The 61,678-nt window shown below is 39.2% G+C and overlaps 1 protein-coding gene across 1 annotated transcript; it reads right to left on the reverse strand.

Moving 5' to 3' along the window:
* Positions 1–12,729: 12,729 nt before the first annotated feature.
* On the reverse strand, positions 12,730–45,303 carry l(3)neo38 (lethal (3) neo38). Its single transcript, XM_065222105.1, has 4 exons — positions 44,753–45,303; positions 28,827–29,833; positions 13,955–14,051; positions 12,730–13,899 (listed from the first exon to the last, which is right to left on the reverse strand). The coding sequence occupies exons 1-4, from the start codon at positions 45,033–45,035 to the stop codon at positions 13,685–13,687; spliced, it is 1,602 nt and encodes a 533-aa protein (XP_065078177.1). The 5' UTR covers positions 45,036–45,303; the 3' UTR covers positions 12,730–13,684.
* Between the last annotated feature and the right edge of the window lie 16,375 nt (positions 45,304–61,678).

The raw sequence follows: 61,678 nt of genomic DNA on the forward strand, positions 1-61,678 counted from the left end.
GGCGACCGGGAATGTTTGCAAACCAACAATCATAATAATATGCTTTTTATTCCCATTTATACGCTTGATAACTCTCCGATCCTTCTACGCTCCGGCAAACGTTCTCCCTCGCTCGTGTTGCTACTACAATATACTTACAAAATATACGCGATAAAGTATAGATATTTGTATAAAAATATATGTATAATATTGTATTGTACGCATAATTCTTCCTCGAATGTAATACTTTCATGTCTTGTTTATCTCTTGTTGTTGTGTTTTTCTATTTGTTCAGATTTGCTTTATTTTCCATACAATTTTCCTTCGATAATTCATTCGTTTGCCAAGCTTCGATTAGATTGCGATTCCCTCTTTACGGTTTCTTGCTTACCATTCCGATAAATTAAACTACATATAGTGATGAATTTCAATAGAAAGTTACATTTACACAACGGTTCGTTTTTACAAGCACACATAATTTTAAAACCAATGAAAGTTTGAATAGTGTAATAGATTTGCTTTATTTTTGGTTGGCGAAGATGATTCATAATTGATTTGAAATTGCTGGAAATAGTGATGCCCCCTGTACTTTCAGTGCTTGATTAAAATAAAACTGACTAAAGTGACTAATAGATTAAATATAAAACAGTCATAACTATTGATAACTTATCACAGAATGAAGAATAAATAATTCGAATACCATCCCGAGCAAAGTCTGGGATCAAATTGAAATCTTAATCAGTGAAAATCACTGATAATGATTACTCAGGTTGCTGTCGTTTTGGTCGTTTTAACGGCTAAAATATCAAAGAGAGCAAAAAAATATTCCTGTGACATCAAATTAAAAACAATTTCTGCTATCAATGAGAGCAAACTGAAAACTCAATTTGATATCCATTTTTCTTATTGATAACTAAACAAGAATTCAATTTGATATTATGCTAAGGCAATGAAAACAAACCCGCAACAACATATTTTTGAAGAGCAAATGTACAGCAACATGAAAACAGAATTTAGTTTCAAATTTGTCAATTGCGTAAACTGAAATCAAATTATGATTTCAGTTCGATGTTGATATCAAAATCTGATTTCAATTTGCTGTCATTTTGATGCTGGACTTTGCTCGGGATTATACACATTAAAATGAGTTTTCGTGAACTTAAGGATGAAAGTAAAGAGAATCCCCAATAAGTAACAGAAGCCCCTGTCATGGAAAACCTGTATATTTATGGGATTGATGCATTTCTCAGGATCTACGGATCCGCAGATAAAATCTGCGGAATTTGATTTCTTTCACAGAAATTTGCGAAATTTAAAATCATTTTCCAAGTGATTTCGTTGCAAATATCTTTGTGGAATCCCCTATGTCCACCCCTTAATTTTTACCATCATTCTTAAAATTGGCTACAGAAACTTTTAACATAAATTGAGATTCAAATCCTCACCGGGATCGATTCTGGATCACGAAATTAATGTTGGGGAATGTCACAGTAATTCACTATTCTGTATAAACCGAAGACGAAATGTTGAACCACTCATTTTCCACGCTGCAAAAATCGGACGACTACGGTGGGCTGGTCGCGTCTTTAAAATGTCGGACGACAATCCGCAGAAAATGGTTCTAGATATTACCGTTTCAGGGAAAGTAATTCGACGCAGTGGTATCAATTTATTGCAGTATCGCCAACGGGGGAAGAGCCAGAGCGTAAAATTATTGACTGCTTAGGTTGAGTGTGAAAGCACTGCACTATTCAATCCATTGCTCTTTGCAGACCCTAAGAGAAGAGTAGACAATACGGGGGCGAAAACGAACCACTCTTCTGTCAAACGCGAACCAGCTCGTTATTGGCCGATTTGCAGTGCGTAAGATCGAGATAGAGATAGAGATTAAAGAGTAAGAAGCCAGTTGTCTCCACTTGGTGCAGACCGTTTATACCAAACGGAAATGGGGTGTTTACACTTATGCTATATCACTAGCGCTAATGAGCTAGCTGCTAGCAAAAAAGCTCACTAGCATAATGTAAACAGGGCATCAGCGTCTACAAGATGAAATTTCAGGAGCAACTGAAATTTGTGCTAGTTGGCGAGTACACTAGCGCTAGCAAATTCGCACAGATGTAAACACCCCATAAAGGACGAGGCAATGAAAGAGCCAACAAAAACATTCAGTCACTAACGAACAGACGTTTCATACCACTTGTGTTTACTCACACAGCATGTAGGGGCATTTTTCCACAGAAACTCAGTCATTCAAAACAAGTACTGGGTACCATCACGGAAGAATAAACGTGCTGACGGAAAAAGCTAGCCTTATGCTCCATGTCCGAGTGAAGTGGAAACACTTCAGGAAGACTGGAGGAAATTTCCAAAACCTCACTCAGTGTCGTAAGTGCCAGGGATGGGGTCACGGAACTAAAAATTGCTACATGCCAGCTAAATGCATGAATTGTGGTGATTCCTCTCACGCAAAGGACGACTGCTGTGAAGGAAGATCCTAAGAAATTTAAATGTTCAAATTGTGGTGAAAACCACAAATCCAATTTTTGGGAATGTAAGACTCGCAAAGCGATCCTACAATCTCGTTCTAACCGACAGGTAGGAAACGCTCCACGTTTCCGACCAGGTACAAATTCCACTGCTGTTAACAACGGTCAGCGAGGAACAAATTCTACATTCGTACCCGTAGGTACAAATATCACCCCTGCTTCAAATTTTCCATCTGTACCTACTCCCCTCGCTGCTAACAATGTTCAGCGAGTTAATGGAGCTACCTATGCTGCTATTGCACCGGGTAGAAATCAAAATACTAACCAATGTTCTAACGGAAATTTTGACAATTTTGACTTAGGAAGCATTACTGTCCCTAAAATAGAATTTTTACAGAATTAATTAATTGACATGATTTCTGATATGCTTAAATCTAACTCCATGTTTGATGCTATTCAAACTAGAGTAAAATTTGCGAACAATATTGTCATGACTTTAAAATTCAGTAATGGATTTTAAAGCATTAAATATTGTAAATTGGAATGCTCGATCTTTTAAAGATAATGAAGACGAGCTATTTAACTTTTTGAGAGTACATAACGTGCATATTGCCGTTATAACTGAAACGTTCCTTAAACCTGACCATAAGGTTAAGAAGGACGCAAATTACTTGATTTATAGAAATGATCGTCTTGATGGACCCTGTGGTGGCGTTGCCATCATTATTCATAGGCGAATCAAACATAAAATTCTTTCTTCATTTGAAACCAAAGTTTTTGAAACTTTGGGAGTTTCTGTTGAAACAAAATTTGGACAACTTACGTTTATAGCTGCCTATTTGCCATTCCAATGCGTAGGCAAGAAAAAGAATTTTCTCAAGGGTGACCTCCAGAAACTTACCCGTCATAGGTCTAAATTCTTCATTATTGGTGATTTTAATGCAAAACACCGCTCATGGAATAATGCTCAAAGCAATTCCAATGGTAATATTCTGTTTGATGATTGTTCTGCAGGTTATTACACTATTCAATATCCAAACAACCCAACATGCTTTTCTTCTGCAAGAAATCCCTCCACTATTGATTTGGTCTTAACTGATTCATGCCAACTTTGTAGCCAACTGGTTACCCATGCTGACTTCGGTTCTGATCACCTTCCAGTAACTTTTGAAATATCCCAAGAAATAATTTGTAATCCCAACAGCTCTACTTTCAATTACCATACAGCTGATTGGGAGCAATATCGAACATTTATGGAATATAACTTCGATCCAAACATTCCTTTGCAAACCAAAGATGAAATTAATTATGCTCTTGAATCTCTGACTACTTCTATAGTTGCAGCAAGAGCTGCCTCAGTACCAAAATGCGAGGTTAAATTCGATTCAATTATAATAGACGACGATCTTCAGCTCTTGATCCGTCTTAAAAATGTCCGTAGGAGACAATATCAAAGAACACGCGATCCTGCCATGAAGGTTATCTGGCGGGATTTGCAAAAACAAATTAAAAAGCGACTCTCTGCCCTGAGGAACAAAACTTTTGAAAATAATATTTCTAAATTAGACCCGAGTTCCAAACCCTTTTGGAAACTCACAAAAAATTTGAAAAAACCTCAAAAGCCTATTCCAGCGCTTAAAGAAGGTGGTAAAATTTTGATCACAAATTTGGAAAAAGCTCAGAAACTTGCTAAGCAATTCGAGAGTTCCCATAATTTCAGTTTGGGTCTTACTAGTCCTATTGAGAATCAGGTTGCTCGGGATTTTCTGAATATTTTCTCTCGGGAAAATATGTTTGATGATTCCTGGGGGACTGATTTGGACGAAGTAAGGACTATAACTAAAAAGTTTCAAAATATGAAAGCTCCAGGTGATGATGGAATTTTCTATATCCTCATCAAAAAACTCCCAGAGAGTACCTTGTCTTTCTTGGTAAAATTATTTAACAGATGTTTCCATTTGGCATACTTTCCTGATAAATGGAAAAATGCAAAAGTTGTTCCAATTTTGAAGCCGGATAAAAATCCAGCTGAAACTTCTAGCTACCGCCCAATAAGTTTGCTTTCTTCAATAAGTAAACTTTTTGAAAAGATAATTTTGAATAGAATGATGCTTCACATCAATACGAACTCAATTTTTGCAGATGAGCAGTTTGGATTTCGCCATGGGCATTCAACTACTCATCAACTCTTAAGAGTTACCAATTTAATTCGTTCAAACAAATCTGAAGGCCACTCAACTGGAGTTGCTCTTCTAGACATAGAAAAAGCATTCGACAGTGTTTGGCATGAAGGTTTGATTGCTAAATTGAAAAAGTTTAATTTTCCACTTTAAATTATGAAATTAGTTCAAAATTATTTAACTGACAGAACTCTACAGGTAAATTATCAAAATTCCAAATCTAATCGACTACCTGTTCGAGCAGGAGTTCCTCAGGGTAGCATTCTTGGGCCTATATTGTATAATATTTTCACTTCGGACCTCCCTCAGGGTTGCCACAAATCTTTGTTCGCTGATGACACAGGCATTTCCGCTAAAGGAAGAAGTCTTCGTGTTATTTGCAGCAAACTTCAGAAAAGTTTAGATATTTTCTCTTCTTATTTACAAAAATGGAAGATTTCTCCCAACGTTTCCAAAACTCAACTTATAATATTTCCACATAAGCCTAGAGCTTCCTTTTTGAAACCTAGTAGTAGTCACATAGTCACTATGAACGGAGTTCCAATTTCCTGGTCAAACCAAGTGAAATATCTTGGATTAGTTCTTGACCAAAAATTAACTTTTAAGCCAAATGTAACAAATATATAAAATGTTTGTATCCTCTTATAAACAGGAAATCCAAACTTTGCCTGACGAATAAACTTCTAATATTTAAACAAGTTTTTAGACCGGCCATGCTTTACGCTGTGCCAATATGGTCTTGTTGTTGCACTACCAGGAAAAAAGCACTTCAAAGGATTCAGAACAAAATTCTGAAGATGATTTTGAAGTTGCCTCCCTGGTACAGTACTACCGAAGTACATAGAATTTCGAATGTTGAGACTTTAGCACAAATGTCCAACAAAATAATTAATAATTTCAGGCAAAAATCGTTACAATCCTCAATTGCAACGATTAATTCCCTTTATACTTAGATAAGATTTAGTTTTAGTTTTTTAGTTTTAAGCTATCAATTGTTATACTGACATGCAGGTTTAAAAAACCTGTTTAAAATACTGAATTGCCAAGACAGGAACAATGTAAAAACACTTAGATATATATCATAACAATTAAGGCTGGTAAGTTACTGTAGTAACTGGAGCACCTAGGTTAAAAATGAAATGTAATTTATTTTAAATTTGGAACAAATAAAGAGTTAAAAAAAAAAAAAAAAAAAAACGTGCTGACGGAGTTACTGACTGAGTGCTCGGCTGTCAGTGACTCGTTTACCTCTCAATCATTCAGACTCTCACGAGGCAGTGAATGATGAGGCAGATGGCAGTTCATATTCATATGAAAATGAGTCATTGAACCTGACTGTTTTGCGCACTGTGTAGAGCGCTTCCATTGCAGCAATGGACGCAAAACGTGGTCATCACTCACAAACGGTTGCTTTCCAAAGTCGACGAAGCATCGACCGCAAGAACTGCTGATGAAGAACAATGAGAGGAAGACCACACAATGGTTGCTGCCGAGGCTGCCGAGTAAACAGACGATCGCCGTGACACACATCTAGTTTTAATTAGCATTAAATCATAATTTTCATCAAGCCTCCGTAAAATGCTTCCAATATAACATTCGAATTGAAGAAGCAAATTTTTTTACGATCAGACTGATGTGCATCTTTGACTTTTACAGATAAACTTTCATATGATATATTCATTTCATTTCACAGCTCCAAACGGCGCCGGTGGTGTAGTGGTAAGCGTGATTACCTCTCACCCCAGCAGGCCTGGGTTCAATCCCAGTCGGCGCCGCCGGGATGTTCTGAGGCATAACATCTCTGATCACGCCTTCCTTCGGAAGGGAAGTAAAGCCGTTGGTCCCCGGTTCATGAGTTGATGGGTCGATAGGTAGGGTCCAGGTGTGGGAGCTGCCTTCCTGGCACGTCGGTAGCATTGGTGCTCAGCACGGAAAACAAGATCGACGGAAAAAAATCAAACCATTTCACAGCTCCATCAATGCTGCATCGTACATATAATGTAAACAGAAGTAAATTGCTCAATTACTCAAAATAAAGATGATTTGTCATCTTGTTATCACTTGATAAACCATTGAGCACCATTTAATAGTATGGTGCATGTTGAGTAAATCAAGTTCCGTTGCGCTTTCCGTCGAAAATTGTGAGTATCAATATGTTTACCTAAAAAAGGCCAAAATGAACATTTATGGAATATTGGTGTGCACAACCATTTCTCCATTATCACCAGCATGATACAATCTTTTCTAAGTAAATTCACTTAATTTTCACCATCACAACCATTTTCCGAAAAATGCAGCTGCACAGGAGGTAACCTCTCCCTGTGGATGCAAACTAGTTATGCATAATTTTCTATGAAAACATCTCCGATCCATACCGAAATAATAACAGTTAGTTTGCAAACACGTTTTCTTACACGATTCAAGCAAAAGCTTCCACCGGAAATTATTAGTTTTTATGTACCGATTTGCCCCAAAAATCGTCTGTTTTACTTGGAGAATTCGGAAACTATCCTCCTTCTAGTAGTTCTCACTTCGAAATGTAGGTGGCGAAAGCTTGCAAAAGTTTCACTGCAAGACGCCAATCGCTCTGTTAAGAAGTTCTATAACTAAGCTACAACTTTGCAGAAGTTCGATTTTCAGCCAAACGTCATTTTAAATAGTTATTAATTATTTAAGAGACTGATAATATTATAGCATGATCAAGCAGTTGTTTTGTGGGTAAAACTGTATTCTGCAGTGTGACATGCATGCACTTATTGTGAAATACATCCATGTCATGTGAGAATCTTATGCTGTGAACCATGCCAACACTATTGATTCGGATTGTGACACACTTGGAGTCTAATTGCCTCACATGGCGATATCAATAGCATGGTAATAATCTTGAAATGCGAAGAAGAAAAAGAAGAAGTTTTGTAAGCGTAAGTTCCGATAAATTCAGAACAGTTCCACGAACTTCGGGAAAAAGTTCCGGTAATTCCAAAGTAGTCCAGAGCTCTCGGGAGAACTTACGAAAACTTCATTGAATATTTGGAACTTCAAAGAAGCCCAAAGATTATCAGGAAAGTTTAACTGATTTTATGGACAGTGTCATTTTCATTTCAGGGCAATACCAAGAGCTCAGAAAAATGAAATTCCAAAGAACTGGAAAAGGTAAAAACATTTTAAAAGATGTTCCGCAAGCTTCATGGCTGTTTCGAGAATTGCGGTATGGCAGTTTTTGGAATCTGGACCATTCTGTAACTCAAGATGGCAGATAAGATAGTGGATTCAAATTGGTGGCCTCCGGAGAAATAATACGCATCTGAATGTGGGTATCTACGGAATAAGCTCGCCGAGTAGAAGCTAAACCTCAATGTCCGCCGCCATTTTAAAATCCACGATGGTGGAGTTTCAAGATGGCGACCTCTGAACAGTCAATAATCATCCGAACCTATGGAATATGGGTATCTATACGGAATAGGCTTGATGAGTAGAAGTTGATTAGCGATGTCAACCACCAATTCCAATATGGTGAACCCAAATTTAAAATAGTGGCCTATTACGTAGATTCCCGTATATTATTCATCAACAACGTGCTGGTTGGAATCAAAGGAACTAAGATGCGTGTGTAACTCGATACGGCCTCTCATGATATTTTTGCTCGAAAACCTTTCACCTAGACATCTAGGTAGTTGTATATTGACTTGATTCGGGTCACCTTGGGGCTGTTACATCTGCTGGGTTCTAACACGATTGTCGTTTTCAGGTTGTGCTCGGATCCCATCAACTCGACAGGATCAGCAGCACTTCGGCCATCGTAACTGGTTAATGTCAGAGGACTCGAATTTGTTTTCCGGTGGTCAAAAAAAGAGGCTCCAGTTCAAGACTGAAGGGCATCCGTATTTAAACTGAAATGTCCGATATTGTATGAAATTTACCAAGCAATGTAGATCATTGAACCTGTAAAGTTTTTGAAATGAACAGCTTCGATTGTAGTGGTTCGAAATACGAGTATGGCTCTGTCAAGTTTATTCGATTGAGCCTAATTAAATTGAACGTAATTATAAAAAAAAATACGAGTGGTACGATCCGTCGGGATTTTTGATCTAATTTCCGTCCTACTAAGTACAACTCACGCTTTATCTCTCTTTCTTGAACGGGTTTTAACAATAAATTAAATGTTTCTATCAAAGATGACTTCTAAATTTATTCTCCTTTCCATAATTACCATTGAATCTTATGGAGAGCCACACATTGGGGCTTATTACGGATGTCACTTCACGGTGAAAATTTGTCACTTGTCATCATGGAAGTGATTCCCATTTGATTTGTACGGCAATCACGGCTCTTATTTTGAGTATCACTTCCTTATCACCGTGTAGTGACACCCGTAATAAGGCCCATTGTTGATATATATTTTTAAAAATCTAACACTGCTTCTTGATTCCAAATTCGTCCTACGAGTTTCAATTCCATCCAAACACATTGAAACGCCATTGGATTTTCTTCGTTCTACGGATGAAGGTAGAAACAGCGAGTTCGCTAGGAGCACTTCTTTTGTTTTGAGAACAATAAGTGTAAATATTCACACAAGGCTTTGTGTTGTAGCTTGTGAACTAATGCAACGGTGCAAACGTATTACTGATTTGTGCACGGTGAAATCATTGATTATACTGATGTTTTCTGCTCGATAAAACGGAAATGGGCGATTACGACGAAGTAGTGCTCTACCCTATCTGCAGTTATAATGTAACAAGAATGAATTACGCGGTACTGCCTCAACAGTTCCATTTATTTATTTTTTTCAGGATATCAGCAAACTGTACCGTTTTCAGGCAAACTAATTTTAAGGCTGCATTTCTTCCAGTAAAGGTGAACTAAAGCCCTTGTCCCCTCCCAGGCTGTGAAGGAGGCGTCGGGAACGTTCCAGCAGTCGATCTGAAAGAAGTGGGCACTTGTTGAATCGACTACTTGGGACATTTGTTGAATCGTTACAGGCTGCCTGATCCGATAAAGATCGAAGCTCTCCAGAAGTCGCCAAAGCCAAGGACTTCAGAGAAGTTCCTTCTTTCTTGGACGCCATAAACTATTATGGAAAGTTTATGTCGATGTCGACAATGCAAAAATGATACAGGCATCAAAAGCTCTCAATTAATAACTGTGGAAGTGCATCTAGAACACTAAGTTGAGAGCACGCAATAAGCTAAATATGCGATATGCAATAAGCTTGAAATACGAAGAAGAAGAAGAAGAAGAAGAAGAAGAAGAAGAAGATATGTCAGCCTCAGAGCACCTAAATTTACATGAATTTTTCTAAGTGTGCAGGGATTCAACGCAAGAAGTATTGGCCACCAATTGAATATCACTGCGCTTTTGTACCAACATATTCAATGCATTCGGTACCGGTTCCCTGGTCAAAGCTTTCTAGTTCATGGAAGTTCTAAATAGCCTGGAGTGGTGCCTACGATACAACGATCTTCTACCGCAGGAATGTACGAAATACAGTGTAACTGTTCTGTTACAAAGGTCCAATACAGTATTTTAAATATGCACCATGTGATCGAACATTCAAGTAAAATTGTAAACACTTCCGGTGAAACCCACTGGACAGACGATACGGCCATGCTTAACGGCCGACAGCTGAAATATGGTGTGCATGGCCGCGGCAAAATGGTGACACGGAGTCACGGATGATGAGCTGAAGGGTTCTGCGATGCTCAAAGAACGGCCATCGTTCACTTTATCTCAGGCGATTGTGTAGACCAGAAGTGTCTGTGGAGTGCGAATACTAATACAGAATACTAAGTGCGAGTAGTGAATCCAGGTGAAGTGTAAATCACCAATTCAGCTGATTCAGGACCTTTTTCAACCAATCAAATTGCTTTCTGGTTGGCGAGTCAAGGACCGTCATTGCACGCTACGGTCTAGGTGACATTTAGTTACCTTGACCTAAACGTAAAAGACATCGTTCTCGAGCTGAAGGCCCTAAACGTCAAGGAGAATTTCCCTTCCCGAGAAGGCAGCCTTTACGTCGTCGACCGGCTTTGTCAGAAGGAAGCGGCTGTGCATCGGAACCATCTCCACAAACCGCTATACCAACCCCGGTAAAACCACCAATCCGCCATCGCACTACAGCCGACGTTCGGTCAGCCTTGCTTCATCCGCCATTGTCGGAATTGTACCGGAATTTCACCGAGCGGTGGTACTGCCATCTTGCCGACAAGATCGGCCTTTCATCGGCCGCCATCGACAGAAGCATTCCGGAACCGCAGCGAGTGCTCGCTGGACTGCAGTCGTTGTAATCGCCATAGTCGTCAAGGGTATGTGCCAGAAAATCGATCACAATACATAACAATCCACACTATCGTTAATTGGAAAAATTACATTGTTTAAGTTTGAAAGCTTGAGTGCCATTTCGTCCACGTAACCCCTCCAGTTTGCCCAATAGTGCGCCGACTCTGAGACACAGTTAAAGGAGTCTCGTGCTGCTGAGTTTTTGTCGGGCAGAACATTAGTTTCAACAGGGATGCGTCATATCAGAATGAGTTTTGACCTGCTTGCAATATTTTGAGCATGCGTCGACCAGCCGCGAAGAATTATCGATTTCGCCTCCTCCGAATCCCCAGACCCCGAATACTAAGACTACACCGTTGCCACCCATATTGGCCTCGTTCTCGTCATCCTGATCATCGTCTACATCATCAGCAATGTCCCCAAATCTCGCTTCAGCAGAATAGATTTGGATAGAAATAATTTTCAAAATACAAAGGGCTACGCATAAAAATTCATTCCCATCACACAGCAAAGTCTCACTATAACAGTACAGTGGATTTTAGTATAGCGACGACCTGCTTGACATGATTCCTAGACTCATGATGAAAACGATACAACAGAAAATAAACGAGAAATGATCACTAATCTCACTTCAGCTTCCAGCAATTCCGCATCTAGTTAAATTATATGCAAACACATTTGATCACCTTCTTCGTTTCACCACTCCCCCCCCCCTCCTCCTCAACCTGAACTGCTCTGCCTCGTTGAAACAACCAAATGCAATTCAGCGAAATTTCTCCTCTTTTTCTTCTGGTTACTTGTCTTGTTTAAATGTTTAAAATCGGCTCCTATGGCTATTGCACAACAGTATAACATATGTTTTCTGGGTTTTAGTTTGCTTGTTTGTTCGGTTCATCGTTCCAGTCACTTGAAAGGAATATTTTTGTTAGATCTCAATTCTTCGGTTTCCGGTTATGTTGTTTTTTTTTTTTTTTTTTTGATTCGTTTCAAGATTCACTGGTTTGGATTTGTTCTATACAGGTAGGGTAGTTTATGCATCTGTTTCTACTCAAAATAATAAAATAGCATTTTCTGTTTATCTCTCGACTAGATCCTTTCTCTGGGTCGCTATATCAATGTTTTGTTCTCTCGGTTATACGAAATATGATAGGTTGTTTTTATTTGTTTCTGTTTATTCTATATTGGATTTTTGAATCTTTCATACTTTCTTTTCGTTTTTGTTGTAGTAATTATTTGAACATCGCTTTGGTAAGTTTGTTTCTGCAACTTTTTTTTTTTTGAGTAACGTTCGGTTTATTTTGTATGTTTTACTTTTTTTCGATTTGTATCGTAGTATGTATCTCTTGTTCGCTATTGTTTCAACAGTATTTATTTTCTCTTTTTCTTGTTAGTTTTGTACTTTGAATTCTTATATACTTTTATTTTGTTGCATGCGATAATGTATTTTGCTTTGTCTCTGTCTAGTTTTAAAGTAAGTTTAGGAGATTTTTTCTTTGTTTTCTATAGGTAGACATAGTTTGTTCTTTTTATGCAAGGTAGTCTATTTTTGCTGGTTTCCGAGAGCATTTTAGCTAAGATTCCGCAATTCCGTCCAGTTCAAATCCTTTACCAAAACTCTGCTCCTATCATTTTAACAACTGTACTGTTCTGCTTTACCTTCTTATCCTTACGACTGTTAAAACTTTTATGCATATATGTAGTCATCGTAATACTTTTGGTTTAATATATAGTATTTTTTGTTAGCTTAAACATCTCTTTTTTACTGGAATCTGTCCAATACTCAGTACAAAATATATATATTCTTAAGGATATCATCTACCACATCAGTTACAGTTCGCTCTCAATAAATAAAATATTACACTTTCTCCAATTGTATATCGTCGTATATTTGCAACTTTTTTAGCAACTCTCGGTAAGAAAAATATTATCCGTCTTTAAGCTTATTGATTTCGTATATCTTCATTAGTCTGTTATGTACCAGTCAGTAGCCCCTCCCATTCCCCGGCAGACGGGTTTGAAGGGATGACGTATTAAACGATCGCTTGAATGCTTTTTTTGTTCTTGAAAAATTATTGCTATCATTCAGGGGCGGAGATTTCAGATTCCGAAGGTTGTTAGAATAAAGCGAATTTTGGGGAGGAAGTTCTATCGTAAAAGCCGCAATAGATGGAATAGGTCAGTTTTGTGCAACAACTGTTGGCTACTAATCGCTTACCGGTGGAGATAGATTCAGGTCAGGTCAGATTGCACGTATACTCGGTCCGGTAGAGGGTTGAGAGACCTCTTCCATTTCGGTGTGTTTAATATAGTGTTCGATATTGTGCCGTATAATTCAGGTTAGATCTTGATCGTAGAAGTGTTTGGCTTGCGATGGGAACACAAGTCGGAATTGTCTGACCACGACCAGACAACAGATAGGTATGGGCTTTTGGCATGGTATCCATGATGTTCTCTTGAGCACAGCAATGCCAATCGATTCGCGAGTCATAGTGTCGATGAAAATTAAGCTTACTCGATATAAACTCTAACAATTGTCAACTATTTGTTGCGCTATAGTTTGTATAATGACAAAAACAAAAGACGGGGCTATTGGCTATTGGTTGAGTGAGTCGTCGTGTGTAGTGTAAAGATCAACAGAAAAAATTGCACCTAGGTCTTTCATCGACAAACTTCGTCCGACTCCGTTGGCATTGGCTCGCAGCTCAAATTTGTCTTCCGCAAAAAACTAGAACATCCACCTTACCAAAAGTCCTTGTACGAGGCTCAAGAGGCTGTCACCGGTGCTCCCTGCATGTTGGTAGCCATCAGCGAGGAAGCAAGGGCCCCGTTGTTATTGTTGTTGTTGTTGTTATTATTGTTGGAGTTGTTGGAATTGTTGGTACCGGACCCGGAGCCCGACTGGGCGGACATTTCCGACTTGACGCGACGGGCGATGTGCGAACGGGTGTGCTTGCGGAGGTGATCCTTCCGGTAGAAGCCTGCAATTAGATGAGTACAGTTCTTCTGTTCAAGACCAAAATTTGAACGTGTTACCTTTGCCACATTCTATGCAAACGTGCTTCTTCTCACCGGTGTGGATGACGATGTGTAATGTTAGCTGTTCCTTACGTTTGAACGACTTTAAACATATCTGAAAAAGACAAACCAGGAATAGTTCTGTTCAATATCATTAGAATTCCTCAAATGTAGTTTTTTTTTTAATTTAACAATGATTATCATTACCATGATATTAATTTTTTTTTTTGATTTCAGGATTTAGGGTTTAAGTACTAATGTCAGCGAACAACTGACTTACGGATAAAGAAAAAAAAATTAACCAGTGCAAAAAATGGTAACGATTGATAAAGGTTTAGAGGTCGCGCAAATTATTTGAAATTTGTATGGGAATTACTACACTCAAAAAAATGTGCATGTCAGATTCATGTGTTTTAACACTTGCCTGTTCAATTGATCAATCACAATAATTGTATGTGTTTTCCACATTGATTCAATGTGTTTACACACTTATTTCTCATGTTTCTAACTATGGAATGATGAAAGATCCCACATGATAAATTCAAGTGCATTGCACGCTACCTTCAATTAAAATATCCATGAATCTGCGCTACATTTAAAAACATACAAATTCGAAGTGTTTTGCATTTCAAGAGGATGCTTGCTTAGCAAAAGTAAACAATAATATTATTGGTTTTCAACCTTTCAGCTTCAAGAGGGCCAGATAAAAACCCTGGTTTTATCTGAATCCAAATGTCTACAACTATTGGTAAATGTTAAATTTAAAACCCGTGGCCGGACGTTCGCAGCCAATTTATCCAGGGGTGTTGTAATGTATGGGTTTTTAGTAGAAAAGGTATGTTCATTAATTTATTTTCAGTTTGTTTCCAGCGTTGGTGGAGTAGTCGATTAATGTAAGGAGAAATCGGTTTCGGAGGATATTCTGAGAGCTATGATTTTCGTGACAGATTACAGGAAATGCTTAAAAGGAATTGTTGTTTGATTTTGTTTACGTTTACACTCATTTCTTTATCCATCAGGATTTATTTGCCGTTTCCGATTTGCGTTTAGATCAGTTCTATCGGAATCGACTATATGTCGGATGGAAAATTAATATATTTTTAACATACTTCCCCCAATATCGTTAAAACCCGGTCTATCTACTATGATTATCTACTTTCATAATAAGAAAATAAACATTGGAAAATAACACTTCGTTTCAAAATACTTTACATTTAATACCTAAATGCAAGGCACTCCAATTAGTTATGATTTACAGTATAATTTCAAGAATAGATCATTTAACGGTAGTGAGTGAGACTGTTAATATCAATAAGTGAGAAACATAACATCTAAATGTAGTAGCTTTGTAGTGCTCAGAAATCAATTCATATCATAAGATTCACACATGAAATGCATGTGTTTGAAAAATTGTGCAAAATTAATTGTGAACAACATAATAGTGACGTGTACATTTTTTTAAGTGTATGGACGAATATAAAAAAAGAACACTTATGGGTCATTCCAGCTCAAGTGGGTACACCACCTGTGGTCGATGTCACCGATTTGAGCCAAACTTGGCCAAAATGCTTATTTTGGAATTCTGAACAAACGCCTTTTTTGATTTTGCTCTAAAGTGCCTAGATCCTTCTGGACTACAACCCTGGATTTTCGAGATTTTTAAAAAATTCAACTTTCAGAAGAGATTACTCCACAACCAAATAAGCTATTCGTAATAATAGAACGTCAACTTCAAGGTTTTTTTTTATGTAGATTCATATATGTGTACAAACATGTTGTTTTTGTAATAGTACTTACAGTAAACAGACTAATTACCGGCAGGTATCCAAATTGTCAAAAAATGGTCTATTTTCACCATGGGCGGGATTTTTTGTTTCTTAATATTTCCACCACACTTTGGAAAACTCTTCTACTTTATGTGTTTCCAAGGGCAAATGATTTGGACTAATAGTTTTTGAGATATGGCCAGATGAGTGAGAGGTAGTTTTGAGCTTTTCTGGTGAAAAATCAATGCTATTTAATATATTTTTATTTTTTCTTGAATTCCTTCATGCTGATGGCACAATAATATTTTTATATTATTTTTCACATGTTCTTGGCTGGATTCTCATTCTTTGAAATCATAACTACCTCATTTATTTACTTCTGTCCATAATTTAATTGTGGTTCTATGGGATACAGCCAAAACGTGAAGTACGATGAAATCAGATAGATTGGCAGGTATATATAATTACAGTTGTGGATGACAGCTGCTACTTGCTAATACCCTTATTTGTGTAATTTTTCTGACGAGCAAGAACACTTTTTTTTATTATAGTTATAAAGAAAAATAAACGTTGCACCTTTATTTTTCATTTTTTGAAAACACACTTTCCATTCATGAACGTAACTGTTATGTTCTTCTTCTATACGCATTTGAAGCTACGCATAGGCAACAGTTGCAAACTTATAATTAGTCTAAGTATTAGTATATATTTTTAGGCTTGCAAAAACAAAACAAGTAGTAAGTTGTGTTTGTGCTCAGAAGACAAAATTTGCCTGGGACATAAGAAGAGGTATATTTTCAACATTGGGAGCACTTCAAAAAATATTTAATCTCATTTGGCTGATAGCAAACAGATATTTATGTAAAAGTGAATCGCAAGTATGTAAAATGAGTAACATCCTCCGAATAGCGTTCTACCATTTTCCCATCGCTATTTCTCGGTTGTACTCTAACCAAACGAATAGATTAATTATAGATGACTAATTTAGAGTGCTATAGCCCTACTAAAAAAAAGTTAGATTTTCAAAAAGACAGAAATAACGTTGGATGGATAAAAATTGCAGTAAAAACATGGTACATAATGGATTACAAATTGATTTTGAACTATGGGTTTGTCGACGATACATGACAGTTACGTTAACAGTAAACTCATGCATTGATTTTGGCATCGAAAGCTCTCAATTAATAACTGTGGAAGTGCATTTAGAACACTAAGTTAAGAGCACGCAATAAGCTAATATGCAATAAGCAATAAGCTTCAAATGCGTAGAAGAAGAACATGACCGTTACGTTCATGAATGGAAAGTGTGTTTTCAAAAAAATAAAAAATAAAGGTTCAACGTTTATTTTTCTTTATAACTATAATAAAAAAAGCTTTCTTACTGGTGAGATTTTTTTTTTTTATTAATTACTTTATTTGTACAGGCTCAATCGAATAAACTTTACAGAGCCGAGTTATCATTTTTGTTATACATTATTGATTTCTTATCTTTAAAGTTAAAGGAGCTGGACCGGATACTCGCGGTTGTCTCGAGGTTAGTGGGGATTTGCAATTTTTTTTTGGATGGGAAAAGGGAGAGGGAGGTTTGAAATGTGGTTTACGATACAAATATTTAATTAATCCTAAAACATGAACTATTTTCTATTCATCTTGAAAACAAACATAAAAAAACTCACACGTACAAAATACAAACTAAACACAAGGTTAATAAAACTTACAATCTAATGTTAATATTCTTAAAGTAAACATATATGAGTTTCATAAACTCCAGATCGCGTCTAGCCAAAATATCCCGAACTAGAACATTAGGTTGTCTACCTCGAGCCCGAAGGGAATCGTACAGTTCAGATCTGACTCCGCGATGCTCAGCACAAGACCAAATAATGTGATCTGCGTCCTGGTAACCTTGTCCACATTCACAGAGATTGCTGTCCCCCAGCCCAACACGGAACAAGTGAGCGTTTAACGAATAGTGATTGGACATGAGGCGAGACATCATACGAATGAAGTCTCGACCCACATCCAACCCCTTGAACCAAGAACTCTTCGACACCTTAGGGATGATCGAATATAGCCATCGTCCCAAACTCCCTTCACTCCACTTATTCTGCCAGCTGACGAGTGACTGTTGACGATAAATGAAGAAAAATTCATTGTAGGCGATTTGTCGATCGTAAATATCGCCTTCCATAGCGCCCACCTTAGCAAGTGAGTCAGCCATCTCATTGCCCGGAATCGAGCAATGAGATGGGACCCATGCAAAGGTGATGACAAAAGATCTGAAAGATAAAGCACTTAAAAGCTCTCGTATTTTCATGAGAAAATACGAGGAGTGTTTTACCGGCCTCATAGAGCGAATAGCCTCGACAGAACTGAGACTATCCGTAAAAATAAAATAATGATCTGGTGCAAGTGAGGCGATCGTTTCTAGCGTATAATGTATTGCCGCCAGCTCAGCAACATATACGGAACAAGGAGCTTGAAGCATTCGAGAGGCGCTATGAAATTCGTTAAAAATACCAAAACCAGCGGACGACTCTATTAGTGATCCATCTGTGAAGAACGATCTTGCGGAATCAACTTGGCCAAACTTTGCAGCGTAAATTGACGGAACAATCATGGAACGATGATGTTCTGGGATCCCACGAATCTCCCGCGTCATAGATAAATCAAAACTAACTGAATTGCCGAAGTCGGAGAAGCATACACGATGAGGATTATGCTGTGAAGGGCTGACATCCTGTGTTATGTACACGTAGTACAATGACATAAAACGAGTTTGAGGGTTCAGCTCAAGAAGCTTTTCAAAGTTTTCGATTACCAGTGGGTTCATAACTTCGCAACGGGTGAGGAGCCTGAGGGACAATTCCGAGAACCGATCCGATAGTGGCAACACTTCTAGACTCATCGTATGAGTCGAGTGCATGCATCCTAACGCGATACGAAGACAACGATACTGGATACGTTCCAGTTTGATGATGTGAGTTTTAGCCGCCGATTGGAAGCAAAAACTACCGTACTCTAAAACCGATAAAATCGTTGTCCGGTACAACGTTAGAAGATCTTGCGGATGGGCTCCCCACCACGTTCCGGTAATTGTTCGGAGAAAATTGATCCTTTGTTGGCATTTTCGTCTCAGATACTCAATGTGGGATCTCCAGGTGCATTTTGAATCGAACCAGACCCCAAGATATTTGAAGGACATGGAATGAGTGATCGGTTTACCCAAAAGTTGAAGCTTTGGTTGTGCTGGGCTATGCTTCCTAGAAAAAACGACCAACTCAGTTTTCTCCGTGGAGAATTCGATACCTAGCTGAATAGCCCAAGTAGACAAATTGTCTAAGGTATCCTGTAAGGGTCCTTGCAGGTCGACCCCTTTGGGCCCTGTCATAGACACTACGCCGTCATCTGCAAGTTGTCTCAACGTGCAGTTGTCACTTAGACAATTGTCAATTTCTCTGACGTAGAAATTATACAAAAGGGGGCTTAAACATGAGCCCTGGGGGAGACCCATGTAACTAAATCGAGAAGCTGTAGAGTTTCCATGAGAAAAGCTCATATGTTTCTCTGACAGCAAATTGTACAAAAAGTTATTTATTAATGGAGAAAGGCCACAAGCGTGGAGTTTGTCTGAAAGGACTTCAACGGATACTGAATCAAAAGCCCCCTTGATATCCAAGAATACAGAAGCCATTTGCTCTTTTTTAGCAAAAGCCAACTGAATTTCTGTGGAAAGCAACGCGAGACAGTCGTTCGTTCCCTTGCCCCTACGGAATCCAAATTGAGTATCTGAGAGTAGGTGGTTCGTCTCAACCCATTTGTCCAAGCGAAAAAGGATCATTTTCTCCAACAATTTTCGAATGCACGATAACATCGCGATGGGACGATACGAGTTATGATCTGAAGCGGTTTTTCCAGGCTTTTTAATGGCTATAACTCTCACTTGCCTCCAATCATCCGGAACAATATTGAGCTCCAGGAACTGACAAAACAAGTTCAACATGCGCCTCTTAGCGACGTCTGGGAGGTTCTTCAACAAGTTGAACTTGATTCTATCAGCCCCCGGAGCCGAATTGCCACACGAAAGGAGCGCGAGTGAGAGTTCCAGCATTGAAAAAGGCTGGCTGATCTCGTCTACAGAATTCGTCGTTTCGCGAGGAATCATCTGTGCCGGCACGGAATCAGGACATACTTTTCGCGCGAACTTGAGAATCCAACGATCTGAGTACTCCTCGCTCTCGTTGTTCGAAGACCGGTTACGCATCCTTCGCGCCGCGTTCCAAAGCGTATTCATCGACGTTTCGCGCGATAATCCGTCCACGAATTGCCGCCAGTATCCGCGTTTCTTGGCTTTGATGAGGCTCTTGAGTTCGCGTTCAAGAGCCGAGTACGCTTCGAAATACACGGGTGTTCCACGTTTCCGGAAAAGCTTAAACGCGTCGGACTTTTTACGATAAACCTCAGTGCATTGGTGGTCCCACCAAGGGGAAGGAGGTTTCCTACGCAAAGACGTTCCAGGAACCGGCCGAGTTTGAGCTCGAAGCGCGCTGTCCAAGATCAGATTGGAGAGGAAGTTATATTCCTCCAACGGTGGAAGCCCTTCTACCGACGACACGGCTTCCTCTATCGCGGTCTTGAACGTTGTCCAATCGATATTACGGGTGAGGTCGTACGCGACGTTAACGGATTCCGACGGATTGAACCCACTGGCAATCGAAATTTTGATCGGCAAGTGATCACTACCGTGAGGATCCTGGATCACATTCCACGATAATGAGTTAGAGCAAAGTGTGAGGTCTAATTTACTTCCATTCGAAGATGGTCCAGCCAAACGTGTTACTTCTCCATTGTTAAGAATTGTCATATTGAAGTTATCACAGAGGTCATATATAAAAGTAGAACGGTTGTCATCATACAGTTCCCCCCAGCCTGTACCGTGGGAATTAAAATCTCCCATAATCAACCGTGGAGCAGGAAGTACTGAACATATATCTGAAAGTTGTTTTCGATTAACGACGGCTCTAGGAGGAATATAAACAGAAGCAATACAAAGGCTCTTACCTTTAATAATAGCCTGACATGCGACAACTTCAATGCCTGTAAATTGTGGAAGTTTCACTCTATAGAAAGAATGGCACTTTTTGATCCCCAAAAGTACCCCTCCTCCACGCGAATCCTCACGATCCAGTCGAATAATGTTAAAATCATAAAAAGGAAGATCGATATCTGAAGAGAGCCAAGTTTAACAAACAGCAAATGCATCACAATCATTATTGTGAACTAAAAACTTAAAAGAGTCTAATTTCGGAATAAGACTTCGACAATTCCACTGTAGAATAGTGATCAAATCCCCGACCTCGTTTGGAAAATTATCCATCGAAGGAAATGATTGCTGCAATGAGGGGCCACTTCAATGTCAATTGCTTCAAGAGGGTCTTCACAGTAGGAAGCATTGCCAGAACAATGCTTTTGAGAGGATCAGAAATATTCAGTTACTTGAGAATAGCGTCCACAATTTTATCAAATGAGAATAACCCAGATGAAGAAGGGGCTTCTGTTCTTAAAAATGGGACATCAGGGGTTTTGGATGTCCCCGGGAGAGGTGGAAAATCCTGGGTATAGTCAGTTCTTCTGAATCCAGGAGGAGTAGAAACTTCCTTTTTTCCACCACTCCTTGATTTGGGCAAGCTGATTTGGGGTTCTTCATTCTCATCTTTCCGCGAACGGATGCGTTTTCGTTTCCGTGCTGAAAAACAGAAAGAAGTTCCCTCCTCAGCCAAGTCAGAGTCAGTCTCGTCATCTGACAAAAGAGAAAAGGGATTTTTGTCGTTGGTCGATGGCGTGGCCGTCTTAAGCATTTCTGCAAAAGACTGCCGGGATCGTTCCTTAAGTGAGCGTTGTAATTTCTCCCCGCGTTGTTTGTACACCGGGCATGACGAGATACCATGAGGAGTTCCCTTACAGTACACGCATTTTGGTGCGGTAGCTGCACAGGTGTCATCCCCATGCTTCTCTCCGCATTTGGAACAGCGTGCCTTGCTGCCACAGTGGGAGGCCGTATGTCCCAACTGCTTACAGTTTTGGCAGTTCATGACCCGGGGAACGAACAAACGCACAGGTAGTCGAAGTTTTCCCAGCTCGATGTAGTGAGGAAGGGCTGAACCAGAAAAGGTCACACGGAACGAGTCTGTGGGGGTAAAACTCTTTTTACCCTCGCTGACAGATACTGAGCCCAGTTTTTTGACATCCAGTATCTTCACCGGAGGAAGCAAACGGTTCTTGAAACGGCCAACCGCCTGCTTCTCCAAGATCTCGGGGGTCAGACTCGCTTCGGTGACCACACCTTCGATCTCCACATCACGAGCTGGGATGTAAACTCTGTACTCGAGCGTGAAGAGCTGGGAGGCAGCAATCTCGTTAGCCTGCTTCAGGTTAGAGACGGAGACACGAAGTTTATTGTGCCTAACCTTCGTGATTTCAGTCACGGCCGAGTATCGCTTCGTCAGATCATTAGTAATTTGCATTACATTCAAAGGTTTGTTTCTGGGCTGAAAGTAGACAACCCATGGGCCAGTCGAGTCATCTGGATAGGCTCGCGATCGGGGGTTTATCTGAGCCTGTCCTTTGCCAGACTGAGACGATGAACCAGGGAGAGATGACGTACGTTTTCGACCCTTCTTGCCATCGGGTGGCAAAGTGGTGTCATCTTCCGACAAAACTTGGTGAGATTGTATATACAAAAAAAATAATTAATTACTCAACTAAGGATATTATTCAAGTAGCAGCTGTCATCCACAACTGTAATTATATATACCTGCTAATCTATCTGATTTCATCGTACTTCACGTTTTGGCTGTATCCCATAGGAACGTATTTTTCACTTTTAGGACCACAATTCAATTATGGACAAAAGTAAATAAATGAGGAAATTATGATTTCATAGAATGAGACTCCTGCCCAGAACATGTGAAAAATAATATAAAAATATTATTGTGCCATGAGCGTGAAAAAAAATAAAAATATTCAAAGTGTTTTTATGTATTTCATACGCGAAGTTAGCGATTTTCAGAGTTGGTTGGAAATGCTAACATGAAGCTTTAGTGTGATAATTTATTAGCTAGAGAATGACTAACTCTGAAAATCGCTAACTTCGCGTATGAAGTAACATAAAAACACTTTGAATGTAACAACTCAAGGCGGGAGTAGCCGTCAACAATGCTGATGATGGTACAGCACGCAACAACCACCCTACTGCTTTCTCTCTGAGATGATCTCGTTGGTCATGACGAGAGGAGCAACACAATAGTTGGGTAAAGAAGAATTGCATTATAACACACCATCGACTGGAAATGCTCTCGCAACGTGGGGCTTTAGGTAGTGATGAAAACGTCGCTAGAACTATTCCACGGCCGCAGTCAGTTTATGAGCAAAAGAGGGACGCACATTTTTTGCCTGTAGACTTGGAGACTAGACTGATGCAAATTTTGACATTTTCGCTCCACAGTGCTCAAACGGTTCCAAATCGGGTCCTGATTAGTCTCCCAAAATTTGAACTCATTTGAAAAGAAACTGACTTGGCACAAACCATTTAAAGTTTATATGGAAATTACTATGGGAAATCCAAACTTTTTGTTTATTGTCTTCTACCCATTTTCCATATTGCTTTTTCGAAAATTTCTATAACTATTCTTACGGAAAATTTTCTATGCTACAACTTTGCGGAATAACGTTTTTCAGCCAAATGTCAAATTAAATTGTTATTAATTGTTTAAGAGATTGATAATCTTATGGCATGATCAAGCAGCTGTTTTGTGAGCAACAGTGTATCTTGCAGTGTGACATAGTAGCCGTGATTTTTGTGCTCTATTCCAAGTGCCAGAAACACCAATGTTGCTTGCTGAACAGTTGATTGAGCATAATCGTAAGACATTAGTGGCTTGAATTATTGATAACTTTTGTTGCTTACATTATATTGAAAAGTGGTTCAGGACAAAGTTGTAGCTGAGAAAATTTTCTACGAGCTCAGCTATCATTTTTTTAAAGCAGAGCGATATTGTAAATTGTCAGATGGATATGAGCAAAACATTTGGTTTTTCTATAGTAATTTCCATATAAACTTCAAATGGTTTGTGCCTAGTCAGTTTCTTTTTAAATGAGTTCAAATTTTGGGAGACTAATCAGGACCCGATTTGGAACCGTTTGAGCACTGTGGAGCGAAAATGTCAAAATTTGCATCAGTCTATTGGAGACATACTTCAAGTCTCCGCGTACATCGTACGGGTTAGGCAAAAGATGTGCGTCTATCTTCAAAAATTGTCGCATTAATGGCCCTTCGCTCATTTTCAACTTCTATTCAATTTTCATACTGCCGTACTCTAACAGAACTATCCACCTACTCTCTTCTAAAAGATCATTCTCTAGCTAATAAATTATCACACTAAAGCTTCATGTTAGCATTTCCAACCAACTCTAATAAAAATATATTAAATAGCATTGATTTTTCACCAGAAAAGCTCAAAACTACCTCTCACTCATCTGGCCATATCTCAAAAACTATTTGTCCAAATCATTTGCCCTTGGAAACACATAAAGTAGAAGAGTTTACCAAAGTGTGGTGAAAATTTGAGCCCAAAATATTAAGAAACAAAAAATCCCACCCATGGTGAAAATAGGCCATTTTTTGACAATTTGGATACCTGCCGGTAATCAGTCTGTTTACTGTAAGTACTATTACAAAAACAAAATGTTTGTACACATATATGAATCTACATAAAAAAAACCTTCAAGTTTACGTTCTATGATTACGAATAGCTTATTTGGTTATGGAGTAATCTCTTCTGAAAGTTGAAATTTTTAAAAATCTCGAAAATCCAGGGTTGTAGTCCAGAAGGATCTAGGCACTTTAGAGCAAAATTAAAAAAGTTGTTTGTTCAGAATTCCAAAATAAGCATTTTGGCCAAGTTTGGCTCAAATCGGTAACATCGTCCACAGGTGGTGTACCCACTTGAGCTGGAATGATACTTATATTGATCTAACTTTGCTCCTACTTGTCCAAATGCTGAAAACAAAATTAATATGTTGGTGCTATGGCAAAGACCAAAATGTTTGTTAAATTACGATCAGTTTTATAGCATATGGAAATGCGATGAATATGTACTACACAACAACACCAATTTCATAACAACAACAACAACAACAACAACAACAGGTTTGTTGATCATTGGCAACCAAATACACTGGAGTTGCTTTTTACGCGGTTTTTTTTTACACGGTTTTTTTTTTACGCGGTTTTTTTTAACGCGGATTTCGGAATTTGCGCGGATTTTGGTTTTTTTTACGTGGATTTCATAATTTACGCGGTATATCGTTACACACTAGAGTCGCTTTTTACGCGGTTTTTTTTACGCGGATTTCGGAATTTACGCGGTTTTTTTTTACGCGGATTCCGAAATTTCCGCGGTTTTTTTTCACGCGGGACGTATCACCTGCGTAAAAAGCGACTCCAGTGTATTCATTTTTTCAACGTTTGAACGACTACAGCCAAAGTTAGAGCAATGTAAGTAAAAATCAATAATTTCCCATGCTATTTCACCAAAATCTCCATAGAAAATTTAAATCATTGGCGCGACATCTAAACGATCATCAATCTTTTCCATTTTTTGGGGTTATAAATCGAACTGGAGGGTGGCCTATCAGAAGTTCATTACTTTTATTTTTAAAAGCACCCTTCTGCACATACAGTCATTTATCCGAACATTAAGTAACTGAGAGGAGGCTAAATTGTTGTTTTTTTAGCAAGAATGAACTTAAATAGCATATGTAAAATTTTTATTAATTTCAGATAGGAGAAATGGACGTAATATCGGCTTAACTGCTCCTAATGTGGGCCCATACATAAATTCAGCAATCGACTAAATTTTCAATAGCGACCAAAAATATCCATTGGTATATAAAGTAGATTTCACTTTAAAAAAAAGTTTGTTGTCGTAAATACAAATATCTCCGTCTGTAATAAAGCTATATCAATTATGTTAACGCCAAATTAAAGGTGAATTTTTTTTATTTCGGTCAAATGGATTTCATTTTTCAGTTAGATTAGTGGTATTGTTGTAAATTGATAGTTTGTTTTTTTTTTTGCATATTTCCAAGAAAAATTGGATTTCAGCTAAGTCTATAAGCAAGGTAAATACTTGTTTTATAGTGGTTGTGCCAACAATACCACTAATCTAACTGAAAAATGACATCCAAATGATCGAAAGCAAATTTTCTTCCCTTTAATTTGGCGCTAAAATAATTGGTATAGCTTCATTACAGCCGGATATTTGTATTTTAGTAAACAAACTTTTTTTGAGTGAAATTTCATTTTTTAGCTGTGTCTAGAAAACTATCCTAATGAGATTTTTTTATGTCTACATTTTTGGATTCAGCACACGCAAACCAAAAAGTCATTACAATGAATGTTAGTTCCATTTACTATCATCCTCTGTTCATGAACATCGTAGCGAATGTTAGAAGTTGATTTGCAATTGAGACGATCCAATGATTTTTAATATTTTTTTATTCCGTGTACTGTATATGCTTTCACCTACACACTCAAGCTTTTGCCTTGATTGTAATGTATAACATGGTAGAACCAACCAGTGGAAAATAACGATTTTAAATTGGATCACTACTTGACTAGCCTATTGGTCCCAAGCAAATCGATTAACGTACCCCATTCTAGTCAAAATTCTAGTACTACACGCTAACTTGAAAGAACCCATTCATGAGTAAAAAAAGACCAATTTTTAAGAAAAGTTACTCATTAAATGAGTAAAACCGAGTTTACTCATTAATGAGTATTCGACGAACACTTAAAAAATGGGTATTTTGTTTTTTTTTCTGCCCATGGGTAAAAAGTACTCTTTTTTAATGTTTGCTTTATGGAGCTGCCTGTTATTAAATTTTAAACATGTTAAACTAATAAAAAAGGAAAAAGCTATAATTGTCAAAACTTTTCATATTTTTTATTGAACCAGAATCAATATTAAACGGATCCAAATATGTATTGGTGAACATTTAGCTATATCTAGTACATTCATTGACCAAACAAGGCATTAAGTAGTGTTTCCGTAAGATCGTTTTCCTCCTATGATCACTGCAGGAATCAATCCGATGATGGATGCTGCTAATTGAAAACGTTCAGATCATTGAGCATGTCGTTTTCCTTTTCAAAGATCTCCGCTAATCTGGAACAGGAACACTTGTTAGAATTTCAGCATGGTTTCATATCTTTTCCTTACCTCGTAACCATCGGAACTGCCGTCCAAAGCACTATTTTACTGTGCTCGTTTTTAGCCTTAATGAACATCGGCCGAAAGGAATTCACTGGCTCAATGACATCTACGTTGTGTGATCTTATAATAACAGCACTAGTCGGAGTATTTTTACCGAGAATCTCATCGAAAATTTCAACCTATTTGCAAGAATGACAAGACATTTTGCAATCTGAATACTCCGTGCTTTTATGTTTTCAGTTCATCAGACTGTTGACAATTATTATTAGTATTACTCATTTTTTCTGCCTTAAGATATTTTCAAAAATGAAGAAAAAATACCCTTTTTAATCTTTATGAAAATACCCATTTTTTGACATATAAGAACAAATATAAAAAATGAGTACAAGATACTCATTAAATGCGTACTTTCAAGTAAGCGTGTACAGAATGTTTGTTTTGATTCGCTATGAAAGTTTGACAGATAAAATGAGGGGTTCGTGGATTTTCCTATGTTTCGAGTGGTGCATCGATTAGCTTGGGACCGAAGATAGTACCAGAGCTGAGCCAAAAAGTTGAGCACGTTTCTTTGGGACCTTCTGGTCTTAGAGTTACCTCTATGGTAGAACGACGCACACACTTGCCTCAATTCTCGCCAGCAGAAAAGCAAACGAAGTCGAGTATGCATGAAAATGAGCGCTTCTTGTTTGCTTTTAGCCTATCCATATCCCGAAGCATGGAGAGAGCAGTGGAAAAAGCACAGGTCTGATAATCGCAGCGTTCGTGGTTCGAGTCGGGGGGACTTTTTTTCGACATGATTAAATTTCACTCACTAATATTTACATTCCACATTTTTCTTTCTCCATTTACTTGCATTGGACTGCAGCTCAGTATATCGCATCCTCGGTTCATGCGGTCTCCACTAACATCCTCTGATGATGAATCCCACATAATTGTAAGCGAATCTTACATCCCTTGGTTGGGTGCACACAATTTTACATGGGAAATGACCACCAGCGTACAAAGTTCAATTATGCTGTAAACTAGCGTTATCGTCAAATTATCTTGAAAGTAAGTTCGCCTTAGTCAAAGAGCCTTGATGTTTTTTCTAAGTACTCTCTCTTAATTTATTTTTTTGACGTAGGACTACGTCTGTGATTTCTGTGAAAGTTAAGACTTTATTATTTTTCAAAACTTCACTATTGAAAATTGCTCGAATGTTCAACTGTTGCTATGATAGTTAAAATAATCACCGATTGCCTGCTAAAAGCGAATTCCCTAACACAGATTTCAAAGTTGAATTCCATTCGGTTTCACCAAACGGTGTTTATTCAATCATGGTGAGTGGTGGTGTTCTACAGTACACAACGAAAGGCTCCCCCAAGCAGCGAGCTGCAGCCTACATGACCATCCATAGAAGTAGAAAGAAGCCGCACAGCTATTGATCGGAATCAGTAGCTCTTCGTGAGTTGCTGTGGGCCATCTATGTCAAGCGCGTCATACTAAAGAGTATAAACAGAGAGAAACACGCTCAAATTTCTTTTCCTACACAAAACACAAGCTCCTGCTGCAGTTAACAAATAAGATTTATTATATAAGACCACGTAGTCCTAAGTCACCATTGCGTACAACCCCATAGGGCTCCCTTGTAGTTTTTTAAATATGCGTTCGTAAACAATTTTAAAAGTGCGACAACTTCAACGTTTCTATGAAGCTTGAATATGTTTCTTTAACCCTCCGAAAACAATTGTTTAACTATTTGAATTGAACCTCCCCTTCTGACTTCACCTTTGGCGGAGGCCGTTTTCGCCACTTCTTCACTTCTAAGTACCAATGTTACATGCAAATCGAACAAAAATTCACACTTACGCTACAGATGTGCGGTCGATCCGGGATGTGCGACAGCTTGTGGCGAGTTAGGTGGTCCTTCCGCTTCAGGGCCGCGTGGCATATGTCGCACACGAAACGCCGCTCCACCGCGTGCGATATGACATGCTGCTCGATCAGCCCACGCTCCGGGTATGCCATCTGGCACTCGGGGCAACAGAATAACGGTGATCCGTCCAGTGCCTTGGTCTCCCGGATCTGACCCGGCTTCGGGCGGGGCTTCTTTTCCTTCGGTGGTTTACGTTTCTTTTCCTTCTTGCTGCGTTTGGATTTGCCTTTTCCCGTGGTCGTAGTCGTAGTCGTAGCTGCATTGCCATTAGTGTTGTTGGTGTTATTCGCATTGGTAGTGGCAGCCGGAGTGGCATTTCCGTTAACCGATCCATTCATCACATTCTGCTGATTGCCAATCTGCTGTTGGCCATTGACCGTGTTATTCGAAACGATCGGTATTTGATTTATGTTTCCATAGTTTTGGCTATTGTCCTGATGGCTGTTGGCGTGATGGGTAAAGTGCTGGTGATTCAGTCCTAAGCTGGCTGCTGCAGCACTAACGGCCACGTTGCCCAACGCCAAGTTCAAATTTGAACCATTCTTCAAATTCAGTAAGTCTTTTTGCACATTGAAAGCATTCGTTTCAACTCCGATCAGTCCACTCAGCGGCCCGGGGGAAGCCAGCCCGGAGCCAACACCGTTGGATTCCTTTTTGATCGTTTCGGAGTATTTGAGAAAGTGCTGTATCGAAATTGGCAGTGTGGCGGACAGCAAGTGTGACGAATAGTCCACCGTGTTAGATGGATTGGCCAACGTTTGCCAGGATTGGTTGACATTCTGTAGGATTTGCTGATTGATCATCTCGTCCCGATCGACCTTGATGGAGTTTTTCAGCTTGTTTTGATCTGTTTGCATATTGTTGGAAAAGCCATGATCGGGCTGTGGCTGGCTGTATGGAAGGGTGATGTTTTGGCCGTATGACATTGGCGTGTTAACCACTGAAAGTATAGAAAAGTTAAATAGATAATTATTGAACGTGTTGTCGAAATGGGTACAGAACGAAAGAATATTGAAAAGAAACATGGCACCCCTTTGTAAAATGACAGATTGCCAAATTTAATGAAGTTGAGCAGTTCTAGGCCAAATAGCGAAAAAATAAACAAATTTTAAATTTTTGCCTCTCAGAATTTACATGAAACTTCGTATAACTGTTCGCTAGTGGCAATGGACCAAGTTTATGCTAGTATTCGGCCATTTTGACACACGCCTAAGTTTTGGCGTATTCGATATTTTTCAATAATTTATAGCACAAAGACGGTCGTTTTCGTGCTATGATTTATTGAAGAAAATCTAATACGCCATTATAAAAAAATTATGTGTGAGTCAAAATGGCCGAATATCGGCACAAACTTAGTTCATTGCCCCTAACGAACAAGTCCATGAAGAGAAAACACAAATCTATTCGTCAGTTGGCGTGCAACTGCTCAGTTCAGAAAATTTGCACGTTAGTTTATCAGTATAATAGCTGCTGATGATTTCATGAAAAAGTTTAAGTTAAGTATTTAAAAAAAAGTCAATGTATATGATCAAATCAATTAAAACCTAATTAAAGCCTAATTTCTTGTAATTTTTCATAAAACACCGTTCTTGCATACGATAACAAAATCACAGACAAACAGACATAACTCTCACAATTTGTTCATCGAACAAGCATTTAACGGACAATTTAAAAGTATCGTAGTTGGTAGTACCGCCACTTGTGGCGCGCATAATTAATTCCCTTGCGTTTGACGTTTACACACTACCGCCATCTGTTCAGTGTAGTGCCCACCACAGTGTACTCAACAGATGGCGGTAATGTTTTAGCGACGATGTTTTAAAGTGAGAAATATTCAATGTGTTATGTCTGTTTGTCTGTGACAAAATGTTTGCTGACTTCGTTAAAAATACAATATAATATATTATATATTATATAATGTGCCAACTACACACTAAGATTATTTTACCGAAATCTGTGAAATTTTACCGAAATCTCAACAGCTGAACAGTTCGGTGATTTTTCACAGTTTTCCTGTGATTTTTCACAGATATTCGGTAAAATTTCACAGATTTCGGTGAAATAATCTTAGTGTGTAGACATGATGTTCTAGATATATATTTCCCATGAACAAAAAGAAAATTATTATACTCTTTCTATGAGTAAGATTATTTTGAGCGATAATAGAGTTTGATTATTTGTGGATCTAAGTATAAGTTGCAATACATAAGTAATTTTCCAAGTTAAGAATTAATTTAAAAAAGATTGACAAATATTCATAAGTCCCAGTCTTAATTTCAGTGACATGCCCAAAGGAATGTTTAATCATTCCTTGTGGCGTTCTATTTAGCTTTCCGTCAACTATCACCAAATTATAATGAACTAAACTTTTATAAGCCTTATCGATACTGTAAAGACTCAAATCGTTACTCACCTGACATCAACCGAGAAAAATCTTGAAACAAGGAAAAAATGGGTTACTATGGTTTTCGAATATATATAGATATGTATACCTATTATTCCTCGAAGAGGATTTAAGGTCAGGGTAGTTTAAATGAAAGTTACATTGGGGTAAATGAAAACTGGTGGGGCAAGTAGGTAAATGCCCAACCCATTACGAAACAAAGGATATTAAAAAAAAAATGAATCCAGTTTATTAAATTTTAAGCTAAGGGTTTTAAGTTTGTTCTCTGTTTTGTGCGTGCGTTCGCTTTCATAGTGTTCGGCTGCATTTGCAGGATTAGCGCTGGCGCTCTGCCTCCCGGACGGTTATACGTGTGTGATTAGTAGTTTTCTCGCTTTCCGGGAAGTTTTAGAATCGAGAAAGAAAACGTGATTCTTCATGTTTGCAAGCATCAGAAGAGATGTCGCAATCTGCGTTGTTTGATTTTTTTTTTCCCGGACCAGAAATTAGTGGCATCACGAGTGATAATTTTTAATTACATTTTATTTACGCGTGTATGATTTTATGAGCGGACGCTTCGTGTTCGCGTCAAGCAGATGCAAGTTGCCGTAAATTCGATCATTCGGGTGAGACCCTTCCTTTTTGTTTGTTTACATTTTATCTTATTGGATCTGCTTACTGAGTAGAAGATCGTGCTCCACAAAAAAAAACAATTACTACACGGTAAGAAAAAAGTACCCAAAATTGAGTTCCTTTCACTCATCACGTGGCTTCCGTGGGGCTAGGTAAAATTAAGTTAAAGAAGAAAACTCAATTTTGAGTAATCCTGATCGTTGACCAATTTGACAAAAAAATAATAAAACGGAGCAGACTGGAACCGAACCATGGACGTTGAGATTACGGGGCCCGTGTGTTGACCAGTCGTCTATCAACGCTTGTAAAACTGAAAATGTTAAAGGCGCATAAGAGCAACCTCAATGAAAATAAACTTTATATTTGAGTTCATTTATTATTACTCAACAGTTGAGTAAATTTTAACCAACGCCGCTTTTCTGATTCACTCAACGGCGGACCTCAAATGATAGAACCCAACGTTGAGTTTTTTTAAACTTAATTTTGAGTATTTTTTTCTTGCCGTGTATGGTGCATCGCCTGCTTAAGTGAATCCTGTTCCTGACCCATCTCCTACCCAACTATCCAACTCCGTAGCATCTATGGGGGCGTCGGTGAGTCGCTGGCCTTCCGTTAAGTAGATGTTACATCAACAATATCATTCTTTTCCCCGTAACGGGGAAGATGGGCGTGGCCGGCAATCATGCTTTTCCTATTTTGAATTCTGATTGGAGAGCTATTCATTCCCATATAGTTTTCCTTAAGCAATTAGAATAAGAATGTTAAAGTAGATACAAGACAGTTGCCAGTATGCAACCTACGAATTACTCCGTTACAAACGCAACGCAACGCCACGCAACGCAACGAAGTCACAACTGAGAACGTGCAATGCCTAGACGCAGCCATGATACGTGAAAGGTGTTTGTGCAGAATTACCTAGATAATTCTGCACAAGCACCTTCCACGTATTGTGGCCTGTTGTCAAGGTAGTTAGATATATCTTATTTCAAGTTCCATGTTATATAACTTTTAAACGTTGGCGAAGTTCATACCGAAGCTCTCGGAACTGAGCACTCCGGTCAGAGAGGTTCTGATTTCGAAGAAGTGGTATTGGAGCAAGCAGCAAGCAGAAGCCTTTAGTGTACTGAAGAAGCAAATCGTCGAGATATCAGTGTTGCAGTACTAAAGGGTGTCCACGATGAAATTGCCACACACAAAATTGATTCGCAAAATTCGAGTTTTCATCCGATTGCCATCAAATTTTCAGGGATTGAGAAATAACTATTAAACTTCATTTTACCATTTTACTCGTATTTTATTTACAGTCCATACGCAAATGCCCGCACCTTGGCCTTAACCCCGGCCATAAGATTCTGCACAACCTGTGAATCAACCGTTTTTTGCATGTAAACCCATACTTTCTTCAGTTCCTCGACTGTCTTCACTACCTTAGGTCGTTTAAGAAGGTGCTGCTTCATAATCGCGCAGTACTTCTCGATGGGGCGGAGCTCCGGAGTGTTGGGAGGGTTGAACATTTTCGGCACGAAATTGACCTTATTGTCCGCATACCACTTCAGCACGTCCTTGGAGTAGTGGCATGAGGCCAAATCCGGCCAGAAGATTGTTGGGACGTTGTGGGCCTTCAGGAGAGGAAGCAGCCGCTTCTGGAGGCACTCTTTTATGTACACCTGTCCGTTCATCGTGTCCTGGGTCACGAAAGGTGCACTCCGCTTCCCGCACGTGCAGATGGCTTGCCAAACCAGGAATTTCTTCGCAAATTTGGACATCTTCTGAGTGCGGACATGCTCCGGAACGCTGAACTTATCCTTGGCCGTGAAAAACAGGTTGCCGGGGATCTGTTTGAAGTCGGCCTTCACATATGTTTCGTCGTCCATGATGCAGCATTCAACTTTCGTCAGCATGTTGAGGTACAACTTCCTGGCACGGGTTTTGGCGGACTTGTTCTGCTTCTCGTCGCGATTAGGGGCCTTTTGTACCTTGAACGTTCGAAGCCCAGCCTTAGTTTTGGCCTTCTGGACAAAACTTCGGCTTAAGTGCAGCTTCTTAGCCACATCCCTAATGGAGGCGTTCGGATTTCGGTTGAAGGCCCCAACTACGCGGTTGTGATTTTTGGTGTTGTACGGAATACTTTTTCCTTCACTTCTGGGCTTCCGATCGGTGGTCAACCGTTCCTCGAACCGCTTAATCACTCGCGACACCGTGGAATTCGCGATTCCCAACGTTTTAGCGATGGAACGATGCGAGAGATCCTTGTTCTCGTGATGAATGCGCAAGATTTTATCACGCACGAGCTGTTCTTTCGACTCCATTTCCGCGAGTTTTGATCACAGGACTTTAAAACTTGCAGGATGTAAATAATGCACTATGAACTAAATCCACCCAAATTTTCATTAAATTCTACCCAACGGTTAAAAAGTTAGAGCAATTTCATAGTGTGGCAATTTCATCGTGGACACCCTTTATAATCCAAAACTTGGCGCAACTATACAGTGCGACGCCAGCGGTTTTGTATTGTGAGCTGTGCTACTGCAGGAAGGACAGCCAGTCATGTTTGCTTCGAGAACTTTAACTGAGTAAAGATACTTTCAAACAGAGGAGAAGACCTTGGCGATCCCCTTCTCGATCAGTACATCTTCGGGCAAAGGAAGTGACGGGGCCGTCCAACCACCAGCCGCTGACAAGTATTTTCAAAAAGCCTCTAACGGAAGTGCCAAACCGCTTACAACGGATGATATTGAGTCTGCAGCGGTACGATGTACATTATCTCGCAACATTGACATCAACAAGCCTACGATAACAGAAGATCGTGATCCGTTATGGAGAACCATCGAGGATATTTAAGTACTGGGCAGCATCGATATTCAACCAAAGTTACTGTAACGGATCAAACAAGCTACGAGGAAGGATGAAACATAGAGGAGAGAACTACTTCGGCCTAATCGCCCATTTTGGGCGAGAAAAAACCATCAAATAAATCTATGATTCTGGCGTTAACATTTGGAACGATACATTAGTTCAAAAGCTACCAAACGACGTCAATAAGAATTCGTGATGTGAATATTTGCACCCATTATTCTCAAAAACTAAAGAAGCGCTCTGACTGAATCAATTTTTATCTTCATCCGATAGGTCGGAGTGAATTCAATGGCGTTGGGTCGCAGCACAGTGGTCTTAAAGTGCCAAAACGTGCGTTTTTTAGTTTATGCGAAAACGGTCCATTTAAGCCATATAGTGTCTTGGGAGAAGTTTGTGCACTTAAAAAGCCCCTTCTTTTGAGCTTAGTCATTTCATGATTAACCCACGTAGCAGGGAGATGAAAAATTTACTTTTTTTGTTTGTCGAGATAGCAAAATGGTGCCTTGAGCAAAGCTTTAGACAATATTAAAACAAACATTTTTGCTGCAAACGTCAACCCTCTATCTCTTATGTTTACAGAGATGTGTAATTTTTTTGATAAGAGCCTTCAGAAAATCAATTTTTTGTAAATAATTTTTCAGGAAGTAATTTTTTGACATTAGTATGTTCTACACAAATATTTTTTTTTAATTCGCCATTTTGGTTTGGGAAGCAAGTCCCTATCTTCAATATTTCTTAAGATATTCAAGGTTTTGATCCAAAATTAGCACTTTAGGTCAATAGCTCGAAGTTGGGCAAAATTGGGCAAGCCAAGTTGATTACTTTTGAAAGTACATATACTTAAAATGCTGCCAATGCATACCAAATCATTAGCCTTCTTTGGTATTCTCTGCTGATCTGCTTATTACCAAACTATAGGATCACGACTTCCCGTATAATTGTGTTACAGTTGTTGTTTTTTTTTTTTATGAGCACTAAAAACAACATTACTATCTCAAATGATTACTACCTTATCTCAATATAGTTATATTTCATCAACCGTTTCATACAATATCAAAGAAAAAATTTTTTCATCGCTACCCATTTCCTCGTCACTTTCAGAATTGTCGCTTAGGGTTGATGCATATATTATGTCACGCTCTAAAGGGGGAGGGGGGTCTAAGATTTTGTGACAAACAATGCATTAGGTATAGGAAAAATGTCACGATAGGAGGGGAGGGGGTCTTTTATGCTCGACTTAGCGTGATATAATTAATGCATGGGCCCTTACTTCTGTTTCACCATCGGTTCATGCATCGGTAGATGGACCAAGAAGAGTTTGAGCATCTTCGGACAAAAGCAGTTTTGTTTGTTTTGGAAGGGGTCTTATTGTTGAAATTAACGGGTCAGATGATTCAAGGACCAATGTTCGTTCAGTTAACCGGTTACTACAACAAACACCGGGAATTACATTCCGGGAAGAACAAGGAGCACTATTCGATCAATCAATCGGTCACTACTACCGACACTCTGAATCAATGACGTTGTTGTTCAGATGTTCAGCAATGTTTACAACATTTTTGCTTCTAACACCAGCAAGCTGCCTGTTGGCCCAAACCTTATATAAATGTCATTGACTGTGAATCACCTGCCGGGGGGAATAGAGACTAATCGTAGTTCAGCCATTTTTTTTTAACACTTCAATAGACACCAGGATTCACCTGCCCCGAGAAAAAAGAACCACTGTTTATTCAGTCAACCAATCACTACAATAGACACTACGAATCACCTTCTTGTCCAGTCAACCGGTCACTACAATTTAGAATTTGGAATCAAAACTTTTACCACACGCGGCTTTGCAACACCTACTCTTTGTTTGCATGCCTACTTCGATTGACCCGAATTCGAATTTTCTTCCTTCAACACCAAGAGTAAATGACGTATGAAGGAGCCTCTAAGGGATGGTCCATTAATTATGTCACGCAAATTTGGCCCATTTTCAACCCCCTCTCCTCCCTTTGTCACATTTTTTGTATGGACCTTATTTTTTTTGTATGACTCGTCACAGTTTTCAAAACCCACCCCCCTAAATGTGTGATATAATTAATGGACGACCCTTAATGCAAAAAACACGATTATCTGTACACGGTTTACTATAGTTTGGTAATAAGCAGATCAGCAGAGAATACTAAAGAAGACTAATGATTTGGTATGCATTGGGCAGCATTTTAAGTATACTTTCAAATGTAATCAACCTGGTTTGCCCAATTTTGCACAACTTCGAACTGTTGACCTCGGAAATAGTGCTAATTTTGGATCAAAACCTTGAATATCTTAAGAAATATTGAAGATAGGGACTTGCTTCCCAAACCAAAATGGAGTATTAAAAAAAACACATTTGTGTAGAACATACTCATGTCAAAAAATTACTTCCTGAAAAGTTATTTGCAAAAAAAATGATTTTCTGAAGGCTCTTACCAAAAAAATTACATATCTCTGCAAACATAAGAGATAGAGGGTTGACATTTGCAGCAAAAATATTTGTTTTTATATTGTCTAAAACTTTGCTCAAGGCACCATTTTGCTATCTCGATAAACGAAAAAAGTAAATTTTTCATCTCCCTGCTAGGTGGGTTAATCATGAAATGGCTAAGCTCAAAAGAAGGGGCTTTTTAAGTGCACAAATTTCTCCCACAACACTATATGGCTTAAATGTACCGTTTTCGCATAAACTAAAAAACGCACGTTTTGGCACTTTAAGACCACTGTGCTGCGACCCAACGCCATTGAATTCACTCCGACCTATCGCATAAACTAAAAAAGGAGGAGTATTTGATTTTTAACAATATTTCTACAATTTGTCACTCTTTATCAAATCTTACGGTACGTACGGAAATGAAAATAAATTTAGACGGCATCTGCAGTGAAAACATTCTAGTTTGTGCAAAAATCCGTTCGAAAAATAGAGGCAAAGGGCGGGCCCTTCCAGATTTTGAAAAATTACATCGTCAGCGGATGGCCGAATGACAAAGATTTAGTCATTGAGTGTGTGAAACCTTTCTTCGCGTTCCGGGCGGAATTAGTCATCCAAGGAGGTTTGATCCTGAGAGGAAGTCGCATAGCTTCTGCACTATAGTCAGTAAATACACACTAAGATTATTTTACCGAAATCTGTGAAATTTTACAGTTCGGTGATTTTTCACAGATTTTCTGTGATTTTTCACAGATATTCGTTGAAAAATTACAGGAAAACTGTGAAAATTAACCGAACTGTTTACCGAACGTTCAACTGTTGAGATTTCGGTAAAATTTCACAGATTTCGGTAAAATAATCTTAGTGTGTAGTATAGGAAACACTTCACAAATCAAGGGACATATGGATATCGTTCATTCGCCGAAACTAAATGATCACACGCAGAACATAGTCAAAATGGGCGACATCTGTAATTAGTACAAGGACTGCCAGCGGTGTGAACCTATGCAGAGTTCGGAAATCCCAGACCATCCGTTCTAAATCGTATCCGTGGACGTGGGAGAGCTTGTGTGGTTGGTTGGTGTCAGTTGACCATTTCTCCAATTACTTTGAGGTGGACTTCCTGAACAACTTAAGGACGACGGAACTCCGATGGGAATTCCTCGCAAAATCATTACCTATTCTGCTCAGCAGTTCCTCAGTCAAGAGTGGAAGCAACTCATGGTGGATTATGGGATTACTCAAACAACTAGTTCACCTTACCACCACTAGTGTAATGGGAAGGCCGTATCAGCAATCAAGATAGCGATGATCATCATCAAGACACACCGCAGATCGACGGATACACACCATCGCAAAAAGTGATGGGAAGAAAAACAAGGGGAATCCTTCCCGTTACAGTGAGCCAACTTCAACTAGCAACGATAGATACGCAGAGAGTTTGGAACGGCATTGAGCTCCGTAAGGTGAAGTCATGATCCGAACGCCCAGGACCTGCCGAAGTTGGTGTGAGGACAAGAAGTGTTCGTTCAGCTCAAGTCAGATAAAACGCCTGAATGGACACGCGGAAAGGTAGCAGAAGTGTTAAGCGACAGAGACTACCTAGTATCAGCAAACGGTGGAAGCTATCGCCGAAAGAGAAAGTACCTTCGTGATGCGTACTCAATGTACTATTGTACAGAGGAAGCAACTCTACAGGAATCTGCTACTCAAAGTGGGGATACACCAGGCGCTTTTAACAACATGTCGGAGGCAACTGGCGTCCTATCTTAAGCACCCCGAAACCAGCGGAACGAACGTCAAGCGAACCGGAGGATCCATCAACCCAATCACAGACGCAGCAGTCGGCAAAGCAGAAATCGTCAGCAGAAAAACCAGTACATGAGACAGAGAGGTCAAAACGGATGGTTCGTTTGATGATTACGAGTTGGGAAAGCAAGAGTATTTCAAAGAAGGGGAGATGTTTCAATAAGTATAAATACGCCCTTTATGTTGTTGGGTTATTTTGAATGTTTGACATGTATGCATGTATTCCACCACGTGGAAAATCAAAATCAATGCATGCAAAACTCAAGCGATCATGTTCCTCCATCGGCAATCGCCCAAACTGAAACCGGCTCCATCTTGTACTGTAATCATGGATGGCACAAGGGTTGAGTGGTCTGCCGAAGTAATCTATCTCGGGATTGTAGTGTATGTGATATGGTTGATATAAAATAAAAATTAATTTACTTTAATTTCGTGTGAAGTCGACAAAGTGCATTTGGCAACACTGGGAGTCGACACACATGACCAGCGTTGCCAGTATTCCAGATTTATCTGGATTTTCCAGATTTTTAGTCGTCTTGCCAGATAGACAGACAGACCACTATATTTCCAGATTTTTTTAATATGTTCCAGATTTTCCCAGATTTTTTTATTTGCTCTTTCCTCTAATAAAAAAAAGCCGAATTTACAACTTTAATTATTAAAGGCCATCAACATTGGATATTATTAGAATTTTAAGGTAATTCTGAAAATAGTTCACAGTTAAGTGTGAGGCGAATTCTTTGTGAAATCAAAGGAGAATTTCAAGCTACTTCTGAGTAGAATTACATCCATCTTTGTGGGCTTCGGGGTCGTGCGGCGTCACCCATCATTTAGGCGTATTGTGAGTGCCACGAAGTGAGGGTTCGATTCACGCTCCAGCCGGGGCAAATTATGGCAACCTCAAAATTTGCCTACTGTTCTAATGGTAATGGTTGTGGTGTGTTTTCCGTTGTTTAATGTTAAATATTCAGTCTGTGCAACCTCTGGTTGAAGACGGTAGCAATTGTCTTGTCAACTTTGATGACAATTGCATGGAGATTTTGTCAATAAAGGAAATTTCAATCCGGAAAATAAATCATAGAAAATTCTTATCATCAAACTTAAGGAGTATGCTGATACGAATCGCGAGAATAATTTCAATGGAATTCTGTCCAATGTTTCTATGGAGATTAATTTTACTAACAATTAAAGTGCAATTTCTGGGAGACTTTCAAAACCATTTTGGCAAAGTACTTGAGTACTTGGGTAATACTGAAAAGGATTTCAAACCAATTCTAACCTTACCTACAAAGCAGTTTAAAGGGAATTATCGGATAAGTCTGAGAAGAGTGTGACGGTCATTCTGAAGAGTGTACCAAGGAAATTGTTAAGAATATTTTAAAAATTTCATAAAGAAAAATGGACACAAAATTGAGCCAATTCTTGGGAATTATTACCAATTTGAGGAAGTTGTGGGATTGAAGAGTGATTTATAAGAGATTTCAAGAGGTAATGATAAGAACTCTTAGAATGTTACTGGAAAATTTTAGATATTTTCAAGATTATTTTAGGGGAATATAGAAAAGAAATATGATGGAATTCTAGGATGATAAATTGAACAAAAAAAAAGGCCAAGATATCCTGTAATGAGTTCCAAGTAAATTCAGACTACCAAAACATTTCATGGTCTTGGACGCAGGAAAAATGTAAATTCCGGAATTTAGAATCGTTGCAAGATCCTGAGACTTCAAAAATGAAACCACAGACAAACAGACATAACACTCGCAAGTTGTTCATCGAACAAGCATTTAACGGTTAATTTAAAAGTATCGTAGTTGGTAGTACCGCCACCTGAGGCGCGCATAGTCAATTCCCTTGCGTTTGACGTTTACACACTACCGCCATCTGTTCAGTGTAGTGCCTACCACAGTGTACTCAGATGGCGGTAATGTTTTAGCGACGATGTTTTACAGTGAGAAATATTAAATGTGTTATGTCTGTTTGTCTGTGATGAAACTATGAGACTTTCATTTTAGTAATATAATAAAATTATTCTTTGGCATAATGGTCATGCGAATAGTGGAGCTACCCGTAGTTTAGGTAAACTGTGTGTGAGTTCCACGATGTTAGGTTTTGATTCCCACTTCAGCCCGGTGAATTTAGCTTCAAAATAAAATTGCCTACTGGTCTGTTGGGTGTTGTGGGTTGTATGCTGTCAAGAATTAAAATGTAAATCTGATCAACCTCAGAGTAATATTAGAATTATTTAGAACTAATAAAATCTTTAAATACTGGTACTGCGTCAAATAGTAAGGACTACATCGACTATTAGTTCAAAAAATCCATCCCATAAAATTTCCTTGATTCTTTACTTCTCATTCTTTTTTAAAAAGTTACAGTTTAAAAAACAATTCTAACCATATTTTCTGCTGTTTTTTACCCACATTTATCTCAATTTTTGAAATGCTGGGTAATGGATGTATGAACTTTTTGTGCACACCGTGTTTATACTTTTCAACTTTTGGAAGCAATGTTTACAAAGTATTTGCTTTATATAATTTATTTAAACATGTAATTTAAACCATTCTAGAACTTTAAATAAATTCTAGATTATCATACTGACCTATTTTTACGGGAGATTGACACATCACTTTGATTTCAATAGCATTATGTTAAAAAGAGGATTTTTGGAGCATTCCAGATTTTTCCTGATTTTATATTTTACCTGGTCCAGATTTTTCTGACCTGGCAACGCTGCACATGACATAACTGGACGATTCATACGCGCCGAGAGCAGTTGAATATGAGCTTCGGAAAACTCCGAATACATAAATGTGATTCGTGTCATAGAAAACGAAGATCGGCTTCGAGACGACAGCAGACATCAGACGAGGGAGATAGAACAAATGATTGTTATGATGCTCTGGGATAGAAGAGTGCAAAAGGATGGATGACTGGTTCATCGAGCTGATTCAGGCTGGCTAGTTGCTCGTCTCGCATTCTTGTGTCTAATTTTAAAGGGGATGGACGTAACTGATCAACGCGGGATGGTTTGGCTGGCGTCGTTCCAGTGACAAAAGATCGAGGCTTGCAACCTCGATCTGAGTTCACGACAGGTATGTTGATCGATGAAAAGCTCCTCTTCCGTTCGCATGTAGAGAAAACTGTAGTCAAGTGTTCTGCCTTGGTTAGGTGTCTGTATCCGCTGATTTGCCGCAGATCCCGCCTCTCAAGGGTGAACAAACTGGCCGTCTACAAACAAATCATAGCACCTGCGATCCTCTACGCAGCTCCGGTGTGGGAATCATGTGCAAAGACTCACAGTGAATCATGTGCACTTGCTCAGAATAGAGTGCTGAGGATGGTACTTGATCGTCCTTTCGACACTAGAATAACAAATTTACACGAAGATGTAGGCATTTCCAAAATAGATTCCAGAATTAACAAAATTAAGACTAAATTTGCACAAAAATGTAATATATCAGAACATGCTTTGATAAGCAATTTGTATATAGTAGATTAGGCGTACATAGTAGTTGTAGGTTAGTTGTAGTTGTAAATATTAGTTATAAGTAGTTTCCTTTTTTTTCAATTTAAAACAAACCAATCCCACCAAGGTGGTCATTCTCTAAAACAGGAATGATAGGACTAGGAACTGTAACTAATAATAATTAAAATTTCAAAAGAACTAAAGTTGAAAAGACGCATCTTGTCACTTGATAAGTTATACATGTAAACCACATAAGTTCAAGAAATATAGATCATTTAAAGTCAGAAAAGTTGGGTAATTTTTTATGCTAATTTGACTTAATCCAAACCAAGCGTGTACTTGAAAGGAAATAAATAAAAGCGTAGTTTTTGTTTCGACTGCAATGTGCAGACTTCTTCAGTGTCCTGTACTAATACTCGGCATTTTACTTGAAACTTACTTGAAATTTTCCTTTTTACACAAACTCGTTCGATGTTTTTTTTATAATTACTTTATTTGTACAGGCTCAATCGAATAAACTTTACAGAGCCGAGTTATCCTTTGCGTTATACATTATTACTGTCTTATATTTAAAGTTAAAGGAACTGGACCGAGTACTCGCGTTTGTCTCGAGGTTAGTGGAGATTTACAATTTTTTGGATGGGAAAAGGGAAGAAGGAGGTTTGAAATGTGGTTTACGATACAACTATTTAATTAATCCTAAAGCATGAAATTATTTCTATTCATCTTGAAAACAAACATTGAAAAAAAATCCCAGACGTATAAAACACAAACTAACAAGGTTAATCAAACTTACAATCTAAGGTTAATATCCTTAAAGTAAACATATATGAGTTTCATAAACTCCAGATCGCGTCTAGCCAAAATATCCCGAACTGGAACATTAGGTTGTCTACCTCGAGCCCGAAGGGAATCATAAAAATGTGATCTGACTCCACGATACTCCGCACAAGACCAAAGGATGTGATCAGCGTCCTGGTAACCTTGTCCACATTCACAGAGATTGCTGTCTCCCAACCCCACACGGAACAAGTGAGCGTTCAGACAATAGTGATTGGACATGAGACGAGACATCACGCGTATGAAGTCTCAACCCAAGTCCAACCCTTTGAACCATGCAAACTTCGACACCTTAGGGATAATTGAATATAGCCATCGTCCCAAGCTCCCTTCACTCCATTGATGTTGCCAGCTAACGAGTGACTGCTGACGATAAATAGAGATAAATTCACTATTGATAAATCTACACGAAACTGCACCAGTGCATGCGACACCTAGGTTTGAAATCCAAAACCACAAAAGTGATGATGTACTAAAAAATATTCCATACGATTTGACAGGTAGCAAAACGTCATTTTCATTTTCTAATCATTTCCATCAGCTGGTCGACCGTAACGTAGATTCATCAATAGGCGATTTGTCGATCATAAATGTCACCTTCCATAGCGCCTACCTTCGCAACTGAATCCGCCTTCTCATTGCCCAAAATTGAGCAATGCGAAGGGACCCACGCGAAGGTGATGATGAAAGAGCGCACATATAAAGCACTAAGCAGCTCTCGTATTTTCAAGAGAAAATACGAGAAGTGCTTTACCGGCCTAATGGAACGGATAGCCTCGACAGAACTGAGACTATCCGTAAAAATAAAGTAGTGGTCTGGAAGAAGTGAAGCAATAGTTTCCGTTCGATGTTTCGATAATGTTGGATTGATTCGTGATTAGGGTGTACATGCTTTTGTAAACAAACACGTCAATCGCTGATTTCTTGCGAATAAAAGCTCCATCTCGGAAACTAAAAACACAATGAAGTAGAGGAATGATATAGTTTGTTTGCTAGATTGAGCTTTTATCCGCTACAATTCTAGGATTATCCGTTTGTTTACAAAAGCATAACACCCTAATCACGAATCAGTTCGAACTTTTCAAATAAAAATAGATTAATATTTTCGAATGTGAACTCTCAGCAGACGAGAGTTCCCATCCAATATATTGGTAAATCATTCATCCTTTGCTATACATCATCGAAAAACACAAATGAATCACCCCTCACAACAAAGTGCACTCACCCCACTTTGTGACTTTTGCTATCACCCACCCATCCCACCCACAAAAAAGGAAGCGAGCAAAAGCAGCACCAGACACACGACACGACTACACAGCATTTCCAGGAAAAAAATACCCCCGAATGTATGCAACACATCATCACCCCACACACCCACGCTTATAATTAAATCATCCGTCTAAATGTTCCCACTTACTTGAGGTAGAATTCTGATTGAAATGGTTCCCATTCGTCGATCCATGGTATCGATTCAGATCCTGCTGGCCACCAATGTTGGCACCACCTGCGCTCACGGGGACACCAGGCGTCGCAGTTCCACCGCCACCTCCGCCACCTCCGATCCCGATGCCACCTGGTCCGGCGCCATTTCCAGTCGCTGCAGTCGTGTTCGTACTGGTAAATGCTCCATCATTGCTTCCGAATTTGGCCGCAAACTGATGAATCCCGGAAAACGGGCCTCCGAAAGCGGAAAAATTCATCTTCACATTCACTAATTTAACCACACCAAGCCACCGTCTCAAAGGAACAAAAAAAATGATTCAACAGGACACACTCGAGGAAACAAGAAACACTGAAACTATTGGCCTCATCCACGTCCTTAGATCATCACTTCTGTGTCTCGTGGGATTCACTAGGTTCTGCTTGCTTTCAAAGATTGTTTTTTGTTGGGAAACACCAGGAGATAAATCCAAAATCAAACACACGACAAAATCCGCGACCAATGAACGAGAAAAACTTAAAATTTGATTGACATTTTCCACACCATCCTCGGACCAGCAGACAGACAGACAGAGAATAGAGAAGGGTGAAAAAGCTTGATGAAAACTGCAGCAGAAACTACATGTAGGTATGTAGCTAGGTGGGTCTGGCTCTGTGGCTCAAGTGCGGAAAAACGATTCGCAAACCACCTTCGGTGTGAGTGTGAGTGAGAGCGTGCTCGGCTGGCAAGGAGGACAATGCTCGTCGTCGCCTCGTCGTCCTGCGTGTTCCGTCCATCCGACCCGTCCTTGTGCGCGCGGTGAAGGTGTGAGAGTGTAGTCCTCGATGCATACACTTTGTAGGGGGTGGGAAATGCGTGTACACATTTGGGAAATTATGGGGTGGTGGTGAGTGTGTTTTGTCTGATGCGACGCCAAGTTTTCCTTTCTTGTCGTTTCGAGTCCGTGACGAACGATTCCATCATGACATGTTCGTTCAGTTTTCAGTCACGCGCCTCGATGCAGTGGGACACAGATGGCGCAGTTTGGTTGAATTAAGGACATGCGCTTCGTGGGAGTTACGTTGTTAATTAATATGAACCATCCGTTGAGAGAGGCACAGGGGATAGACAAAATTACTAGGAAAAGCAAATTGTTGGCCAACTTGTCCGATTTTAATTCTTCCAGAAGTATTCGACTGGAAAACTAATATAGGTTTATGGTATAAGCACGGAAATAGCAATGGTCACCGGATACCGGAGATATTCCAGATTTCCGGAGGATATTTAAAAATTGCTATATTTGTGAGATAGGAATTTAGTTTTTGGATTCCGGTTAAAATCTACATTTTTAGTAAATACGTATCCATTTCCAAAAATAAGAATGGTTTTTTTCATATATTGGACATTCCATCTCAAGTGACCGAGCAAATACATCGACCCTCTAGGATTTGAACCAAAATTGGTGGGCCTACTTATTTTAGACCAAAACTCTGGGGACTAATTTTGCCGATTTTTAATTTATTTATTTATTCGTCAATCAATCAAATCGTAGACTACATATTAACATAAACACCTATTGTCATGTTCAGGGGCTGTCCGTATACTACGTAAACAGTTAGGGGGTGTCGTGTCCTTACCGTCCTGGCATAGAAGTTTTTCGGATTTTTTTTTTATTTAAATCATGTTGCCCCGTTTTTTCTTCAAAGCTATTCATACGACAAATAGCGAATTTGTTTATTATCCAGGTTGGAACCAGTTCCAACCCGTGCACATCCGAGCTTATTGTCAGTGCGAACCTCAACCCGAGTCAGGTTACAAAAACAAACCTTCACACTGCCGTTTGACAGCCAACAGCTTGTGAACAGGTTCGCACGCCACATAATGAACAGTCTGGATATTTTCCTCAGAGATATTCGCAATGACAGCGGATGATGATGGTTTTATTGGTGGCAGTATTTCATATTGAATGGTCTGGATAACGAGTGGTGGTGATGGGGTGGCGCCGATAGGGATGTTGTTGATAAAGACTGTACTCCAAAAAAATGCAACAGACAAAAATGATCACCAAAAATTCATTTTAAGTCGGATATTTTTGAAACTCTCCGGGAATAAATAAACACACATTAGCTTAATAAACACACTGTTTTTGCAAGGTTGTTTTATTGAACCTCCTCTCCTAGGCTTAATTCTCGCACCTTGAACTTAACGCTACCCATCAAATCCTGTGCAACACTTGCACCATCTTTCTTACACACTTTCATTCACTCTTTCTTGAAGACCTTCCCTGTTTTCCGGAGCTTGCCTTTCATAACCGCCACACTTTTTTTTCTATTGGGTGAAGCTCTGGCGAGTTTGCCAGATTTGGAACCGGAGGAAGGACAGCAGGCGCTTCTGGAGGCATTCTTCCTTATATATTTGGCCGTTGATGGTGCTGGTCGTTATTTACGGCTTGCTGAATTTGCCGCACCCACAGATCGCCTGTCTCAGTATGTACTTTTTGGCAAATGTGTCAACCTTCTTCTTCCGGAACATCCTGGCGGGACTTGCCGACGAAAAACTCCAGGCCGGGGATCTGCTTGGCGTCCGCTTTGATGTACGTCCCGTCGTCCATTACGATGCATTTCGGCTGCACTAACCACTCGCGGTACAGCGGTACAGCTTCCTGCCGTGGGATTTGGCCACCGTATTTTGTTTATCGGTTCGGCTAGGCACCTTCCTTACCTTGAAAACATTGTCTGCTGGACGAACTCCAAACTAGTTTTACTCAAAATTTCATCAATTTTTACCCATGTAATAAAAAGTTATGATGCACAAAAGAAAGTGTTGCATTTTTTTTTCGAGTACAATCTTTAGTCAGATAATTCGTCAGGGGAAGTGCAACCGCTGGAAACTAATGATTTTAAATTGACTCACTACTTAACTAGCCTACTGGTCCCAAGTACATCTATAACCTAGGGGCATCCCACTCTAAACTTTGTATTTTTCCTAATATACATATAAAGATCTTAGTGATATCTAAGATACCCAAAAATACTTAAGAATACTTAAGAAATATCTAGCGTTAGTTTATTTGCTTGGTTGCTATGTCAATTTAATTTGCTTGTTATCCAATGTCAGGCGTTTTGTGTGGATATTGGTTAATTTGTTAAACAATTAACATTCATTTGATTAAGAGCGTGAACAGCTTTAGGTGTTCCGAACCATTTTCGGTGTAATCTGTTCACCATGTACCAGAAAGAATTAATTCTGATAGACATTGGAACCTTTGTTGTTACTCGTTCGAGTTCCATAATTTGTATAACCAATCTAATAGTGAATTTTGTGTTGTTCTTTTTTTCCGCTCGGTTCTTGGCTGTGTGACTATGACAATGCCTGATAAGAAAATAATTGGATGTACGAAACCATATGACCATACTATCACCTATATTCTCGTTTAAGTCCGGACAGTATGTTAAACGAGAATATGGGCGTATTGCGGAAATGCAAATCTCTTAGCTTTCCACCTTCTAAACGCAGAACATGTTTATTACAGTAGATTGGGGTAAGAGGGGCATAGTGAGCATCCCGTGCACCAGCTTGAACTTCCGGCCGTTCGGAACAAATTGGTTAGTGGTAGGATCAATATCATAGTGATATTGAACCTACTACCAGTTGATTTGTTTCATGCAGCTGGAGATCCAGAGCCAAAGTGTGGGATGCTCACTATGCCTCACCTGGTTCAATGTGATATAATAATTGCATTAATTTTTCAAAATAAACATTTTAGTAGTTTATTCAAAAGGAGAGTCAAAACGGCCATTCCCATTCAACACCCGGTAGATCGACAAACTTTTCATCCTGCATTTGCTCAGGCCTGCACGTTTTCACGGCAACAGTTCCTCGATATTGCAAAAACAAAATCGTAGTCAGATGATTCGCTGCTAGGTAGGTCCACGGTACGAGAGGGAGAGAGAGAAAGAGAAAAGTACTAGTTGTCTCTCTCATGCCATCGCAAATTTTTGCTCGGGTCAGCTAATGCACGCTCATATCTGAATATACCAATATTCATCATCGCAGGATCTTTGTGCACCGAGAGGGTATATGTGAGCCAATACACACTTTGAGTTCAGTCGATCGGTAAACACCGTTCAACTTGTACTGAAAATATCATTCTTTGTAACCAGCTCTTGAAGCATATTTACAAGCTGAATCGCTGAAAAATATAAATTAAATAATACTAATTTAAACACATAATAAAAATACTTAACACTCCTATTTGTATAAATACAAGTCGACCGACAACAACAAACACATGCACTAGCAACCGGTCATCAAAAAATAAGTGTTACTTCGATGGAAATTTATAGCCATGGTTTAAAATACTTAAAAATACTTAAAAATACTTACACGGGATTTACAAATATTTTACTGATATTAGGTATGAAGTTTAGAGTGGGATGCCCCTAGTCTATAACCGTACCCCATTCTAGTCGAAATTGTAGTACTACACTATGTTTGTTTTGGTTCGCTATGAAAGTTTGACAGATAAAACGTTTCGATGGGTGCATCGATTAGCTTGGGACCGAAGAGAGTACCAGAGCTGAGCCAAAAAATTGAGCACGTTTCTTCGGGACCTTCTGGTCTTAGGGGTCATCCACATTAGACCCGTTTGCGTTGCGTTGACGTAAGTTTGACAGTTAGACAATACATTTTGCTGTCACTTTGCCACAACGCGTCAGATCCGGATCTAATGTGGGTGGCCCTTTAGAGTTACCTCTATGGGAAGTGTCTTTGTATAAGACATGCTCTATGTGGTATTCTGGTTGAGCGTGCATAACAGTGGGAGAGAGTTGGGGAAAGGGTCGGAGACGACGAGGGTGGAATAAAGATGGTGTGTTTTGATAATCTAAATGAATAACGCGAAGTGTTTTGCCAGGCATTTAATACCGATGATCCTGGGGATATCACACTCTACTCCGTCGAATAGTTTTCAATTCCCGATATTCAACAATTACGATACTTGCCTGCAATATCCTTGGATTGACGACATTTCGGTTCCCTGAAACGATTTTCGACATTAGGTCTTAATGAGTTCGATTGCAATGCATTGCACAGTGGGCAAAAATTGACAAAACCGCGACTAAATTGAATATCTCGGCTGCCAAACGGTTTCAGTCAACATGTTGTACATATTCTCAAAGGAAAAACTCTACTGAATCGATTGATGGTGGTCTAATTGGCCGGAGATTTTTGTGTACCGAGATAGAGGGCCGGGATCAACCCGAGTTTCCGGTGAAGTATGAAATGCCACTATCTATCGACATAATTTTACACTTTATTTAACGTATATTACTGGAAATTGATAGTACAAAGTATACATGGTGTAAAGAAACCAAATATGCCCTCAGGGAAACTCTACTGACCTAAAGGATAATCCGGAACGACCGATAAAGTGGCCACTTTATAAAAATTATCTTAGAACCTTGTGATTTTTTCTGTGTTGTTCAGAATCAAGAGATCAGCTTTAGCTGGCTGGAAAACCTGTCACAGACACCAGTTCAACCCCTGTCCAGAGCAGACGAGCCGAGACTCTTGCGAGTGCCCAATCATTGAACCGAAGAATATGGGATTGTTCGGTCCGATTTGTTGATCCAGCTGCCTGCACGTCATTATCATCCTCCAAATGCTTTAAGCCTGTACTACCATTGGCCCTTTTCAGGGCCACCAAGATTTTCCAAAAGAGTTAAATTTCTGAACATGTCCCAACTAAAATTCATATCAAAAGGTTCTTTTAAGGGCTATCATAATCATACTCAGTGTTGGGAAAATATAAAAAAAAATCAAATCTCACCGACGCCCAAGATTACGCTTGATTTTCGTAGACAAAAATCAACCAGCAAACAACTGCGGTTGGTTTTGCAAGCTGTGATATCGCAGCTCGGAATATCAAGCTAACAATACTCACCAGTCACCAGCTGCAATTTTCAACACCCGAATGTAACCGAAACTTCCATAACGGCTGGCAGCAGTCACTTCGTGTCTTCCATCGGTGAAGAGTAAAAAGAGATAGCAAACTATACTTTCTCTTTCTAAGAAAACGATGTGCAATGGAATCATTTTTGTGTCGAGTCAACTCTCAGCTTGATTTTTGCATGTTGTGAATAGTCTCGCAATATCAAAGGAGCTTGTAAAATCAATATCAAGCATGATATTTTGTTCCAATATCACGCGTGATATTGCGAGCGCATGAGAGCGGAAAAATATCAATTGATTTCTGATTTTGCCAACACTGATCATAATAAAGAGTATAAACAGAGAGAACCCCGCTCAAACTCCTATTCCTACACAAAACACAAGCTCCTGCTGCAGTTGACAAATAATATTTGTTATATAAGACCACGTAAACCTACGTCAACATTGCGTACAACCCCATAGGGCTGTCCGTTGTAGTATTTTCACGTTCTCTTCAAAAAATAAAAGCAATAGGATAAAAACACTAGTAATTCGCTTCCCTATTTTAATCTTAATCTTTCTCCTCCTGAGTTCACTTTGAGAATCGTTCGAGAACGGTTGTGTCACAGACAAACAGACATAACACATTGAATATTTCTCATTGTAAAACATCGTCGCTAAAACATTACCGCCATCTGTTGAGTACACTGTGGTGGGTAGTACGCTGAACAGATGGCGGTAGTGTGTAAACGTCAAACGCACGGGAATTGACTATGCGCGCCACAGGTGGCAGTACTACCAACAATCAATACGAAACTAACGATTTTAAATTGGCTCACCACTTTAGTAGCCTATTGGTCCCAAGCAAACGATTAACGTACCCTATTCTAGTTGAAATTCTATTACTACACTATGTTTGTTTTGATTCGCTATGAAAGTTTGACAGATAACATCAGGGGTGTGTGGATTCATGCAGAACATGCAGGGGTGAGTGAAATAGTTTGGGACTGCTTGGGACCGTTGTTCTGGTACTGAGTGAGCCAAAAATAATAATGATTTTCTTCGGGACCCAGTGGTCTTAGAGTTACCTCTATGGTACTACCCACTGAGATACTTTCAAATAGACCGTTAATTGCTTGTTCGATGAACAACTTATGAGTGTTATGTCTGTTTGTCTGTGGTTGTGTGTTTGTGCTCCGCTGCGGGTTTTTATTCTATTTTATTTATTTTTTTTTGTTCGGGCTGTCTTTGTGCTGGCGTGGAGTTTTTTGGTGCTCGCATTTGATTAGTTTTATGCCCCGGGCGCGATGATTTGATTTGAAATGGTTTGTGGTAATGATTTTCCCTCTGTTGCTTAGGTGCCTGGTTTGCTCTCGCTTCCCTTTGTTGCCAGTGTGACTCGACCGCGCTGATCTATTGTTAGGTTTTCGCGATGTGCATTGCTTTTGTGCACAGAGTGATTTGGAAAAGAAAAGTGATATTTAGTTATTGTGTGGTGGGAATCACTGGAGGAGGAAATACTTAAAAATTACTAGAGGAAAATATGCGTGGAAGTATCGGAAATGCGCTCCCGAATATATGTATTTGGTGAGTACATTCCAGTTGAAGATTGTTCTTATACATTTCTCGATTGCATTTTCGTAGGGATGTGTCAGCTTTTAGCGTTTGATGGTCGGTTTGGTGTGGCTGGTGGCTCACCCGTGCCCTATCAGGTAGAGGAAAATGTCTACTATCTGATGGTTATGTTGGCATGCGTGGGCGGGATACCGGTTGCGCTGGATTGGGGTTGGATGCATTATTTGCGGGAGCGGATGCGTCCCTTCGAGGAAGTAATCGAGATTTATTTTCATCGTTTCCCATTTGCCAGAGGGATGACCTCGATCGCGTGAGGCATGTTCCTTGGTTTTACGGTTAGGTGCCTACGAATAATGTTAAGAAAATAAATGTCGCGATCGATCATGCAAGCTTGGCACTTGACCGATTAGTTTTTGATGTCTTATTAGGTGTGTCCTTAACACGATCATGAGGGCCGTGGATGAAGACTGACAGTAGTCACGGCGGGTCGAGTTTGATTGTGTGGTTTGTTGGTTTTAAAGCGGTTGTTTGACGCATAATCGAGGCGGTCCGGTGAAATACGAAGGAACAGTCGTTTTAAAACGCAATAGAGTTCGGTCGAGATAGCTTAAAATTGTACGCTGGTAAAAGCATCGCGTCAGTTGTAGTTTGCTTTGTGAAGTAAGGGGCACGGTAGCCAAAAAAAAAACAAAATGTGAAAGTTTTATGGATTCTGTTCCCGTCTTACGTAAGGACCAAATAGAACAACGAACGTCGCGTAAAAGTAGAATTTAATCGTAGGCAACATATCAAGACGACTGGCAACTCTTCAATTTTCTCGTACAACCGCTATGAGATAGGTACAGTCGCGTCATCTGCCGCTCAAAGGTAAATGCTTCGAACGAATTTAATAGCAAATATTACATCCTCAGAAAAAAAAGGTTTGTGTATTTGCTCATTTTTCTATGTATTTCTTCCACCTTCACTCAAGTGCAGCGCTGCTGTATCTGTCGCTTGGATTCTGGCAAAGCTGCCAGTCTTCTTGATATGATTCCAACAAACAATTCAAAGGCACAAATAAGCATACATATTGAATAAATGCTTTTTAACAGTGTACATTGCTGAATAAAAGAGGATGTCGAATTATGTGCTGAAAAACGCTCCTTGAGATCGATAGATGACCCTTTATTCCGCTGTTTGTTCTGATATTATTAATTTACTTATTAAAAGCTTTATAAACGTTGACTGTCTTCCTGATTCAGAATCAGAAGTTTGATCTAATAACAAACTGAATAAGTGTAATGTGCACAAACATTGACGCTTTATTTCGACTGTTTTCAATTGATTTAATAAAATGCTTTATTATGTTTCCTAGCTCCATTATTAGATTTCATTGCATTGCTTTAAAATATTGCTGTATAAAGGTGACTACAGTCAGCAAAATAGCTCTTATACCACTATCCGCCCCTGTTTTAATTGCATGCTTTGTAAATGCTTTATAAACGACGTATTAGATTCATTATTCCACAACACTGGTTAAATCTAACAACAAGACGAAATCAGTAGAGTAGTGGTTACCGTTTCCGCTTTACAAGTAGAAGGTCGGGAGTTCAATCCCAAGCTCAACCCTTTTTGACGTAGACTTCGTCTTACGGGAAGGTACTGGGGGTGAATCGAAAATCTAAAATTGCGACCGTCACGAAAAGGTGTAAGGTTTTTAACGCTTATAACTTTGTCATTCATAGATGAAACTTAAATCCAAATACACCAATAGGTAGGAAAAAAAACTCTCAAAATCAGTCACAATAAATGTTTCTCTAAATTTCCATACAAAAACCGTTGAAAAATGTACAAATAATAAGTTATAATTTTATCACTATTTTCATGAAATAAACGTTCTCCCCAAACCCAGTCGTCATAATCGAGTACTACTTGGTTGCACATCGTTCTGATTGAAACTGAAAAGTTATAAAACAGCGCTGTTGCCGTGGCTCAACTCATTTTCGCTTCGGACGGCGTGGGAGGAGGTAGCAGCAGTAGCAGTATGAAGGCAGCGGTTCCTGTCAACCGCAGCGTTCACAAGTTTGAACCCCGAACCTTGCGCGATGGAAACGAATAGATCACTGGTTGCTGGCAGCGAGCCCCGTCGCCTCGATGGCGCAAGCACTCCGAAGTAGATCAACCTCGCCTGAGTGATGAGATAATGATCACACGTACTACAAATACTTCTTGGGCTGTGTCCCAATTGCCGAGTTAAATTTAATTCGTGGTTAAAAGTGACATTTCGAAAGTTATTTTCGATGTTCGAAAATCCCGGCGATTTCAATCGATCGGTTTTTAAACAGAACTCGTCCACGGTTGCCAAAATTTAACTTCTAGTCGGTCAGAAATAACAACGGTCGGATAGCAGGATTAACCGATAACTTTCCATCCGTCACTTTTAACCACAATTTAAATCTAACTAGCCAATTAGGACACAGGCTTGGAAGCAACATAAGGGACCATCCATAAATAGCGTAGTATTTTTTGGCCATTTAACCCCCCTCCTCCTCCCCCCCCCCCCCACACACACACCTTAACAACAACCTAAAGAAATCATTCATGAACTTTGCGTACACTTTTTTCCAGGAAATTAGTGCAACAAGCTAAAATTAAATGAAAATTGTTTTTTTTCGTACATTTCTGACTGCCCCAGAGAGCAAAAAAATTTAAATTTGAGAGAGAAAATTCTCTCTCACGACCTCCATCTCTCAACATGCCATGTATTTTGATGACACTCGATTTGTGATTTCCCTCTCACAGATTACAAAATATAGTACTTGACACTAATAAACATGTCTGGTACCTCTATATAAATATGCATTTAGATTAACATCCATATACATATTTTGTACAAAAGCTACTTTATGTCCCATCCTATTCAAACAAAACGGTGGGAAATCCTTTCAGGGCGGGGCTTATAAAGTATTTTTTGGGAAAATTATGTTAAAAAGGAGGGACTTCGGATGTTAATCTAAATGCATATTAAGAGGTACCAGACATGTTTTGCATTGCACTGCCCTCTATGAACAAATAACGGAAAACCGATTATGCGTAGCTTCCGATAGATGTCACCGCAAACAACAGCAGTGACATCTAATGGAAAATGAATGCATTAATTAATGAATTATTTTTTTTAGAATTCTGAAAGTAAATCGCTGTGGAAACCTTATTTCTGATCAATCTCATTACCACACAAAAATTTCAAGAGCACATATATCAGCTCTCACAAAACTTATAACAATGAAACTGGAACTTCTGGTTTGCTGCAGTGCAGAACTCAAGGAGTTCCAATTTCATGAGAGATGTCACTACAGCGCACAGTGGGCAAAAAATGACAAAACCGCGACTAAATTGAATATCTCGGCTGCCAAACGGTTTCATTTCAACGGTCAACATGTTATACATATTCTCAAAGGAAAAACTCTCCTGAATCGATTGGTGGTGGTCTTATTGGCCAGAGACTTTTGCGTACCGAGATAGAGGGCCGGGATCAACCCGAGTTCCCGGTAATGTAGGAAATGCCACTATCTATCGACATAATTTTAGACTTTACTTAACGTATATTACTGAAAATTGATAGTAGTAAGTACACAGACAAACAGACGTAACTCTTTGAAAAAGTTTGTCTTGAAAACATAGTATCTCAAAACATAGGACCTCAGTAACGACACCTCGCGGGCTTCTCTCGGAAAACAAGCTTGCTCTCTTACTCGCAAACAATATTGCATAAAAGTTCTATAGAATGTATAGAAACGTCACAGTAATGCGATGCCAGCGCTGTGGCGAGTAGTTCGCGGAGCTGATAATATTCAAATCAACCGGTAAATGCGTGAACGAAGATACACAATGAAGTGTTACATCTGTTTGTCTGTGCTAAGTATATATGGTGTAAAGACACCATATGTGCCCTCAGGAAAACTCTACTGGCCTAAAGGAGGATCCGGAACGACTGATTTTTGACCACTGTGCAGAGTCTAAGAATTGAGCTCTAGAAATCTTGAAGTGATAGGGAATATCAGCCATCATAAGGAGATTGTTGGACGCTTGAAGAAATCACCTGAAGAAAGCCCTACCTTCATATGCTTCATATCTGATTGAAATTTAGAAACCAAATGGAATTGAATATGTATTCGCATTTTTATGAAGTCCTGAATTCAACCAAGTTTTACTAAGCAGGAAATCCAAAATATCTACAAACGCCGAAATTATAGGTTACTTCTACTTATTTAAAATCAATATCTAGAAAAATGCACGAGAATTTCACTTAACAGCTTAACGTAGTCTACGTCAACCATACGGTCGTGTCTTCTACACAACCCCACCATTTTTTTATTTGTGTTACGATAATCACCGATCACATCACTCACGACAACAAATTCATTGATTTAGTTTGATAAATAACCCAGCGTCCTTTCCTTGGAAATTGGAGAGATGAAGAGGTAGAATTGGTCTTATGTAAAACAACGATGAATGAATTCGACAGTGAGCATGCATAAGGGCGTAAACGCGATGATCGATTCTCTTCGTCGATTTTCTCGTTTGTTAATAACTCGCTAGAATTAACGTTTTGTGGTGCGTTTGCTGTTGCTTTTGATAGACAATACAACCTGTTACAACTCTGCATTGAACAAATTCTAGAAAATTGTTTCGTTTAGCTATAGCAATGCAAAGAGAAAATCGATGAAGATAATCGGTCATCGCGTATACGCCCTTATGCATGCTCACTGCATAATGTTAATGCATGAATAATTCGACAGTGAGCATGCATAAGGGCGAATACGCGATGATCGATTCTCTACATCGATTTTCTCTTTGCGTTGCTACAGCTAAGCGAAACAATTTTCTAGAATTTGTTCAATTCAAAGTTGTAACAGGTTATATTGGCTATCAAAAGCAACAGCAAACGCACCGAGAAACGTCAAATCTAGCGAGTTATTAACAAAAGAGAAAATCGACGAAGAGAATCGATCATCGCGTATAGGCCCTTATCACAGAACAGAAGGGGAAGTGCAAACAAATCGGTGAATCAAAAAGTGCTCGTTTTTCTGCTCAACGAGCGATGTGATGTGGTAGCGTTCCACATGGGCTTTCTATGTGCACTCACACTATCATAGCATGCTGCCTATCTTAACTGCAGGCCGAAGATGCCTTCTACCGCTAGGTGCGCTAGTGTTCGCAAATGACCAGTGGAGCCACTTTCTGATTCGAAGTTCCACTCCTGTGCCCTTATGCATGCTCACTGTCGAATTAATGATTCCCACTGCACCTTGGGAAGATAGGGAGTGCTGATAGGTATTCAGTTTCAAGCAAGCTTTTATTGAATATTGAGCAGCCCATATAATGTATTCTAGAATGGCTCAGATGGCAAGGCAAGCGGCTGGTGATCTTGAAGGTACATGGTTCGAAACCCATGCAACGGACATGTATATGTTTGTGAAATTAATTCTAGATATGTGTGGTGCGTGCTTCGTCAGAAATAATGAAAACAATCATAAATGAGAAAAGACAACTATGTCTGTCGGTCGCTACCGTTCTTTTTTTTCGGGGTTATATTCTTGCAGTTGAATAATCGTTTAATAAATGTATAAAAGTGTCTAATTTAAACTTTACTTCACATGACATCATCGCTGTTTAAGGAAGCAAAAATGTCCAATAAACGCCAATAATAAAAAAATTGATCGAATAAGTTACAACTCATGGAAGTCAAATAAAAGCTTCTCGTAATACCTTAACCAACACCATGTTGTAGTTGAATAAATTCTCCAGATGTGTGTGAACAAAGCCTGAACAGAAGTTATTATTAAAAATTGCACAAGTATTATTAAGCATGCAGTTGAATAAAATCGTCAAGAAGTCGTTTCTTCAAAAGGCGATTGTTTGTTGGGTAATATCTGAGACAGCAGCTGGATCTTGAATTTGGTTCAGTGACACGTTCGAAGTCTTCGCTCAAAACTTTACAGGTTTTTATTGATTGAGAGTTCTTGTCAGAATCCTTCTAAAATAAATTTGACATTCTCTCTGGAAGTCCCTTGAAAATGTCTTACAGTTCAAAAATTCTCTGTAGAACACTTTTAAAAAATGGTAAAATTCGTCCTTAGATTCTCTTCGAATTTCAAACTCTTTCTAAGAATTCACTGGAGCTTCAATTTTTTTTAATTTGCTTGAAATTCTCCGTAGCGTTCCCATGCAATTCACCTCAGATTCTCGACCAACAACTGACAATAGCTTTTATAAGCAAAACTTGTAATCCAACACCATCGGGTAGGGTAAATTCCCCCGCCGAGAATTTTCTTCAAACTTTGCTCAGAATTATCTATGAGTTCTTCTCTAAATTCTCCTGGAAATTGCATGGAATTCTCTAGAAATTCTATTCGGCTTGCGCCGGAAATGCCTCGGAATTTCCGCAGAATTATACCCTAAAAATTCGCTTGGGAGTTCTAGTAAAAACTCTCTTATGGCGGTAAGCTCCAACTCGGATTAACTTTTATTCCGGCCCTGTTTGGATGATCTGCAAAGTGTTTGCTAAGAATCGTGAGCATGAGCATGATCATTGAGCATTGACGACCATACATTTCAGTAGTTGCTACTCCGTGATTGACCAGATTTAGAGAAATTTGCACAAAGAACCATATGAATGGGGCTTGGGACTAGCAATCCATTCTCAGTGTACAAAATCCGGAGAATCCATATTTTTGAGGTCAATAATGGCGCCAGCCACGTCCTTACGGTCATCGGGGAGGGAAAGGATTATTATTTCAACAACCGTTGCTACTAGAGACCGAGTATACTTCTGCATCTCCACGGTTGTCACGGTAAGGACGTTTTTGTTAGTGGGAAGGGTAAATTAGATCTGGATTCACATTGGAAAGTGATGCGATCTTTTAAAACTTGCTAAGCAAATGACGTGACCCTATCAACTCAGTAATGTAAAGAGGCTTGGGTTTTGACCCACGATCTTCTGCTCAGTAAGCAAAAACGGTCGCTCTAAGGCCACCGTTCCCCTTACATCACAACAAGCTACGACCGACGATCGTTCATTATCGGTTACAAGAAGCTATTACAATAAAATGAAATCATCCAAAGTAGTTAACAATGTCTTCCGAACCGATTCAGGCGTACTACACATTTTTCTAAATATACTTTTTTTTAATTTTCTGAATCGTTCCTTCAATTTATGTTATTAACGATTTTCTACAATAGAGGTCTGGATATATTAACTTAGTAATGTAATGAGGCTTGGGTTTTAACCCATGATCTACTACTCATTATGCAAAAACAGTTGCTCTATAACCACTGATTGATGTTGAACTAAATTTAAACTAAATTAATCCTAAATGAACTTAAACCTACTTAACCTAAATGAACTAACTAAATCCTGAATCTAAACTTAAAGTTAAATCATAATTCTATAAATTGAAACGAATCTAAAACTAAAACGGTATCACCCTAATCCTAAACCAGAGATGATAAGAGAAGAGAGATGGAAACTGCGCGCATGCGCTACACACTGATGCCCACTTGTAGTGGTCACTAAGTACATTGTAAATAGGTAGGATAGAGGAGACAATTGTAAATATATGAGAGTACAAAATATACCGTCGGAAGCGATACATCCCTTTTTTCTGTCCTGTTGTCCGGTCGTGGAAGAAAAGGAAACAAGTGCAGTATTGCATTCAATTAAGAATTTCGTTGTTCATCCGAAAGTGCGCGAGTGAAGTGCAACTGTGTTTTAAGCACAGCTTACAGTAAATATATCTCCGATATCCCCCGAAAGAGATTAGTGCAATACAAGTGCATAAGGCACGACTTGTGGAAACACTGATTCGACATACATCGACCCATCTACGTTGGTGTTTTCATCACAACAATCTTCTGGGCCGTCGATATTTCACGACGGTGGAAAATCCTTCGAAAAGGAACGGGTAAGCCCCATCAACCACCGTGCCCCTCACATTACCACAATCTACGATCGACTCAAGAACAAGTTATTCAAATGAAGCGACGTCTCTGAAAGCAGCCAACACTGTCTTCCAAACTGGATCACGCATACACCCTTTCCGAAATTCATGGTTTGAACTTTTCAACTTTTGGTTATTAACTGCGCTTTATGCTCTCGGAACCCAACGATGGTAGTTTATTCTGTTGTGGGAGAGCTGGGGATTAAACCCATGATATTCTGCTCATTAAGCAAAACCGATCCCTCCAGGGTTATCGAGCATCTCAAAACCACAACACTCCACGACAAAATATGATTAAGTTTTCACTTGGTATATAATGAACAACAGAGATACGCGATAATTCATATAGTTTCAGCGGCTGATGGTTAATTTTAAATATACTAACGGTACTGCCTACGGCAACTACGACAGCGATTCCGACCGCGACTACGACGGCGAGTACGACGGCGCCTACGACGACGACAACAGCGAATTTGTAACTTACCATTTGTCTAGGATATAACACCTTTGCCTTGGCACCTCCACGATTTTTTTCAATAGAGGCCTGGATAGATCAACTCAGTAAAATAACGAGGCTTGGGCACGAATACACCCTTTCCGAAATTTCAAACTCAACATACGCATCTAATCGCAACAACCGAACTACACACGTCACGTGAAACAAAGTGTTTGCTAAGAATCGTGTTGATTAACTCTAATGTCGACATTAAAGCAGCCTGACAGTTTTGATCGGGATTTAATCAGAGGATAATGCGTTGGAGGCGAACCAGCCTCAGGGTGAAAGACTCCTTAATAAAGATAAATCAATCAATCAATCAGAGGATAATACCAGTTGGAGCTTACCACCATTAGAGATTTTCCTAAAGCTCCCTAGAAAATATCTTCTTGTACTGTCTTGTACTTAGGCATGCAAAATCATTTACATTCATTTCGTGCATTCATTTACATTCAATTGCCTCTAACTTTTTCATCAATAGAATTCCGCAAAATGATGTATAGAACTTTTGTAAGTTTTGTTATTAGCTACAAGTTTTGTTAAAATTTCAAATCCATATCTCTTATGCATGATGAACCAGAGCGAACTGAAGCCAATACTGTTTTTCAGTGAATGTATTTTACATTCACTGAAAACAGTAACAAGTTCTGTCCGCTCTAATTCGCGATGCATAAGAGATAAAGATTTGAGTTATAAACAAGTTGTAACTAATAACAAAACCTACTAAAGCTCTGTCTATATATCATTTTGCGGAATGCTGTTGATAAAAAAATGTTAGAGGCAAATGAATGTAAATGAATGCATGAAATGAATGTAAATGATTTTCCATGCCTGCTTGTACTAATACTCGACTTAGTACAAGACACTGAAGAAGTCTGACCATTGTAGACGAAATACGCGTATCTGTCAAGGATAAGCAAAGATGGTAGTAGAGTTAAATGG

The sequence above is a fragment of the Ochlerotatus camptorhynchus genome, unplaced genomic scaffold (genome assembly GCF_037179485.1).
Source record: "Ochlerotatus camptorhynchus isolate MF236.1 unplaced genomic scaffold, CSIRO-AGI_Acam_v1.1 ptg000157l, whole genome shotgun sequence".
In the NCBI taxonomy this organism is placed as follows: Eukaryota; Metazoa; Arthropoda; class Insecta; order Diptera; family Culicidae; genus Ochlerotatus; species Ochlerotatus camptorhynchus.